This window comes from Pongo pygmaeus, chromosome 3 (assembly GCF_028885625.2).
Source record: "Pongo pygmaeus isolate AG05252 chromosome 3, NHGRI_mPonPyg2-v2.0_pri, whole genome shotgun sequence".
Lineage (NCBI taxonomy): Eukaryota > Metazoa > Chordata > Mammalia > Primates > Hominidae > Pongo > Pongo pygmaeus.
In genome coordinates this window covers 183,262,866-183,334,954 of record NC_072376.2, presented here as the reverse complement: position 1 = coordinate 183,334,954, position 72,089 = coordinate 183,262,866, and the positions used below count along the sequence as shown (strand labels likewise).

Below are 72,089 nucleotides of genomic sequence, written 5' to 3'. Positions count from 1 at the left end.
ATCAGATCTATAAGTCAATCTCAATTCCTCACAGAAATCTGCTCATATCTGAAAATATACCCTTCCAATTAAAGCCTTGGTAAAAGAGCCAGTGCCTCCAACTGTGTCCTGTTACAAAAGAAAACAGATCTTACTGATTTATGCAAATAGCTATATTACCATAAGTTAAGAATACTCACAAATAGCTTTCAAATTCTGGAAAAATCAAGTAGAAAGAAAGAAATGTGCTTCAAATTTTGCTCTAATCAATTGTTAAAAGCTGTAAGTAACTCAAAAAAGATTTTCTCGACTGTAAAACAAAACAAAAAGAATTAGCAATGTTTCAAACACAAGAAGTCATAAAAAAATTATTTCAGTCTTCTATTGCTCAGTCCATGCAATTGTAACTGCCCCATGGGTTCACCTTGCTTGCTGCCTAGACAGAGCCAATTTACTGAGACAGGAGAATTGCAGTGGAGATGGAGTAATTCACTCAGACCAAGCTGTGTGGGGAGACCAGAATTTTATTATTACTTGAATCAGTCTCCCCAAAAATGAAAACTTGGGATTGGAGTTTTTAAGGATAATTTGGTGAGTAGATGATTGGGAAGTGAGGAGTACTGATAGGTCAGGCTGGAGATGAAATCATAAGGGGCTGAAGTGAGTTCTTGCTGACATCTGTTCCTGTGTGGGATTGCAGAACTTGTTGAGCCAGATACTGGTCTGGGCCATGTCAGCTGGTGCATCAGAATGCAGAGTTTGCAAAATATCTTAAGCACTGATCTTAGGTTTTACAATAGTGATGTTAATCCCAGGAGCAATTTGAGGAGGTTCAGACTCTTGCAGCCAGAGGCTGCATGGCTCCTAAATGGTAATTTCTAATCTTGTAGCTGATTTGTTAGTCCTACAAAGGCAGACTGATTCACAGGCAAAAAGGGAGTTTTTTCAAGAAAGGGCTATTATCAGTTTTGTTTCAGGGTTAAACCATAAACTAAATCCTTTCCCAAGGCTAACTTGGCCTACACTCAGTTTCATGCGTGTCCATGTGAGGAGACCACCAAACAGGTTTTGTGTGAGCAATAAAGCTTTTAATCACCTTGGTGCAGGCGGGCTGAATCTGAAAAGAGAGTCAGTGAAGGGAGATAGTAGTGGGGCCATTTTATAAGATTTGGGTAGATAAAGGAAAATTACAGTCAAAGGGGGGTTGTTCTCTGGCGGGCAGAGTAGGGGTCACAAGGTGTTCAGTAGGGGAGCTTTTGAGCCAGGATGAGCCAGGAGAAGGAATTTCATAAGACAGTGTCATCAGTTAAGGCAGGAACAGGCCATTTTCACTTCTTTTGTGGTGGAATGTCATCAGTTAAGGCAGGAACCAGCCATCTGGATGTGTATGTGCAGGTCACAGGGGATATGATGACTTAGCTTGGGTTCAGAGGTCTGACATTCCTGTCTTCTTATATTAATAAGAAAAATAAAATGAAATAGTGGTAAAGTGTTGGGACAGTGAAAACTTTCTGGGGGTGGTGTGGAGAGATAATGGGCAATGTTTCTCATGGCTGCTTCAAGCGGGATTAGGGGCGGTGTGGGAACCTAGAGTGGGAGAGATTAAGCTGAAGGAAGATTTTGTGGTAAGGGGTGATATTGTGGTGTTGTTAGAAGAAATATTTGTCATGTAGAATTATTGGTGATGGCCTAGATATGGTTTTGTATGAATTAAAAAACTAAATGGAATAAGAGAAGGAGAAAAACAGGTATAAAAGGTCTAAGAATTGGGAGGACCCAGGACATCTGATTAGAGAGTGCCTAAGGAGATTCAACATAGTCTTGCCAGCAAAGATTATTTATTTACTTCAAGAGTTAAGAGTGGCAGTTTGGGGATAGCACCAGGAGATATCAGCTGTGATGGCTTGGAGAAACAGTGTAAACCAGCAGTGTAAACAAGAGCAGTGCATGTATGAGTAGTTGAGAACGGTGAATAGGAGTATGACTAGACAGAAGACAGTAGGGATGACAAGTTTTTTTGGGGGGATAGTCTAAGTTGGTCTGGTGTCTGGAATGAGACTGGGGCCTAATGAAAAGGAGCATCTATACAGGAGCTCAAATGGGCTGTACCCTGTAGCATTCTGAGGACAGGTCTGACTTCTGGGAAGGGAAAGTGGTAAAAGTATTGTCCAGTCCTTTTTAAGTTGGTGGCTGAGCTTGGTGAGGTGTGTTTTTAAAAGACCATTAGTCTGTTCTACTTTTCCTGAAGATGGAGGACCATAAGGGATATAAAGGTTTCACTGAATACTAACAGCCTGAAAAATGGCTTGGCTGATTTGACTAATAAAGGCTGGTCTATTATCAGACTGTATAGAGGTGGGAAGGCTAAACTGAGGAATTATGTCTGACAGAAGGGAAGAAATGACTGTGGTGGCCTTCTCAGACCCTGTAGGAAAGGCCTCTACCTATCCAGTGAAAGTGTCTACCTAGACTAAGAGGTATTTTAGTTATCTGACTCAGGCTTGTTAAGTAAAGCTAATTTGCCAGTCCTGAGTGGGGGCAAATCCTCAAGCTTGCTGTGTAGGGAAGGGAGGGGGCCTGAATAACCCCTGAGGAGCAGTAGAATAGCAGATGGAACACTGAGAAGTTATTTCTTTGAGGATAGATTTCCATGATGGAAAGGAAATGAGAGGTTCTAAGAGGCGGGCTAGTGGCTTGTTCTATAGCATAGTCTGCCTTTGCTGGTGTGTGGCAATTAGGCCTGTTGGAACTGCCATCAATAAATCAAGCGTGATCAGGGTGATGAACAGAAAAGAAGGAAATATGGGGAAATGGGGTGAATGTCAGGTGGATCAGAGAGATACAGTCATGGGGGTCAGGTGTGGTATCAGGAATAATGTGGGAGGCCGGATTGAAGTCCAGGCCAGGAACAATGGTAATTGTGGGACTTAACAAAGAGTGAGTACAGCTGAAGGAGCTAGGGAGCAGAAAGTATATGTGTCAGGTATGAGGAAGAAAATAGATTTTGGAAGTTATGAGAAATGTAGAGAGTAAGTTGAGCATAGTTTGTGATTTTGAGGGCCTCTAAAATATTAGGGTGGCAGCAGCCCATGCATGGAGACATGATGGCTAGGCTAAAACTGTAAGGTCAAGTTATTTGGACAGAAAGTCTACAGGGTGCAGTCCTGGCTCTTGTGTAAGAATTCTGACCACACTAACCATGCCTAGGAAGGAAAGGAGTTGTTGTTTTGTAAGGGATTGAGGTTTGGGAGATTAATCAGACATGATCAGCAGGGAGAGCACGTGTGTTTTTATGAGAATTATGCTGAGATAGGTAACATATAAGGAAGAAATTTAGGCTTGACTGAAGTAATGGGGGCTGTCTGTGAAGCTTTGTGGCAGTACAGCCTAGGTAATTTGCTGAGCCTCATAGGTGTCAGGGTCAGTCCAAGTGAAAGCAAAGAGAGGCTGGGATGACAGGTGCAAAGGAATAGTAAAGAAAGCATGTTTGAGATCCAGAACAGAATAATGGATTGTGGAGGGAGGTATTGAGGGTAGGAGAGTATATGGGTTTGGCACCATGAGGTGGATAGGCAAAACAATTTGGTTGATAAGGCGCAGATCCTGAACTAACTTGTAAGGCTTGTCTGGTTTTAGGACAGGTAAAATGGGGGAATTGTAAGAAGAGTTTACACACTTTAAAAGGCCATGCTGTAGCAGGTGAGTGATAACAGGCTTTAATCCTTTCAAAGCATGACGTGGGATGGGATATTGGCATTGAGCAGGGTAAGGGTGATTAGGTTTTAATGAGATGGTAAGGGGTGCATGATCGGTCACCAAGGAGGGAGTAGAGGTATCTTACAGTTGTGGGTTAAGGTGGGGGGATACAAGAGGACACAAAGGAGGTTTTGGATTGGGAAGAAGGGCAGTAATAAGATGTAGCTGTAATCCAGGAATAGTCAGGGAAGCAGATAATTTAGTTAAAGTGTCTCAGCCTAATAAGGGAACTGGGCAGGTGGGGATAATTAAAAGGAGTGCTTAAAAGAGTATGGTCTAAGTTGGCACCAGAGTTGGGGAGTTTTAAGAGGTTTAGAAGCCTGGCTGTCAATACCCACAACAGTTATGGAGGCAAGGGAAACAGGCCCTTGAAAAGAAGGTAATGTGGAGTGGGTAGCCTCCGTATCGATTAAGAAGGGGACGGACTTACCTTCCACTGTAAGAGTTACCCGAAGCTCGGTGACTGTGATGGTCTAGGGGGCTTCCAAGGTGATTGAGCAGTGTCAGTCTTCAGCCACTAAGCCAAGAAGATCTGGGAAGGAGTCAGAGAGCCTTGGGCCAGAGTTCCAGGGGCTCTGGGAGTGGCTGCCAGGTGAGTTGGACAGTCTGATTTCCAGTGGTGTCCCACACAGATGGGACACAGCTTAGGAGGAATCCTGGGCTGCAGGCATTCCTTGGCCTGGTGGCCAGATTTCCGGCACCTGTAGCAAGCTCCTGTGGGAGGAGGTTCTGGAGGAACACCTGGCCACTGCGGTTCAGGCGTTTGGAAGTTCTTGTGTGCTGGAGATGTGGCTGGGGTTTGTCTCACAGTGGAGGCAAGGAATTGCAACTTTTTTCTATTATTGTACACCTTGAAGGTGAGGTTAATTAAATCCTGTTGTGGGGTTTGAGGGCTGGAATTTAATTTTTGGAGTTTTATGTAATGTTGGGAGCAGATTGGATAATAAAATGTATTTTGAGAATAAGACAGCCTTTTGACCTTTTAGAATCTAGGGTTGTAAAGTGTCTCAGGTTTGCTGCCAAATGAGTCATGAACTGGGCTGGATTTTTATATTTGATGAAAAAGAGCCTAAATGCTCTCTGATTTGGGATAAAGAAAAAGGAGCATTAACCTTGACTATGCATTTGGCTCCAGCCACCTTTTTAAGAGTAAATTGCTGGGCAGGTGGGGGAGGGCTAGTCACAGAACAAAACTGTAAGCTGGACCGGGTGTGAGGAGGGGAGGTGATAAAAAGATTATAGGGTGGGGGAGCAGAGGCTGAGGAAGAATTGAGACCTAGCTCAGCCTGGCGAGGAGCAGCCTGGGGAGGAAGGGAGAGGTCAGATGGGTCTGTAGAAAAGGAAGATTAGAAAGACTCAGTGACGCTTGGGGTTGGGACTGAGGGGACAGGCGGGAGTGAAAGAAGGAAGATTTGGGACGAGTTGCACTGGGCACAGAGACTAGGGAAGGACCAATGTGTAAAAGAATGCCTGGATGTCAGGCACCTCAGATCATTTGCCTATTTTATGACAAGAATTATTTAGATCTTGCAGGATGGAAGAATTGAAAGTGCCGTTTTCTGGCTATTTGGAACTACTGTTGAGTTTGTATTGGGGTCAAGCAGCATTGCAGAAGAAAATAAGCTGCTTAGATTTTAGGTCAGGTGAGAGTTGAAGAGGTTTTAAATTCTTAAGAACACAGGCTAAGGGAGAAGAAGGAGGAATGGAGGGTGGAAAGTTGCCCATAGTGAAGGAGGCAAGCCCAGAGAAAAGAGAGAGTAGAGACACGGAGGGAAGGGGTTTGGGGATTCTTACCCTCCAGAAAAGCAGAGAGGGGGTCAGGGCACAGAAATACGAGGTCAGGGTGTGGAAATAAGGGATTGGGGTACAGAGATATAAAAGGTTGGGGCACAGAAATAAGGGATCAGGGCACAGAGATATAAGAGGTTGGGGCGTGGAAATAAGGGATTGGGGCACAGAGATATAAGAGGTCAGAGTGTGGAAATAAGGGATCGGGGTGCAGAGATACGAGGTTGGGGTACTTGCCCCTCCCCCAGAAAAGCAGGGCTTGCCGCTAAGGGTGAAGGAACAAGGCAGGCATCCCTGCGTGGTCTGACACCTCTGAAGCCTGGGTGAATAATCAGAGAGGCATCCCTGCAATGATTAATCACCAAGGGAAGGCTGCCTTCCCTAGTCTGTGACCGGTGCCAGAGTTTTGGGTCCACGGATAAAACGTGTCTCCTTTGTCTCTACCAGAAAATGAAAGGAATTGAAATTAAGAGAAGGGAGAGATTAAAGTGTGGCACCAAGATTGAAAGGAGAAAGAGGTTGAGGGATAGTAAGGGAGGTTGGAGAAGAGAGTAAAAAGAGGCCGCTTACCAGATTTGAAATTGGTGAGATGTTTCTTGGGCTGGTTGGTCTGAGGACCTGAGGTCATAGGTGGATCTTTCTCACAGAACAAAGAGTAGGAGGACGGGGGATTGATCTCCCAAGGGAGGTCCCCCATCCTAGTCACGGCACCAAATTTCATGTGCGTCCGTGTGAAGAGACCGCCAAACAGGCTTTGTGTGTGCAATAAAGCTTTTAATCACCTCGGTGCAGGCAGGCTGAGTCTGAAAACAGAGTCAGTGAAGGGAGATAGGGGTGGGGCCATTTTATAAGATTTGGGTAGATAAAGGAAAATTACAGTCAAAGGGGGGTTGTTCTCTGGCGGGCAGAGTAGGGGTCACAAGGTGTTCAGTAGGGGAGCTTTTGAGCCAGGATAAGCCAGGAGAAGGAATTTCACAAGACAGTGTCATCAGTTAAGGCAGGAACAGGCCATTTTCACTTCTTTTGTGGTGGAATGCCATCAGTTAAGGCAGGAACCAGCCATCTGGATGTGTACATGCAGGTCACAGGAGATACGATGGCTTAGCTTGGGCTCAAAGGCCTGACACTCAGGAATGAACAAGAACAGCTTAGAGGTTAGAAGCAAGATAGAGTCTGTTAGGTCTGATCTCTTTCACTGTCACAATTTCTTCTGTTATAATTTTTGAAAAGGCAGTTTCATTGTTTGCCCCTGTTCTGCTCCATATTGGGCCAGCAAGCCTCATGAACACATCATGAGTCCTAGATGCTTTTTTCTCTATTCCAATGGCAAATTTCTAAAGTTATCAGAAACCTGCATTCAAGAGCATCTGTGAGAATCCTTTAACTATAATTAGTTTATAATTAAGCTGTCTTTTTAAAAAGATCAAAGCAAAATAATTTTAGATAACAAAAGTCTTAGAGCAGTCATGGTCAAAGACACAACTGACAAAGAAATTTGGTTATTTCTGTGGTATATAACAATTTAACATAATAATTATAATTTCTACTGATAACGTATACTAATATGTATCAGAATTACGGAAATCTCACAATTTTGGAACACATACTAATAACACATTTACATAAATATAAACCAAAAAAAGTTGAACAGAGTTTTATTTTTGACAATGTTTCCTGTATGATTTTAACATATTAATTAAGCTAAATCTCTCTCTCTTAGACTTCTATAAAGTTAGTTTGAGGTCAAAAGTTTGAATCTAGAATTTGATTTTGGAATAGTTGTCAAATATTGAAGGTTTAGAACACTATGTCACAAGATAGAATCATGAGTCATTGTAAAATAAATCAATCATTTAGCCAAGATAATAACTTAAAATTCTCAAAAAGCAAAAACCTTTACTCTTTGAGAATGGAGACTTACTTCCCAAACAATAAGACCTAATAAACACAGCATGAGGCCAACTAAATCTGTCTCTCTCTTTTGTGATTTACTCAAAAGGTAAACAGAAATCTTTTACTATCTCTTAATATTACACAAAAATTTTGTTCAAGAGAAAACCAATTTTTACCTTTGTGTAGTGTATTATTAGCACTAAATCTAATTTTAATAAAACCAAATGAACAAATCTAACTTTAATGAATTTGGCCATAATATAAGGTTGTCATAAGCCTTTTATAACCTATTATAATTTCTTGTCAAAAAGCAGATAGATTAAGACTTCAAGAAAACTCTGTTATTCAGACACGGCAGCCCAGATACTGGCTCTCCATCACTGTGCTTTTTATTTTAATGCTTAATTTATAGAAAAACTAAATAATCCCCTTCAAACTTTAGCAAACTAGTTCACATACAGAATTCCTTTTACAAGATCAATCTTTTCTCAAACTTTCCTCAACTTGCTTAAACACCTTCCATTTTGTTCTATTTATAACTTAAAAGAATCCTTAAAAACCCTTAAACTAGACAAAATTCCTTCCCCTTATTAAAAAAAAAAAATTCTCATGCCTTCTTTCAACTTTTTTTGCCAAAAATACCTCTTACTTTTCTTACACACTTTGTATATATCTAGTAATGTTCATTACATGTATTAATCGTAATGTTAATTCTCAGTAACTCTTATTTTAGTGAAAAAACCTAGTAAGTAAGCAATTTTAATTATGTACCAGGTACATAACCCAGAGCAATGAACGATGCCTGGAGCTAGGCTTCATATCCTAAAGGCACAAATCTAAGCATAGTAAGTTAAGCAAGTATCAGGAGCAAAGATAAGTAAGTATCAGGAGCAAAGTTTTGCATCTTAAAACATCAGAGACAGTGACTAATTCAGGTCAAATGTCTAAATTCTGAACATGCTTCCATTTTATTTTACCAGTAATTTTAAAACTATATTTACCAAAAATTACTAAAATCATATGAACTTGAAAAGCATTTAGGATTATTTACTTTATTTATGAGTAAGTCAATTTAAAACCCATGCAGACAGTATACAGACAGACATATACCCATGTACACATAAAGATTATACTAACATAAAGACTTTATAGTTTTTATTTTACTTTATTTTAAGTTCCAGGGTACATGTGTAGGAAGTGCAGATTTGTTACATAGGTAAACGCGTGCCATAGTGGTTTGCTGCAGTAATAGATTCATCACCTAAGTATTAAGCCCAAAATGCATTAGCTATTTTTCCTGATGCTCTCCCTCCCACAACCACTTCCCCATAGGCCCCAGTGTGCATCATTCCCCTCCCTGTGTCCATGTGTTCTCATTGTTCAGCTCCCATTTATAAGTGAGAACATGCAGTATTTGGTTTTCTGTTCCTGCATTAGTTTGCTGAGGATAATGTCTTCCAGCTCCATCCATGTCCCTGCAAGGGACATGATCCTTTTTATGGCTATATAGCATTCCATGGTGTATATGTACCACATTTTCTTTATCCAAGACTTTATAGTTTGATTTTAAAATTTTAGCCATAAGATAGATACACTCACTAGTCTAAAAAGACAGTTGGATTAAATTGTGAAAATGTTAAAGTTTATTTCTCATGGCCATGACTAAAGCCCTCACTGAGTTTTGGAGAAAACAAGATAGCAAATTTACATCTCAGGTCAGAGAGAGAGAGTTTGAGTGTGTTAGAGGAAGTTTTAAAATGGATGTCAGTCGGGCACAGTGGCTCATACCTGTAATCACAGCACTTTGGGAGGCCAAGGTGGGTGGATCACTTGAGGTCAGGAGTTCAAGACCAGCCTAGCCAACATGGAGAAATCCTGTCTCTACTATAAATACAAAAATAGCACCTGTAATCCCAGCTACTCGGTGTCTGAGGCACAAGAATCACTTGAGCACAGGAGGCAGAGGTTGGAGGAAGCCAAGATCATGCCACTGCACTCCAGCCTGGGCAACAGAGCAAGACCTTGTCTCAAAAAATAAAATAAAATAAATAATAAAATGGATGTCAAGACAGCACAAAATCATAGAAGTCTATCATAGTATTTTGTTAGACCAATTTTATTTAGATAGGTGTTTTTTAATTTACTATCTTTTAACTGGACCACTGAGCCCAGAGCAGAGCCCACACTGAATTCTGAATCCCCAAAAAGAGAGAAATACCATGGGGCCAGGTCACATAATATTTTTAGAGCACATTTTGTCACGAAGACATTTATCTAAGTGTTTAAATCATGCCCTTTCTTATCTTAAACACACAGAGTATCCCCTGTAGTAATAACCGTTTGCTCTAAGCAACTACCATTAGCCATCTCAGAAAGTATATCTATTACAAACACCAATGTCAAAAATTTTTTCATAATGCAAAGTAATTTTCAATTCCCCAAAAGCCAAAAAGATTAGGTAATGCAATACAAAAGAGAGAAAAGCTTTTAGATCTGAGTGGAATCTGTCCATTTACAACTCTTGGGATTCCATGAAGAAAATCAGAGGTTCCTTCCAGACACAGGAGTCTGGTACATTTTCCATTTTTCCCAGGGGATCGTGGGCAATTAGAAATTCCTTTTGTATTTTTAGGTCCCTCGTGTGGCATACAGGATAGAAATTGGAAGGAAGATAGGAAGAAGTAAATAGTGGAACAGACAGAATTCACTGAGAAGTTTATACAGAGAGAGAACAGAGGCTTTAAAACAATATAAATACACACATGTAGCCTAAATACCTGTTTTAATTAAGTTGACTTTTGACTACAGAACTCTTTAAAAATTCTTTCAAATCTCTTATTATCAGATTTTAGTCAGGACAAACAGCTGATATTTCTGTTTTTTGGACTTCTTTACCAAAGATAACTTCCTAGGTGAAATCAACAAGCCTAAACTAAGGCTATGACTTAACTATGGCAAATTTTTCTCAAAAAAATTTCTTAAGGCTAGCCATAACATTATTACATGTCTTTTTAAAAATTTAACCTTTTCATCAATGGTTTAGAATAACAGGTCTCAAAAATCTTTCTTTTAATTTATCTTCTGGCCATTGGCAATTAGAATTTTTAATGGTGTACTTTATTGCAATAGCAACTAAATTCAAAAGCCGCTTTAAAGCCCAGGTGGTAATTTTTCAGGTTTTACATTCCTGGAGAGGGCATGAAGAAGAAATCCTCATGACTCCCAAAAATCCACTCTGAGAAATGGAGTTAAGATAGACAAAAGATCACAAAAGCTCCATAGGGATGGGTCTTGTAAGACAAAATTTCCCTGAGTCTGACACATTCAGTATAAAAAGTGTCTTGCTTAAAATATTATGTGTCTCAGATTCCCAGTCTTTTCAGACTGTCCATCTAATGTGAACCAAAAAATTCATGCCCTCTATTCTAAACAATTGATGAAAAGGTTAAATTTTTAAAAAGACATTCCCAGATGGTAGAGACTAAGAGAGAGTACCCCCATGTAGCCACAAAGTCAAGTTCTTAAGGACATAAAACAAGATAAGAGGGAAACCTCATCTGATTTTTGTATTAAGGACTCACAGAGAAGTTTGTCTGAACACATGCTGGTCTATCCAGAACTGTAAAAACTGACCAGCATGGAGGATCAGCTTGAACAGCAGGCATAAAGGGGTTCTAGGCCCATGTTCTATCCAATGCTACCCCTCTTTATGACAGAACAACACAGAAAGACAAAGGAAAATGGCAACAGAAAAGGCTATTTCTGAGAGAAAAGGGGTCACACAATATGAGTATTCACGCCACAAAGTACTGAAAGTACACCAGGGACACTACAATGCAAGACTAGTCAAATTCCTTTTTCCTGTTAATCAAAACCTTGCAGATGAGACTGTGATTTTTACCATCTGCTCACTGGGGTACACAGAGAAAGACAGGCCAGTAGCCTAGTTGGTAGGAAATTTTTATCCCTTTGCCAGCAGATCAGTCTCTTGGTTTCTCTTCACTGTAGCCTCTAGAAGAGAAGAGCAACTCTGATGATCATCCTGTTCTGTTGGGGGCAATAGGCTCTTGGCCCTCTAAATGATCACTAAAAGTCACTGACAGGAGGCAGATTGATTAATAAGAGAAAAGGAATACAAATGTATTTAATGTATATATAAGGGAGCCTTTGGTGTGAAGACCCAAATTCCCAAAGAGTTACAGAAACTTATATACCATCCTGAGGCCACAGTAAGGAACACAGACTCAGAGCACAGCCAGAAACAGGTAAATCAGGGTTAGTGGCAAGACAGGTTAAGACAGAAAGAAAGAAAGAAGCTTGGCTAGCAAAGATGGCCTTGTTATGTGGACGAAGCCTCCCTCAGAGGGAACAGATGGTAAATGTTTCTTTTCAGGCTTTAAAAGGCATCAGACTGTCAGTCTCTCCTGGATCCAGGGAAAGGCATAGGAAAGGGAGGAAGGCAAGTTTACTTTCATGGGTATTCTCTACAGATGCAAATTCTCCCCACTTAAGACAGCTGCGCAGTGCTACTTCTGACAGGATGGCCAAGTGGCAGCCATTTTTAAACATGTCAAAGGAATGTATTTTGGGGTAAAATATTTTAATTTCCTTCAAAGAGTTTCTACCCTCAAGTAGTTTACCAACTATTGGAAAGAGAGATGCTTATAAGCAATGTTGTAGATACTGTGATAAACCTGCACAGCGTTGTAAAACCAAAGAGAATGGCTGAGATGAGTCTCAATTAATTTAGAGGTTTATTTTGCCAAGATTGAGGATGTACCCAGGAAAAAGACACACAAACCACAGTAGGATCTGTGCTCCATACTTTTTCCAAAGAGGATTTTGAGAGTTTCAACACTTAAAGGGGAAAAAACAGGCAGGAGGGAAAAGAAAAAAAGAGGGAGGAAGGTATGGTCACATTCTTGTGAGGCTTTGATTAGAGCTCAATGAATCCACATGTTGTAAATGAAAAGGAGGTGGTAGAGGGAAAAATAAATTATGTATTTGTCTCATGCTTAGTGTTGCACGCTTAGTAAACCTGCACTTTACAAAAGATAAACAGAGAGAGTACAGGGAAAAGTCAAATAGGGATTTGTCTCAGGTTCGGTGAGGGGATGATTTCTAGTCTCCTTTTGTCCCATACCTGTGAAGATAAGCTGTTGATTTACATTGTCAGCATGAGAGAGGTCACCTGCAGAGACATGTGACCTTCTATCCTGTAGCTATTGGTTTAGGAACAAAAGGAAAGGCAGTTTTGTTGCTGTTGTTGTTGTTGTTGTTGTTGTTGTTTTGGCATGACTCAGTTTTCAAGCTTAATTTTTCCCTTTTGGCATAGTGAATCTAAAGTCTCAAGATTTTTATTTTTCTTTCACAGGGTAATGGTAGGAAGTGGTGAATTAAAACCAGAACGGACATCTGTAGTAAACCTCACAGAAGAAGATGAATTGGACATCAATTATTATACATGTGTCCTTTGCTCTGGTAAGTCAGTTTTCTGAGTCACTGCCCTACACAGACTTCTTTTCTGTCTCCTTATGCAATCATCTCCCTCCCTTCCTCCTACTCTTTCCTATTTTACCCATCCATGTGCAACAGATTATCTCAGTTATACTCTGGAGTCTTTTAAGCAGCTCTGGTCTCAATTTTCAAACCCACACTATTTAAAGTGGACAGCTTCTGTAAGCAATGGCTGTAATACTGTATGGGTTTCTAAAAAGCAGACCACAGAATCTCATAAAATGCAAACTGAAAACCTCATCCATCTCAGGACATGTCCCAGAGGCACACTGCAAGGTGGACAGTGCTGACCATGGCATGTTCATGCACTACCAATACATCATAGGTAAGATCCAGCCTGCCTTGGAAAGGCTCCACATGCTTTTCTGATTGAAACAAGAACAGACAGACACTAGGCAGGCATTCTCTCTTCACAGGAGTACAGCTGCCATAGCAACCAGTATGGAGCAATAGAAAGGAAAGAAACACCCAAATACCCTGCCAGCCAGGTCCACCAAGTCAACTCTGGAAATCAATGTAATATGTTAACGAAGCTATTCCTGCCAACACCCACATATCCAAAAACAACAACAGCCACAACAAAATCCTAAAACCTGTCAAGTGAGAATATTTCCCTGTTGTTCAACAAATCCCATTGTCTGGATGCAAGATGTTCGCATGGATTAATGCCACGGTTGCATCGTCAGTTACAATTTCTACTATTACCTCTATGAGTATACATACTCACTGAGGAGACTTGAAAAAAATACAAATAGATCATCCTGTGTTTTTTAAATGTTATAATAATAAAATTCACAACATTCATGTCTGTTTCCCTTCTCCCAGATAGTATTAAAATATTCTGTTATTTTAATATCTTATTCCAGATTTTAGCAACTTTTTCCCCATGTTTGCTAAGCAGGCTGTTTCTCAGAGCAGAATCTGAAACTTCAGTGGAATGCTGTGAACCCATATGACTAAGTCTAATATCTTGTAAAACAAAGGTACCTTAAATTGTTAATTCAGATTTTAGCCAAAACGCTCCTAATCAACATACAGCATTCTCTTCAACTACTACTAATAATAATAATTAAACTTCATGCCTTATAAAAATTGGCTGGATGCAGTGACTCACGCCTATAATTCTAGCACTTTGAGAGGCTGAGGCAGGTGGATTGCTTGAGCTCAGGAATTCGAGACTAGCCTGTGAAACATAATGAAACTCTGTCTCTACCAAAAATATAAAAATTAGCCAGGCAGGTGGCATGCACCTGTGGTCCCAGCTATGTGAGGGGTCAGGAGCACTGAGTGGGAGGATCCCTGGTGCCTGGGAAATCAAGGCTGCAATGAGCAGTGATCACACCACTGCACTTCAGCCAGGGTGACAGAGCGAGACCCTGTCTCAAAAATAAATAAAATTTAAAATATTTTGCATAGATTATTTAAATTTTATTATTATGGATACAAGCCTCTTTTTGGCTTGTTCTCATTAGTTATATCATTGATTTTGTATTTTCCTTGTCACTGATGGCCACACCTACAGAGGAAGCCCTTGTGGTTCCCACACTACCCCCAGATATCCTTGAAAAAGATCTTTGCTTTCCTGCCCCATGCTTCAGGAGCGCAAACCCTATGGGCAAGCCCCCATTCTTTGGGTAGAGATATGCAGTGGGTTAACCATCAGACCCTGAGCTTTCTAACTATATAATAATTATTAGTCCAAAAAAGATGACATCAGCGAGCCTGCTTGGGCTGTTTCAGAGACAAAGAGATTTTCAAAATCATAACTCCAATCTAATCCTTGCTTTACTAGATCCTTTCTTAACATGTTCTAACATAAAATATTCTCAATTTCAATTTTCCTTTCCTTTATTTGATACTAGATTTGATAAATGAATTGTCATATAGTCACCTGTTTGTTGACATATTGCCCAAGATTTATTTTAAAATCTGTAACATTTTAGTGGACTGATTAGTGTTTTCAAGGCTCTTGAATTTATAATAATTATTTTATTTAATTTATTAGCAGCAGTTCTTCTATCTGGTAGATTCAGGTTAGTTTGCTTTCCATATCAGCTTTACCTAAAACTCTTTATCTTCCTTAGAAATGATTGGCTCATGTGTACATTTTCTATAAAAATATTCATTACATATGTGAAGAATTACCCCCAAACAATTATCTATTTATGCACGATAAAGGTTCATCTTATTTTATTGTGTTTAGCTTATTAAATTTCACAGATACTATGATTTGCACAAATTAAAAGTTTGTGGCAATCCTGTATCAAGCAAGTCTATCAGAGCCATTTTTCCAAGAGCATGTTCTCACTTTGTGTCTCTGTGTCACATTTTAGGTAATCCTACAATATTTCAAATGTTTACATTACTGTTATTTCTTTTATGGTGCTCTGTGATAAGTGATATTTGATTTTACTACTGTAATTGTTTGGGGGCACCAAGATTTACACCCATATAAGACACCAAATTTAATACATAGACAATATGTGTGTTCTGACTGCTCCACCCTCCAGCCATTTCCCACATCTCTCTTCCTCTCCTTAGGCCTCCCTATTCCCTGAGATGCAACAATATTGAAATTGGGCCAATTATGAACCCTACAATAGCCTCTAAATGTTCAAGTGAAAAGAAGAGTCATGTCTCTCACTTGAAATCAAAAGCTAGAAATGATTCAGCTTAGTGAGGAGGGTATGTCAAAGGCTGGCAGAGGCTGAAAGCTAAGTCTCTTGCACCAGACAATTAGCCCAATTGTAAATACAAAAGAAAAGTTCTTGAGGAAAATTAAAAGTGCTACTCCAGTCAACATGTTACCAGCAGTGAATCCATATGGCCTGCAGCAACCTCAGTTCTTGCCTCCTCAGAAGAAATAATTGGACCAGGGAGGCATAAGGCAGAAGGAGAGACCGAGGCAAGTTTTAGAGCAGGAGTGAAAGTTTACTTAAAAGCTTTACAGCAGGAATGAAAGGAAGTAAAGTACACTTGGGAGAGGGCAGAGTGGGTGACTTGAGAGATCACTTGATGTCGCCTGACATTCCTGGTGGGGGTTGGGAGCCCTGTCCTGCCCTGCTCATGTTTAACTAGCTACCTACTGTAACATTTCCCCCTCTGGAGTCCAAGACTCCAATTCTTTGGGGAAAATGGATGAAGGTCAGTCTTCTGTAACTGCTTCCTGCTGACAGAGGGGCAGTAGTGGTGGTTCTGTGGGTCTTGGCATCTTACTAGCTGTCAGGGCGGGGTTGGCTCTGTGGGTTGTAAAAAGCATCCAGCCAGGCTTAAGGGAGACAGGGGCAAGATTTTGCCTCTGTTGTATCCCATTGATGGGCAGTCTAGAGGCCCAATGTAGAAGGGTGACTCTTAAATATTTGAGTGGTCAGTATCCTTCACTGAGGATCATCTGGAGCTTGATGGCCTGAAGGTGAAAGGGGACAAATCAAGTTATCAGATTTAGCAGAATGGTTAAAAAAAAAAAAAAAGAGGAAGATGACAGCTCCAAAAAATCCTAGGGCTACCAACACACCTAGGTAGCTGGTGGGTATAGTCACACCTGCTAAGACTTGGGTGCATGGAGTTGCTAGCTGATTCTAATACATGCCCAGAATTAGAATATTGATCCAGATTTTTACACTACCCATCCATCTTTTCTTCTGAGCTGCAGCCAGAGATCACTGATTGTTTCACAGGAATAAGAAGGGTTAGTCTAAATTGCTGACAAAAACTCAAAAATAACTGATGAGACTAGAATCTAAATACAGGTGTACAGTAATTCTTGAAACATAATTTTTCTCTCTCCAATCCTCATTTTTATTAAAAACAAATCATGATAGGACTGATTTGTTGTGAAATAAGCTTCAGTCTTAATATACGTGGCCTGGTTATTTGCACAAAGCATAACAAGAATAATTATTTGCCATTTAGCCTTCTGATACAGTTTTGATTTCTGTCCCCACCCACATCTCATGTCAAATTTTAATCCCCAGTGTTGGAGGAGGGGCCTGGTTGGAGGTGACTGGGTCATGTGGGCAGTTTCTAATGGTTTAGAACCATCCCCCTAGTGCTGTCTGGTGATAGACGTCTCCACAGATCTGCTCGTTTAAAAGTGTGTAGCACCTGCCCGCCTCTCTCTCTTTCTCCTACTCCAGCCATGGTGGATGTGCCAGCTACCTCTTCATCTTCTGCCATGATTGTAAGTTTCCTGAGGCCTCCCCAGAAGCAGAAGCCTGGACAGCTGGCAGAACCATGAGCCGATTAAACCTCTTTTCTTTATAAATTACCCAGGTTCAGGTATGTCCTTATAGCAGTGCGAGAACAGACTAATACAGCTCCTCTTTTCCTTTTTTCATTTGTTCTTTTAAATTTCTTGCATCAATGTTTTATAGTTTTCTATGTAGAGATCTTTCACTTCTTTGGATAAGTTTATTCCTAAGCATTTTATTTTATTTGTAACTACTATAAGTAGGATTACTTTCTTGATTTCTTTTTCAGATTGTTCACTGGTGGTATGTAGAAATGCTACTGATTTTTTATGTTGATTTTGTACCCTGCAACTTTACTGAATTTGTCTGTTAGTTCTAATAGTTCTTTGGTGGCATCTTTAGGATTCTCCAAATGTAAGATCATACCATCTGAAGACAAGAATAATTTGACTTTTTTCTTTCTAATTTGGATGCCCTTTATTTATTTCTCTTGACCAATTGCTCTAGCTAAGATTTCCAGTACGATGTTGAATAACAGTGGTAAAAATGGGCATACTTATCATGTTCCAGATCTTAAAGGAAAGACTTTTAGTTTTTTGCTCTTCAGTATAATGCTAAAGGCAGGTCTGTCATATTTGGCTTTTATTGTGTTGAGGTATGTTCTTTCTATCCCCAGTTTTTGAGGGTTTTTTTTTATCATGAATGGGATGTTGAATTTTATCAAATGCTTTTTCAGCATCAATTGAAATGATCATAAGGTTTTCATCCTTCATTCTGTTGATAGGATGTATCACATTGATTGATTTGTGTATGTTGAACCAACCTTGTATCCCTGAGGTAAACTCTGCTAGGTCATGACAAATGATCTTTCTAATTCACTGACGAATTTGGTTTACAAGTATTTTTGAGGATTTTTGCATTGATATTCATCAGAAATATAGGCTCATTGTTTTCTTTTTTTTATGTGTTTTTGTCTGCTTTTGGTATCAGGGCAATACTGGCCATATAGAATGAGTTTGAAAGTATTCACATATCCTCTATTTTTCAGAATAGCTGGATAGGATTTGTACTAGTTCTTCTTCAATGTTTTGTCGATTTCAGCAGTGAAGTCATTGGATCTCAGGGTTTTCTTTGCTGGGAGACAATTACAGCTTTGATCTCATTACTTGTTATTGGTCTATTCAGGTTTTTAATTTCTTCATGATTCAATCTTGTAGCTTTTATGTGTCTAGGAATTTATCCATTACTTCTGGTTTTCCGATTTATTGGCATATAAGTTGCTTATAGTCCTTTGAATTTCTGCAGTATCAATTGTAATGTGTCATCTCTGATTTTATTTATTTGTGTCTTTTTTTCATAGTCTGGCTAAAGGTTTGTTAATTTTTTTGTTTTGTCAAAAAAACAACTTTTTATTTTGTTGATCTTTTGCACTTTTTATTTAAATGTTATTTATTTATACTCTGATACTTATTATTTCTTTTCTTCTACTAATTTGAGGTTTGGTTTGCTCTTGCTTTTCTAGTTCTTTAAGATGCATTGTTAGATTGTTTATTTGAAGTTTTTCTACTTTTGATGTAGGCACTTTTTGCTATAAATTTCCCTCTTAGTATGGCTTTTATTGTATCCCATAGGTTTTTGTATGTTGTTTTTCCATTTTCACTTGTTTCAAGAAATTTTTTAATTTCCTTCTTAATTTTTTCATAGATTCAGGGGTCATTCAGGAGAATATTGTGTAATTTCATGGGTTTGTATAGTTTCCAACATTTCTTTTGTTATTGATTTCTAGTTTTATCCCACTGTGGTCAGAGAAGATATTTGATATGATTGCAATTTTTTTGAATTTCTTGAAAAACTTGTTTTGTGGCCTAACATACGCTCTATTCTTGAGAATGATCCACGTGCTGAGGAGAACAGTGTATATTCTCTAGTGGCTGGGTACAATGTTCTCTAAATATTTATTAAGTCCATTTGGTCTATAATACAGATTAAGTCTGTTGTTCCTTTGTTGATTTTCTGTCTGGATTATCTACCCAATGTTGAAAGTGGGGTATTGAAGTATTTAGCTATTATTGTGTTGGGGTCTATCTCTCTCTTCTTAGCTCTAATAATATTTGCTTTATGTATCTGGGTGCTCCACAGCTGGGTACATATATCTATTTACAACTATTATATCCTCTTTCTGATTTGGTCCGTTTATCATTATATGATGACTTTCTTTGTCTCATTCTAAAGTTTTGTCTTGAAATATATTTTATCTAATATAAGTATTGCTACTCTTGCTCTCTTTTTCGTTTCCATGGTTTCCATTAGCATGGAATATCTTTTTCCATCCCTTTATTTTCAGTCAGTGTGTGTCTTTATAGGTGAAGTGTGTTTCTTGTAGGCAACAGATCATTACTGGGTCCTACTTTTTTTCATCCATTCAGCCTCTCTTTGTCTTTTGATTGGAGAGTTTAGTCCATTTATCTTCAACATTATCAATGTTATCATTAATAAATCAGAACTTACTACTACCATTTTGTTATTTGTTTTCTGGTTATTCTGTGGCCTTCTCTTCCTTCTTCCTTCATTCTTTCCTTCCTTCCTTCCCGTCTTCGTGTCTTCTCTCTTTCTTGCCTTCCTTTTTAGTGAAATTGATATTCTCTGGTGGTATGTTTTAATTTCTTGCCTTTCATTTTTTGTGTGTCTGTTGTAGGTTGCTTATTTGAAGTAACCATTATGCTTAATGACATTTTATAACCCATTATTTTAAGCTGATAACAACTTAACTGATTGCAAAAACAAACCACAAGCAAAGAGAAAACTAATAAAACCTCTCTACTTTAACTTCATCTTCCACCCTGCTTTTTAACTTTGTTTTTTCTATTTATATATCATTATTTTGTCTATGTCTTAAAAAGTTGTTGTAGTTATTTTCGAAAGATTTGTCTTTTAGCCTTTCTACTCAAGATATGAGTAGTTAACACACTACAATATAGTATTATAATATTCTGTATTTGTCTATTACCAGTGAGTTTTGTAGCTTCAGATGATCTCTGGTTGCTCATTAACATCCTTTTCCTTCATTTTTCTTTTCTTAATTTAATTTTCATTTTTTAAACATTTCATTGCTTTTTATTTTCTTTTTTTCTTTCTTTCTTTTTTTTTTTTTTTTGAAACAGGGTCTCACTCTGTTACCCAGTCTTGAATGCAGTGATGCAATCTTGGCTCACTGCAACCTTTGCCTCCCAGGCTCAAACAATCCTCCCACCTCTGTCTACCCTGGAACAAGAAGGGAACCTGCTATCTGAAGGGAAGGACCCAGTCCTGGCTGGATTCACCACCTGCTGGTTAAAGAGCCCTTGGGCCTTGAACAAACATCAGTTGTAGCCAGGCAGTAGTTGCCCGGGGCCTGGGATGGTGATGGCCACAGGAGAGGGTCTAGAAATGTTGTCCAGGAATTAGGGCCTAGAATCAGGAACGTTAGAAATCTACTTGGTGCTTCATTTTACTGTAGCTGAGGTAGTACCCAGGTTGCAAGACAAAGTCCTTTTCACTCTTTCTTTTCCTTTCCTCGGGCAGGAACAGTCTCTCCCATGGCCACCGCTGTCCCAGGCCCTTCACGACTACTGCCAGGCCACCGCTGATATTTGTTCAAGACCCAAGGACTCTTTAGTCAGCAGATGGTGAATCCCACCAGGACTGAGTCTGTCTCTTCAGTACAGTAAGCTCCCCTCTGGCCCAGGGTGGGTCTAGAAATGTTGTCCAGGAACTAGGGCCTGGATTGAAGAACTTCAGAAATCTACTTGGAGTTTCATTTTACTGTGGCTGAGCTGGTACCCAAGTTGCAAGACAAAATCCTTTTTACTCTTTCCTCTTCCTTCCTCAAGCAGAAGGAAACTCTTCACATGGCCATCACCAGGCCACTGGCAATAACTGCCTAGCTACCACTGATGTTTATTTCAGGCCCAAGGGCTCTTTACTCAGCAGATGGTGAATCCTGCCAGGACTGAGTCCTTCGCATCAGTATAGCAGCTTCCATTCTGGCCCAGAGTGGGTCTAGAAATATTGTCCAGGAACTAGGGCCTAGAACTGGGGACTTTAGGAACATACTTGGTGTCTTATTTTACTATAGCTGAGCTGCAACCCAATTTGCAAGACAAAGTCCTCTTCATTCCTCCCTCTCCTTTTTTCAAAAAGTGTCTCTCCCCATGACCGTCACTGTTCTAGGTCCGTGAGGAGTACTGCCTGGCTGCTACTAATGTTTATTCAAGGACCAAAGGCTCTTTAGTCAGCAGGTGGTGAATTCTGCCAGGACTTTGTTTTTTCCTTCAGGGTAACAGGTTCTTTTCTGGCCCAAGGTGGGTCTAGAAATGTTATCCGGGAGCTAGGGCCTAGAATGGAGATTTCAGGGATCTGCTTGTTGTTTTATGTTACCATGGCTGGGCTGGTATCCAAGTTGCCAGACAAAATCCTCTTTACTCTTCCCTTTCCTTCCTCAAGCAAAAGGAGTCTCTCCTAGGGCTGCAAGCTGTGCTTTCTGGAGTTAGGAGAGGGGTGACACTAGCACTCCTTTGGCCACTCCAGCTGGTGTCTCACTGGGTCACATGCACTGCAAGTCCTGTGAGTGGCTCTGAGCCCAACACTGCACCAGGACTTGCCCAGGAATTGCAATCGTTGTGGCCTAAACTGCCTTTCAAATTTATTTGGGACTACAGAGTGCTTTAGCCCATGGTAAGTGGGGCTAAACAGAACTGAGTTTCTGACCACTGGCATGGACAATTCCCCTTTGGCTAGGGCTGGTCTAAATGGTCCCTCCGTGGGCACTTAGCAGCTGAATTCTGCCTATGTTGCTTTCTGCTGTGACAGAGCAGCATTGAGTTTCAATGCAAGATCCCACAATCACTGCACTCTCCCTCCTGCAAGCACACAGATTCTCTCTCCATGCCACACAGCCACTGCTGAGGAAAAGGGGAGGGGTGGTGTATGCAATTCAAGACTGTCTTTCCTACTGTCTTTAGTGCCTCTTTCCTTGACATGACATTAAAACCAGGTACTGTGATTGCTTCTGTGATTTTTAGTTCTTATGAAGGTGCTTTCTTGTGGGCATAGTTGTTCATTTTGGTGTTCCTGCAGGAGGGGACAATCACTGGAAGGTTCACTTGGCCATCTTGCTCCACCTCTCCACTCAGCAATAAAATATCTTTAAATTAAGGTATGTATATTGATTTTCAGACACAATGCTGTTGCACACTTAGTAAACTACAGTATAGTATAAACATAGCTTTTACATGTACTGGAAAACCAACAAATTTTCATGACTCACTATCCTGAGATACTCACTTTATTACAATGGTCTGGAACCAAACTCACAATATCTATGAGGTATGCCTGTATATATATGCACATGTAGAAGTAGGTACCAAGAGCAACAATTTGCCACAGCAAATTTTATGCAGAAACTTGCTGATCTGTTTTTCTCCCTTTACTTCAAACACAAAACACAATAGGGCATTAAATATTTTTAAAACATAAAAAGACAAAAGTGAGTTAAAAACAATTTAGAAATCTATATGAAACCAGAAATAGAATGGAACTACATAGTGGTGTCTGGGATATGAAAACACACATCTATAGGGCTCTGAGCCTCAGTATAGGCTGTCCACCCTAACTCAAAGAATTGTTTCTGAATGGATGCCATTTATGAAGAGCAATTTCATAAGCCTCTGCAGGCAGCCAACCAAGGCTTTTTGCCCAGGGATACCAACCCTCCCTGCCATTCTAGTAACTTTCCTCTCCCTGCCCCGACACACCCCAGCCCACCCAAAGTTTCCATTCTTACCCATAGAGGTCATGATGGAAATTTGGGCCCCAGTTCCCTGCAGCATGTGCAGCCTCTCCTCATATCCCGGGTGGTAATCATAGATACGGGCAGTGAAGATGCACAAGCTCATGTGTCTATTCTCCCTCAGGAACCCAGCCATTTCCTGGGCACAGTTGAAGCAGGAGCTCCAGGAGATGAAGCAGGTGATCCTGTAGCACTGGGCCGTGTCCAGATGCCAAGAAGAAACCAGGTCCAGGAAGCACTGCTCCACATGGTGGCCTTGATAGCCATTGAGAATATTCCCAGCCTAGAAAAGAAAACAAAGACACTGGTCACTTGTGAAGAGGGAGGAAGAACCTGGACCAAATGAGACTAGGGAGGCAAGGAGCCTCCAGCACAAAATTAGAAAAGGCACCAAAATCTCAGTTATCAGAATGAATAAATTTCTATAGAATATTTAAAATGTAAAAATTGAAGCAGCAATTTCAAGACAAATAAATATCAACCATTTAAATACAAAGAGATTGGGAATGAGGATGCTTTATTTTGCCCCAACTCCAATATACTCAGCACAGCACTGTTACTATGTCGTCGTCTTCTTCTTCTTTTTTTTTTTCCCCCAACTATTTGTCTTTATTTAAAATCTTTTGGATGACTTCTGGTATTTCAACTCCTGCAAGGGAATAGGACTGATATGGTTTCGCTGTGTCCCACCCAAATCTCATCTTGAATTGTAGCTCTCATAATCCCCATATGTCATGGGAGGGACAACATGGGGGGTAATTGAATCATGGGGGCGTGTTTTCCCCATGCTGTTCTTGTGATAGTGAATACGTCTCACAAGATCTGATAATTTTATAAAGGGCAGTTCCCCTGCACACACTCTCTTGTCTGCCACCATATAAGACGTGCCTTTGCTCCTCCTTCCCCTTCTGCCATGATTGGGAAGCCTCCTCAGCCATGTGGAACTGTCAGTCCATTAAACCTTTTTTTCTTTATAAATTACCCAGTGTTATGTATGTCTTCATAGCTGCATGAAAATGGATTAATACAGTAATTGGTACTGGTAGAGAGGTGTATTTCTATTAAGATACCCAAAAATATGGAAGCAGACTTTGGAACTGGGTAACAAGCAGAGGTTGGAACAGTTTGGAGAGCTCAGAAGAAGACAGGAAAATGTGGGAAAGTTTGGAACTTCCTAGAGACTCAGAGGGCTCAGAAGACAGGAAGATATAGGAAAGTTTGGAACTTCCTGGAGACTTGTCAAATGGTTTTGACCAAAATGCTGATAGTGATATGAACAATAAAGTCCAGGCTGAGGTGGTTTCAGATGGGGATGAGGAGCTTGTTGGGAACTGAAGCAAAGGTGACACTTGTTATGCTTTAGCAGAGACTGGAGGCATTTTGCTCCTTCCCTAGAGATCTGTGGAACTTTGACCTTAAGAGAGATGATTTAGGGTATCTGGTGGAAGAAATTTCTAAGCAGAAAAGTGTTCAAGTGGAAGCAGAGAATAAAAGTTTGGAAATTTTGCAGCTAACCATGTGATAGAAAAGAAAAACCCATTTGCTGGGGAGAAATTCAAGCCTCTGCATAAATTGGCATAAGTAACAAGGAGCTGAATGTTAATCACCAAAACAATGGGGAAAATGTCTCTGGGGCATGTCAGAGACCTTCACCAAAGCCCCTCCCATCACAGGCCTGGAGGCCTAGCTGGAAAAAATGGTTCCATGGGCCAGGTCCAGGCCCCCCCTGCTGTATGCAGCCTAAGGACTTGTGCCCTTGTGTCCCAGCTCCAGCTGTGGCTAAAAGGAGCCAAAGTACAGCTCAGGCCATGGCTTCAGACGGTGCAAGCCCCAAGCCTTGGAAACTTCTATGTGGTGTTGAGCCTGAGGGTGGAAAGAAGTCAAGAATTGAGGTTGGGAAACCTCTGCCTAGATTTCAGAGGATGTATGGAAACACCTGGATGTTCAGGCAGAAATTTGCTGTGGGGGTGGGGGACCTCATGGAGAACCTCAAGTAGGGCAGTATGGAAGGGAAATGTGGGGTTGGAGCCCCTGCACAGGGTCCTCAGTGGGGCACTTCCTATTGGAGCTGTGAGAAGAGGGCCACAGTCCTCCAGACCCCAGAATGGTAGATCCACTGACAACTTGCACTGTGCACCTGGAAGAGCTGCAGACCCTCAACACCAGCCTGTGAAAGCAGACACTCAACACCAGCACCTGGAAAAGTCACAGACACCCAACACCAGCCTGTGAAAGCAGCCAGAAGGGGGGGCTATACCCTTCAAAGCCACATAGGTGGAGCTGCCCAAGGCTATGGGAGCCCATCTGTGACATCCTGTGGACAAGAGCCACAAACCTCTATAGTAGAGCTGATTCTACCTCTCTTGGAATTTTGGAGGAAGCAATGAATACTGCCAGAAGAAAGGAGAGAGTACTAGGAGAGAAAACACAAAACTACCCATTCAAAATGTCAAAGACATGGGGAAAGCAGACACTATGAAATATGGGCCAAGAGAAGCTCAACAGATGGGAATTCACTCTCATGAAGATGAAAATAAGAAAGCAATATGAGAAAGTCCTAAAAACAAGTATATTTAAGACCTGAAAGAATTAGTGGTGAAAATGATATCCACTTTTCAAAATCTAAATAAAGCAGATGAATATGTGAAAGAATCACAAATATGGAAAAGAATTAATCAGAATCCTAGAAATAAAAAATATTTTCATTGATATTTAAAACTTAGCTGGGTGCAGTGGCTCATCCCCATAATTCCAGTAATTTGGAAGGCCGAGGTGTGTGGATTGCTTGAGCTCAGGAGTTCAAGACCAGCCTGGCCAATATGGCAAAACCCTGGCTCTACAAAATCTATAAAAATTAGTCAGGCATGGTGGTGTTCACCTGTTGTCTTAGCTACTCGGGAGACTGAGATAGGAAGATTACTGGAGCCCAGGAAGTCAAGGCTGCAGTGAGCCATACTTACATCACTGCACTCCAGCCTGGGTGACACAGCGAGACCCTATTTTCAAAAAAAGGAAAAAACAACTGAGAAAAATGTACAAACAACTACAAATAATTGAATTAAAAAATCAATACTTGAAAAATATAACTACAAAATCCACAAGGACACAGCACAGTGAGAGTAATAAAATATGAAAGATGTTAAAAGAAATGAGGAATAGATTGAGAAGATTTAAAATACATATAATATAAACAAGTATCCTACATACAATGCATGTAATAGAAAAATGGCATTATATCAAATGAACATTAGCTATTTAACAGCTGAGCAGCCAGCATCCTAAATGACAAGGACAGCATTCCACAGAGTCATCCTATGGTCTTCAGTCTACAGATACATTGTGTCTCTTTCCAAAGACCATACGCATAGACTCAACACACAAGGGTGTTGATTCTGAACAGTTCTCTAAGATAGTACTATTTCTATTTAATTATGAAGTTCTAGAGTTGCCTACCCATTTCATGACAGGTAATATCTGCCATCTCTTGAGCTTTGACTGGCTGTTCTATTATGATGTTTACACTATGGACCTCAGTACATTTCTGTCTCTATCACAATCCAGTGGTTATTTTTGTGTTTCTCTTCTGCACTCCAAACTGCACCCAAATTAATGACTGAGATCTCCAATATACATACCTCAACAGGGATATATTGGCCATAAGGCAAGGCTGTCCACCCTAACTCAAAGAATTATTTCTGAGGTAGATGCCATGTATGAATAGCAATTTTTTCAAGTTACTATGTGCTGTGGTTTGGATTTTGTTTGTCACCACAAAAACTCATGTTGAAGTTTAATTACCAGTGCAGCAGCATTGGGAGGTGGAGACTAATAGGAGGTCTTTGGATCATGGAGGCAGATCCCTCATGAATTGATTCATGCCATCTTATGGGAGTAAGTTTTCACTCTCACAGGACTGGATAAGTTACTACAAGAACAGGCGTTACGAAGTAAGCCCAGCCTTCAGTGTTCGTCTCTTTGCATATGTCTCCTCAGCGTTCCACTTCTCTGCCATGTCTTGACACAGCACACGGCCCTTCCCAGAAGCTGATCAGATGCAAGTATCATGCTTTTATACTTTCCAGCCTTCAGAATCATGAGTCAAATCAACCTATTTTCGTTATAAAGTACCCACCTTCGGGTGTTCTGCTTAGCAACACTAAATGAACTAAGCCACTAAGACACAATCTCGTGATTATTCCTTGATGAGACATGGGCTAGCATAAGAACCCAAAACGGTCTTAAAGCAATTGAGTGTTACTCGTATTGGTTAGTGGTAATTGAATCTATGACCCTGGAGTTGCGAGATAAAAGATATAAGTTTATCCTCTTAGGAGCCCTTCCGTCTTTCTCGAAACATTCCCTTCCTTTGCTGTCTTTCTCACCGTAAACTTCTGGTTGTCCTCTAATCTCTCAGACTATTACATAGGCTCCTTTAGTCATTGACTATAGTGGGCTGAATAGTGTCTCCCAAAAGTCGTGCACACACACAACCTGTGAGTGTGATCTTATTTGTACAAGTTGCACATCTCTAAACCAAAAATTTGAAATCCAAAATGCTCCAAAATCTGAAACTTTTTGAGCACCAAAATGATGCCACAAGTGGATGATAAAGATAATGTTAACTCAGCAGGAAAAGTGTCTATAGCTGACATAGTGAAAATCTGTGATGGGCTTTTTTAAGCACTAGAGCAGCATGCATGTATAAGAGAACAAGAAACCATGTCAGCTTATGAAATCAAAGAATGCCTTCTCAGACAAAAACCATTGTTAATGAGGTGAGGCAGATGACTCTGGAGGACAGATTTTTAAAATCCATCCAGCAGACTGACTCCTCATCCCTACGGGACCCACTTTCTGCTCCTTCAACTGCTTCTGACATTTCTTCTCATCTAAAATATAAAATACGGTCTACATAACCTTAATCAAAACACAGCATCATATCTAGAGACTGAAATCCTGCCATTGTTTGCTGTTACTGTTGCTTAACAGCTGATACAGGTATTGTGGTGATGCTGCTGTGCTGCTCAGTTGACCTAAACACATTATTTCTTTACTGTACTAATGATTAACAAAATATTTTACTGTTAAGTACTATGTGTGAATAATTATAAGAAAATGATTGCCTATCAGTAGCATATAAACTCAGAGTCAGGAATGATGATGATGCCAAACAACCACAGACGGCCTACATGGGTGGTTCAACGTATACGAACTTTGTTTCATGCACAAAATTATTTTAAATATTGTATTAAATTACTTTCAGGCTATGTGCATAAGGCGTATATGAAATGTAAATGAATTTCATGTTTAGGATTGGGTTCCATCCCCAAGATATCTTATTATGTATATGCAAACATTCCAAAATGTAAAGAAATCCAAAACCCCCAAATACTTCTGTTCCCAAGCATTTCAGATAAGGGATACTCAAGAAAAGAAAAGGAGATGGGAGGGGAGGGAAGAGGAGAAGAAAAAAAAGACTTCCTTCTCTCTGCTTTCCTTATTAGTTTGTACCTGCCTCTGCCACAAACATTGTATTATCTGAAATTGTCGACGTCTTAATGTACAAACAGTTGCTTTTCAAGAGTAGTGACTTGTCATAGTTATCTTTTTAAATCAGTTACAGTTCCTAGAACAGAGTAAGAATTCAGTAAATGTTTGGAGAAAGAACCTGGCGTCTTTAATTCTATCCTTGGGCAGTCCTAAGCCAAGCTTCTAAAAAGGCGGCACTGAGCTATGAACTTTGCTCATTTATCTTAGTCCCTCAGGAGAAGCTTTCTGCTGTTGGTGCCTGACAAATCCAAAGTCTGGTTTCTCTGGCAATCAAATTTACCTTCAGTCTTCAGCTTCCATTGTCTGGTAAGCTTTTCCCAACTTAACCCTTGCTTGTCCCTTTCCCACCATTGTGACTATATTCTGCCTAGCATTTTCTGATCACGACCCCCAGTGCCCCTGCATTCCATTAGCCTGCCCTGATGGGCCATTTCTCTGCCTCTCCATCTGGCCTGAATCATCAGCCAGCTTGTAATCAATCAGCACCCTCAACTACCTCACCAGTACAACTCCAGGGCAGGCCAAATAGAAAATTCAGCAAACTGTTTAAGGGTTGAAAACCTGCACCTTAGGATTTCTTAGGATTTGATGATCTCACATCTCTTCAGTTTGGCTTCCTTAAATTATGTTACCACTGATTGGAAAGGGGGTTAAAAAATCAATTAATTATGTATTTTTAAAAATGCCTATGTGAGGCCAGGTGCGGTGGCTCATGCCTGTAATCTCAGCACTTTCGGAGGCCAAAGTGGGAGGACTACTTGAAGCCAGGAGTTCAAGACTAGCCTGGGCAACACAGGGAGACCCTGTCTCCACGAGGTATTTTTAAAAATTATCCTGGTGTAGTGGTGTTCACCTGTAGTCCCAGCTACCTGGGAAGCTGAGGTGAGAGAAACGCTTGAGCCCAGGAGGACGAGGCTGCAGTGAGCTATGGTTGGCGCCACTGCATTCAAGCCTGGACAACAAAGCCAGACCCTAGACACTCTGTCTCTCAAAATAAAATAAAATAAATAGCCTGTGAATAATAAATACTATAAATCACAGACTGGTGCATCAACGTGCTTATAAAAACCTTTAGTCTTTTCCTTGGCCCAGGACTCCACATTCGTTTGACCAAACAGGTTCCTACTACCAAAGGGAAGAAATTTAAATTGAGACAGAGTCTTGCTCTATCCCCCAGCTCAATTCCCCACTGGAGTGCAGTCTTCGGCTCACTGCAACCTCCGCCTCCCGAGTTCGAGCAATTCTCATGCCTCAGCCTCCCGAGTGGCTGAGATTACAGGCGCCTGCCACCATACATGGCTAATTTTTGTATTTTTTAGTAGAGATGGGGTTTTGCCATGTTGGCCAGGCTGGTCTCAAACTCCTGACCTCAGGTGATCCACCCACCTTGGCCTCTCAAAGTGCTGGGATTACAGGCGTAAGCCACCGCGCCTGGCCAAAGTTTTAATTTTCTTCTAAGTATCTGAGGAAACCACGCTCAGTTAGAGCCCTCCCCCTATCAAAAAAAAGCCTGAAGTCCCCAGGAACATCAATATATCTAGTTACAAGTCATAATGTACCTTGGTCTACACGTTATTTAGATGTTTTTAGTGCTTGTTAACTTCTATAAAAATTCAGGGACAACTACTTTTAGAATGGACAAGCTCAAACAGATAAGGATCTGTGTGCATGGATTAACTGAGAACATGCCTTAAAAGTTGCCAAATAGCTTCTCTAGTCAAAAACATTTGGAGGCTGAGGCCTTCAGATTTGCTTAAATGCATTTGTTACTAACAAAAACAGCCAAAGTTTATAAAGTGTTTTTACAATGTGCAGACCACTGCACTGATTAGTTTAATACAGATTATCTAACTTATTCCTGTCAACAGGCCTGTGAGAAAACCAATACACAGAAAGGTTAATTAACTTGTCCAAAGACACCCAGCTATTAAGCCATCAAGTTGGATTTCAACTACTTGAAATCTCTGAATCCAGAAGCATTTTGCCTCTTGGGTTTCTAACAGGTTTACTAATGATCCTGTGTCCAGAATTGGTGGGTTCTTGGTCTCACTGACTTCAAAAATTTTCGTCAGAACTCCATCGTCACTCCAAAATGCTGAGATCTTCGAGAAAGTGATGTTGAAATTCGTCTGGGTCGCCGAGGTGCTTCCCAGGAGAGTGCCTAGAGTTTCACTAACCAAAGATGGGTATTTAGCATAGCCATGGTCTGAGCCGGCAAAATGCACAGTCCCAGTGACTGAGAGGAGGCCAGCGGAGCGCGCGGGAACGAGGGTGGGGCCGCTCCAGGCTGGGCGCAGCCCGGGAGTCCCCTGCAGTGGACCCAAGCGGCCGCCAGATGGTTCCCGAGGATTAGGATCACGGGCACTTCCGGTCCCCTCGGGCAGCCCTTGGGCTAGCCTCTGGGCCGGCGCCTAGGCCGGCCAACGCGGACGCCGGGTTGCGGTGACTCCCAGCGGCGAGGTCAAGAGTCACTGGCCTGGGGCTGCAAGCGCCTCGCGCCCGGGCTCCCCCGCGCGCCCTGCGCTCTGAGGGCGATGATCCGGGACGGGGAGGCGCGCGCGGCGGGCGGCCATAGGCCACGGCGCGGGGCGGGAGGGGGCGCGGCGAGGCCCGCGGCGGGGCAAAACCGGCCTGGGCCCTGGCGGCCGCCGGATCGCGTGCGGCGTGGACTTTGCCGGGCTCGCCACCAGCCCCAGACCCGTTTAGGACCGGGAGACCGAACGCAGCGTCCAGCCGGGGAGTTTCGGCGGCGTTCTCCGGGCACAGCGCGCGGGAAGCCAGACGCAGCGGGGGGACAGCTCGCGGTGGCGTTGCCAGAGTGAGGAGTTAGCAGGCAGGACTTGACGAGGCTCTTTGGTTTTTCTAGTCCTCAGCCACTGAAGAAGCAGCTTGATGCTTGGCTGTCAGAGACATGAATTACGCACGGTTCATCACGGCAGCGAGCGCAGCCAGAAACCCTTCTCCCATCCGGACCATGAGTGAGAAACGGGGTGACCATTTCTCCTTTGGGGTGGGGCATTCCTCGCACAGCCTCTAAGGAGGGTTCCCTAGCAAGCCACCGCTTTGTTGCATCCATGCGTACCCCTGTGCACGCTCGCGGTGAGCCAGCCTCTGCGTGCAGAAATGAAATAGACACAGCCTTTGTTCTCAAAGAACTCGGGCTGAAACGGAAGGCGGGTATTTCTGCTGGAGCAGAGTAGGAGCAGCAGTAGAGAGAGGCGCAGACTGCTGTGGGGCACGGCCTTGGAAGGGAGGGGGCGTGCTATCAAGAAAGGCTCTTCTGGGAAGCTGAGAAGGGGCATGCACAGCGTGCAGATGGGTGTGCCGTGGAGAGGGCCAGGTAAATGGGAGAGAGAGGGGTGGGCCGTGAAGCTCACAGACAGGTCGGGGCTAAGTGGAGGAGGGCTTTGGATACTGTGGCCCTTTGCTGTCTTTCTGATCCCTCTGCCTTCTCTTCGGTCACCTTCATTCTTTAGTCCCTCCATAAGTGAGGTGCCCAGAAAAAGTTATTCTGTATGTTTATTTTAGACTAGCTTTTGTCTTAGTCCATTCAGGCTGCTATAACAAAATACCACAAACTGGGTAATTTATAAACAATAGAATTATTTCTCACAGTTCTGGAAGCTAGGAAGTCTAAGATCAAAGTGCCAGCAGCTTCTGTGTCTGGTGAGAGCCCTTCCTTATAGACAGAGCCTTCTTGCTGCATCCTCACGTGGTGGAAGGGAGAACCTATGTCCTCATGGCAGAAGGACCAAGGGCATTCCCTCAGCCCTCTTTTATAAGTGCACCAATCCCATTCAGGAGGGTGGATCCCTGCTGACCTAATCACCTCTGGAGACCCCACCTCTTAAAACTATCACATTAGTATTAAGTTCCAAGTATGAATTTGGGGGAGCACCAACATTTAGACCATAGCACACTCTATCACTAGAAATTGTTAAACTTTATACTTTTATTGACTATAATGCATGCTTGACTATCCGCTTATAACAATCTTCAATGAAATTGTTTCTTCTCTTCCATGTGTGTTGTAGCTGACATATTGAGCAGAGGACCAAAATCGATGATCTCCTTGGCTGGTGGCTTACCAAATCCAAACATGTTTCCTTTTAAGACTGCCGTAATCACTGTAGAAAATGGAAAGACCATCCAATTTGGAGAAGAGATGATGAAGAGAGCACTTCAGTATTCTCCGAGTGCTGGGTAAGTATCAATACTTAACATAATTTTATTGGCTCATTTTCATGAGAAATATTCTAAGGCCCATTGATAAAGAATATTAAAGAAATATTCTAAGGTCCATTCATAAATATTCTAAAGCCATTGACCCGTTTAGTCATTCAGTGACCAAATACTCAGTCATTGAATACTAACCAAGTGAGTATTCAATGGTTAGGAAGGTCTGGGGAAAGGTTTTCAAAGGATAATTAAGAGCAGAAAGGATATTGAATGTTTAACACTCCTCAGTGATTGCCTCTCAATCGCAAATGACCGAGAAGGCTTCTAGAAGGAAATACCATTAGAGCTGAGTCCAAAAAAATGAGAAGATATCCAGGTGAAAAAAACATATCAGGAGAAATGAAGAAATGGAAGATCCAGGATCTTCAACTTTAAAAAGTTGAAGTTTGATCTTCACCTTAAAAGTTGCTGCTTCCTGGATCTTCCGTTTCTTCATTCTATAGTCTAAAGCAGTCATGCAAATACATTGAATATAGTCATTCATTTCTGTAGTCTAAACAAGCAGCCATTCAAATACATTACCCTCATGGGTTCAAATGTCTTTAATTTCTTAAAGGCAAGCTGAAACATATATCTTGACTTTCTTAGCTGGTCTTCAAATGATAAAGGATAATTTATAGAGAATCTATGAATTATTAAAACCTGCTTTGTTCTGTGATTGAAAAGTGTATTGAAATATGTTATTCATGTATATATGTATTAGCTATGTAATATGTTAAATATACATAGGCTTATTCAAACATTCCATGGTACAAACAACTTATTGAGTCTGAACTTCTAGGTAGCCATAGAACTCTTCCTAGAGAGAACAAAGAATCGATTATGCAGTGAATACGCTAAAGACTTCAGGTTTGGAATAAGATGTAGATTCAAATCTCAGCTCATTTATTACATAATTGACTTTCTGAAAATTTCTGGCTGAATGACTTACAGGGATTTCCTAATCTCTAAGTCTACTGCCTATCTTTTAAATAGGAATATTAATACTGGCAAAAAGCATTTGAGGGTTTTTTAATTGAGTGTACAAAGTGCTTGATAAAGCTGTCATTTATTACTTCCTGTCTACTACTGTTACTATGATTTTTACTACTATGAATTTAAATATACATTTTTTGCTTTAGAATTCCGGAGCTTTTGTCCTGGCTAAAACAGTTACAAATAAAATTGCATAATCCTCCTACCATCCATTACCCACCCAGTCAAGGACAAATGGACCTATGTGTCACATCTGGCAGCCAACAAGGTCTTTGTAAGGTAAGACTGAAAGGAAAACTCAGCCAAAATGTAGAATTGGAAGCATTCATTTCTATAGTCCTCTCGCACTTAACCAAAGAGAATCATATTTTGTGGATTACTGGTAGTCTTTCTTGTCCTCACCTAGAATTATAAACAGGGAACTAACAGACAAGTCATAGGATGGGGGTGGGAGCCGTTGTGGCTAGGGATGGGCAAGGGTGGGTAGAGGGTATTGACTGTAAGCAAAAGCCAGGTGGAAATGTTGTAGGTTGATCTATCAATATTTCCCCCTAGTTTTCCTCATTGTGAACACAAGGACTTTGAAAAATTATCTGCTCTTAACATCATTCACTAGCCTAATCTTTCTTAAATATTAAATACAGAGCATGTGGTCAATTACCCAGACCTATTAACCATTAAAGCAGGATTCCCACTAAGGGAGTACTCAACTCCTACCGAAAGCTTAGTGAACACTGCTTAATTTCATCTGGCTCAAAAATTCAAGTTACATTTGATTTCCGCCTATAGTTAGGAAATTTCAATACGATTTTTAAATTTTTTAGAGGGCATACTTTCATATTCCTGAGATACAAATATTTATATTCTTTTACATATCTGTCTGTGGAATCTCTACTTGCCACTGCTTGTATCTTGTCCCCCTCTTGGGTGTATTTCTCTAGATCTATTTATATGTCTGTATCTCTGACTTCTTAAATGGATTGGTTCTCTCTCCCTCTCCCCCTGGCATTAGTTTATTCCGTCTTCTTCCCTTCCGTGTTCCAGGAACTCCACAGATGTAAACACCACTGGTTAGTTGCCACAATAAAGAGACCACATCTGTGGTCATCAGTTTGATCTGTTATTTTCTTTCTTTCTTTCTTTTTTTTTTTTTTTTTTTTTGAGACAGGGTCTCACCCTGTCACCCAGACTGGAGTGCGGTGGCGCAATCACGGCTCCCTGCAGTCTCGACCTCCCTGGGCTCCAACAGTTCTTCCACCTTAGCCTCCCAAGTAGCTGGGACTGCAGGTGCACACCAATATGCCTAGCTAATTTTTATATTCTTTTGCCATGTTGGACAGGCTGGTCTTGAGCTCATGGGCTCAAGCAATCTGCCCACCTTGGCCTCTCAAAGTGCTGGTATATTTTCTCCTTTGTTTTCCATGAATAATAAGATTCTCTATATTCATCCTCAAGTCTAAATTAATCTATGACTCCCATTTATCTTTATCTTAAACCAGAGTAGTTTTCTTTTTCATGGAAATGTGAAAACTGTAATCTGGTTTGCTTTAATGAATTTTATTAAATTATTGTTACAGAATAATGGATTACAGTAGTACAAATATTTTTTGAAGTTTTTAAAAATTAAAAAAACTTACCCTTTTTGTATTTAACTAGGAAAAGTAAAAGAATTAGCTAGTGTTTGAGTCTTTGTTTGAAGAGAAACATTTGTGATTGTATAGAATGATATGAGTATTTTTCAATGAAATAAATTCTTTCCTCAAGAAAGGATACTATGGACTTTTTCTTCCAGAAAGTTGCTCAAGACAGTTTCTTCTTTATCCATCACAACACCAGTTACACAAAGAAGGAAGATAGCATAGATGGCTAAATACATCAATAACTTACAGACGTGCTTATTATAGGGGCACTAATATGTATCTGGTTTAATATTTCTTCCACTTTGTTCTCCAGGAGTCGTGTTATTTTAGGCTCCTGTGTTTCTCTCTCATCTTTTAAACAATGCTCCCAGATGATAAACAGCCTTCCCTTCTAATTTAGGATATTTGAAATTTGTATGTCCCCTAACTGATATGAAAAATATATTTACAGTTGACCCTTGAACAACGCAGGGGTTTAAGGGCAATGACTCCATGCAGTTGAAAATCTGCATATAACTTTTGACTCCTCCAAAACATAACTACTAATAGCCTACTCTTGACCAGAAGCCTTACTGACAAAATAGTCAATTAACACATATTTTATATTTTATACGTATTGTACACTATATTTTTACAATAAAGTAAACTAGAGAAAATAAAATGGTATTAGAAAATCATGAGCAAGAGAAAATATGTTAACATTAAGTGGAAGTTGATCATCATATAGGTCTTCATCCTCATCTTCATGTTGATTAGGCTGAGGAGAAGGAGGAAGAGGAGGGGTTGGTCTTGCTGTCTCAGGGGAGGCAGAGGCAGAAGAAACTGTGCATATAAGTGAACCTGTGCAGTTCAAATCCATGTTGTTCAAGGATCAACGCTAGTTAGGTTTTCATTTGATCTGTTGATATGTACATGCTGCCACCCAAGTGATTCCTTTGGTCCTAGGATGTCTTGTAAAGCTTAAGTCAATTAGAAACTTTTCGGAGGAGGATACTGTTTGTCATAAGATGCCAAAAGCTCATAAGGAAAAGGTAAATTCGACATCATAGGCCAATTGGGGAACAAAAGTCAAATCTTCTATCTCAATTGATAACGGCCCTACTGTTTGTGGTGAGATGTGGGTTGTTAAAATGATAGGAAAAAGGACTCAAACTGGGGATTGTGAAACATCACAAGTTAAGAAGCGATTATTCTGTGACTTACGTATGATTTAGTCATAATAGACCCCTTTGATTTAGGCTGGAAATATCTATTGCCTGGCTCTAGTGATTGTAGTAGAAATCATATTATCCACATAATTTACAAAGATTGTCAAACCTTTTATTATTTGACCTAGAAATATTCTTTAACAATGTTGATCTCCCCATCCATTTTATTTTAAAAAATTAATTTTTAATATTTTCTGTTGCCATAAAATACACATATAAAATTTGCTATCCTAGTCATTTTTAAGTATACAGTTCAGTGTTAATAAGTACATTTATATTCTTTATTTTTCCTTCACCCTATCTCCCTCCTGTCCTTTCCAGCCTCTGGTAACCACCAATCTACTCTCTATCCTTATGAGATCCACTTTTTTAGCTCCCACAGATGAGGGAGAACATGGAATATTTGTGTTTCTGTACTTGTCTTATTTCACTTAACATAATGACCTCCAGTTCTATACATGTTGCTGCAAATGCCAGGATTTTATTCCTTTTTTATGGTTGAATAATATTCCATTGTGTGTATACCACATTTTCCTTATCCATTCATCCACTGATGGACACTTAGGTTGGTTCCATATTTTGGCTATTGTTAAGTGCCATAATAAACATGGAGGTGCAGATACTGCTTTGATATATTGATGTTTTTGTTTTGGATATATACTCAGCAGTGGAATTGCAGGATTATATGGTAGTTCTATTTTCAGTTTTTTGAGGAACCTCTGTACTGTTTTCCATAGTGGCTGTACCAATTTACATTCCCATCAAAGTGTATAAGCGTTCCCCTTTCTCTACCTTCATCAGCATCTGTTATCACTTGTCTTTTTGAAACTAGCCATTTTAACTATGGTGAGGTAATATCTCATTGTGGTTTTGATTTGCATTTCTGATTGCATTATTAATATTGAACTTTTTTATGCCTTTTGGCCATTTTTATGTCTTCTTTTAGAAATGTCTGTTAAGATCTTTTGCCCATTTTTTGATGGTATTATTTGGGGGTTTTGCTATTGAGTTGTTAATCCCTTGTCAGATGGGTGGTTCGCAAATATTTTCTCCTCTCCTGTAGGTTGTTCTAGTTCCTTGAAGTGCATTATTAGGTTGTTAATTTGAAGTCCTTCTACTTTCTTGAAACAGGCATTTATTGCTGTAAACTTTCCTCTTAGTATTGTTTTTGCTGTCTTCCACAAATTTTAGTATATTGCGTTTCCATTTTCATTTATCTCAGTAAAACTTTTAATTTCCTTCTGAATTTTTCATTGACCCGTTCAGGAGCATGTTGTTTAATTTTCATGTGTTTGCATATTTTATAAAGTTCCTCTTGTTATTGATTTCTAGTTTTATTATTGTGGTCAGAAAAGATATTTGATAGGATTTGTTTTTTTTTATTTGTTCAGACTTGTTTTATAGCCTAAGGTATGGTCTGTTCTGCAGACTCTTCATTGTGCTGATGAAAAGAAAGTATATGCTGCAGCAGTTGGTTGAATATTTTTGTAAATGTCTACTAGGTCTATTAGATCTAGTATGTAGTTTTACCTCACTGTTTCTTCATGTTGATTTTCTGTCTGGATAATCTGTTCATTACTGAGAGTGAAATGTTAAAGTCTCCTACTATTATTGTATTGCATTCTATCTCTCCCTTTAAATTTATTAATATTTGTATACTTGGGAGGTATGGTGTTGGGTGCATATATATTTATAATTGTTACATTATCTTGCTGACTTGACCCCTTTATCATTATATAGTGACCTTCTTTGTTTCTTTTTACAATCTTAGGTTTGTAGTCTATTTTATCTAAGTGTAGCTACACCTGCTCTTTTTAGGTTTCCAATTCCATGGAATATGTTTTTCCACCTCCTCATTTTCAGACTGTGTGTCTTTATAGGTGAGGTGGGTTTCTTGTAGGCTGCATATGATTGGGTCTTGTTTCTTTATCCACTTAGCCACTCCGTGCCTTTTAATTGGAGAATGGAGACCATTTACATTCAGTGTTATTATTGATAAGTTAGGACTTACTATTGGCATTTTGTTGCTTGTGTTCTGGTTGTTTTGAGACTCCTCTCCTTCCTTTCTTACTGTCTTCCTTTGTGGTTAAGTGATTTTCTCTGGTAGTATTTTGTAATTTGTTGCTCTTTATTTTTAGTGAATCAATTATAAGTTTTTGTACTGTGGTTACCATGAGGCTTACAACAAAAAAAACTTATAACAAGTTATTTTAAAGAGGTAACAACTTATCTTGGATCAACTTATCTTATCTTGGAGAAGCAAACAAATGCAAAAAACACAAAAAAAATCCTCTATTCTTTAACTCCATTCCCCCCACATTTTGGCTTTGAGATGTCTCAATTTACATATTACCTATCTTAACAGATTGCTGTAGCTATTATTGTTTTTGATCAATTTGTTGTTTAGGCTTCATATGAGAATTATGAGTGGATTGCACACCATAATTACAATCATAGAGTATTCTGGGTTTGCCCACGTACTTAATTTTACCAGTGGGTTTTTTACCTTGTAAAGTTTTCTTTTGCACATTAGTATTTTTTTCTTTCAGGTTGGAGAACTCCCTTTAGCATTTCTCGTAAGATGGATCTGGTGGTGGTAAATTCTCTCAGCTTTAGTTTGTCTGGGAAAGACTTTATCTCTCCATCATATTTGAAGGATAATTTTGCTGGATACAATATTCTTGGATGATCACTTCTCGGCCTTTTGGCTAAGATCAAGTGTACAATATTCTTGGATGGGCTGGAAATGGTAGCTCACACCTGTAATCCCAGCACTTTGGGAGGCTGAGATGGGAAGATTGCATGAGACCAGGAGTTCGAGACCAGCCTGGTTAACATAGCGAGGCCCCATCTCAGTCAATCAATCAATAAAAATATATATATATTCTTAGATAGCAGCTTTTTTCTTTGGGTGCTTTGAAAATGTCATTTCTCTTCTTCCTGGCCTGTACGATTCCATTGAGATGTCTGTTGCCAGACAAATTAGAGCTTGTGTATATATTATTTGCTTCTTTTGTCTTGTGGCTTTTCATATCTTCTCTTTGTCCTTAGCCTTCGAGAGTTTAATTCTTACATGCCTTGAGGTAGTTTTATTTGGATTGAATCTGTTTGATGTTCTCAGACCTTCTTCTGTGGCCTGCATATTTATCTGTCTCAAGTTTAGAAACTTTTCTGTTATTATTTCTTTAAATAAGCTTTGTACTCCTTGCTTTTGCTCACCTTCCTCTTGCATACCAATGATTCTTAGATTTAGTCTTTTGGGGTAATTTTCTGTATTTCGTAGGCACTCTTTGTTCTTTTTTCTTTTTTCCCCGACTGTATTTTCACATAGCCAATCTTCAAGCTTACCTGTTTTTCCTTCTGCTGGGTCCATTTTGATGATGAGAGCCTCTAATGAGTTCCTCATTTCAACAATTCTGAGTTCAGTATTTCTCAGTTCCAAAATTTCTGGGACTTTTTATTATTTTTATTATTTCAATCTTTTTGTTAAATGTCTCTGATAAATTTCTGAATTGCTGTTCTGAGTTATCTTGAAGATCGCTGAGTTTTCTTAAAACTGCTATTTTGAATTTTTGGTCAAAAAGCTGACAAATTGCCATCTTGTTAGGATCAGTCACTGGATTTTTGCTTTGTCATTTTGGGGAAGTCATGGTTTCCTGTTTGCTATTGTTTCTTGTAGGTATACATCAGTTTTTTGCATTAAAGGATTAGTTATTTATTCTAGTTAATTTTTGTTTGTTTGTTTTGTCTGGCTTGCTTTGCTTTCTATTGGATATATTTGCTTAGTAAGTCTGTATTGCTGGGTTACTGCTTCCTTGTTGGCATCTTCCTAGGTTGCACCTTAAGCCCAGATTTAGTAAATAATTCGAGAACAGCCTGTCCCAAATCAGGGAGGTCCCAAAGGATTTATTCCATTGGCATGAGATGGCTAGCAAAAGAATTATACCCAGGAACCTCTGGAACATTCCTCCTGCAGTGTGGTGCTGCTGAACAGTCACTCTGCTTTGGCATGCCTTTCGCTGAGTTACAGTGCAGAGTTTCCAGGGCTTGGGATGGTAGTCCTGCCTCCTCATTTTGTCTCTGCCTGGCCTCAGGGATGTTTTTCCCTCCAGGCAGTCATGATGCTTCCCAAGGGTTAAGGCAAGGACAGGTCTCCAGCCAGAGAATCAAAGATGGTGCGGAAAACTCTTGGCCACCTCAATCTCACTTTTTCCAGTGTAGAAGCCGTGAATTAGGGGGAGTTTTTCCACGTGCTTGGTGCCAAGCAGAATTGGGAGGAGGGGTATCATAGATGCAGAAGTATGCCTTTCTTACCATCTGCTCAGAGTTTTTTCACTTCTCTGTAGTCCTAGGAACTGACTCATCCTCATATTTGAGTTCTGGGTTGTTTCTGGTGTAAATTTTAGCACAGTATATTTGTTAGTGGTTTTGTGGGAGGGAATGAAGTCAACTTGCTTCTCCACCACCATTTTGGAACTGGAAGTCTCCCCCACCCTTTTGAAAACACTGTCCTCCTCCAGCTCTCTCGGTAGCATGTTGTGTGGTTCTCCTCCAGCCCACTTTCCCTGCCTTCCTTGCAGTGTCCTCCTCTACCCAGCCATTATTTATTAGAGTTCCCTGTAGCTCAGTCCTTGAACATCTCTCCTTAGCCTATATACTTTTCCTGGGTATCTCCATTTACAGTCACATGATCAACCATATGCCAGTAATTTCCAAGCTCCTTCCAAATCCGTTTGTCCATCTATCCATCTGACATCATCACAGGATGTTTCAAAGGCATCTCACACTAAAACAAATCATCCTCTCACTCAGATATGGATGGCTTTTTGGTTATGTGTTGCAGTGAATGGCACCACCCCCACCATCTATCTAGTTCCATAACCAAATATCTAGGCATCATTCTTAACACCTCCTCTTCCTCATTTCCCTATTGTCCATAATCATGTTCCATAACCAAATATCTGGGCATCATTCTTGACACCTCCTCTTCCTCATTTCCCTATTGTCCATAATCGTGTTCCATTACTTTTCATTTCCTAATACCTCTCAGTTCTTCTCTACAATTCCCCTGTCACCACTCTACTTTAAGATGACCCTTACCTGTTCCAGGCCTGTGGCAGTAACTTCCCAAACAATCCTAAAAACTTTCCACATGTATTCTCACCCTTCTTTCATTCTTTCATACTGCAGCCAGATTGATCTTTTCAAGACGAGTATCTGATCATGTGACTCCTCCCCCACTCTCTTCCTAAAATCCTTACTTGCCTCCCTTGGCTCAAATGCCTACATGGTTGGTCTCTGCCCACTTCTGTCTGATGTCACACCACTCTTTTCTCTACATTGTGCCTCAAGACACATAATTATTTTGGTTTTTCAAATGTAACTGTTGTTACCCCATACACCAACTCATCGTTTCCTCCAGAATGCCTTCCCTGAATTCACTCAATGCCTAGGTCTTCCTACAATGAGCTCTTATGTCATTGTGCATCTGTACTTAATATCACTCACCACCATTTTTAATTGCACATTTATTGGGTAGTTATTTAATTGGTGTCTAGCTTTCCCAGTGGACCAGTAGCTCCATGAGAGTAAGAACCATGCCATTTTGCTATTTTATCTCTGACACTTTACACAGGCCTGGCTTATAGTAAACATTTAATAGATTTTCAAAGAAGCAATAAAAGGAATAAATGAATGTTAGCCGCCAAACCTCTGTTCACCTTACTCTGGAACAGGAGTTGGCAAACTGGTTTGAGAGCCAAATCCAGCCCTTCATCAAATTTTGTAAATAAAGTTTTATTGGAACTCAGTCACACCCATTCATTTATATATTGTCTGTGGCTGCGTTTTCACTATAGAGGCAGAGTAGTTGCAGAGTAGTTGGAACAGAGATACTATGACCCGCAAAATGTTTACTGTTTGGCCTTTTATAAACAATTTGCTAATTCTTACTCTAGAATCATGTGAGCTCAAACTAAAAAATGGGCTTCTGAGCATGGAAACAGTACTAACCTATGCTGACTAACGAGCTAACCTATGCTTCTTTTGTTAGGTGTTTGAAATGATCATTAACCCTGGAGATAATGTCCTCCTAGATGAACCTGCTTATTCAGGAACTCTTCAAAGTGTGAGTATACATTTTTACTAAAGGCAGTTCTCTTGTAGTAAATAAGAAGAAAACTTATAATAAAGGTTTTATAATAGCTTTATTATAATAAAGTTAATATCTTATTAACTTTAGAATAATCTGTCCACAGAAAAATGAAATAGCATCTTTTATCCATAAGCAGGATAATCTTAAATGATATATACAAAGTATGTTAAATGTATCCTCTTCTTTATACATTTCTTTTTTAAAATCCAAGTGTATAGGCATTAAAATTAGATTATGCAAAATCATGTCTAGTTCTCTTAATATTTCACTTGAAATGTAACTTAAATTACAAAGATTTATTTTTTATTACTATCTTATTACCATATGCATAAGTACAACCATGTTATATGTCAGTTTAGTATACTAATATGGTATAATGAGGACTTTCCATTCCAAAGTTAGATCCGTGGAACTGTGATTTACAGAATGAGGAAGCTGATGATCCGACTCTGCTCTGCACTGGTCAGAGCACATTGCTGAGAATTAGGTTTGTTTGGGGCAGTCTACTTTAAGACAGAAATGTCCACAACTGGAGCATACTCAGAGAAAGATAGTCAGAGTAAATAGGGAATTGGAAGCCACACCATATGATGAATGGTTGTAGGAACTGGAGCTATTTTCCCCAGAAAGAAAAGACTCAACAGAGGCATGAAAACTGTCCTCAAATACATAGAAGTTAACCATGTGACAAAAGAATTAGATTTATTTGTACATGACCTTAGGTTAATAGAACTGGAACCACAGGGAAACAATTTCAGCTCTGTTTAAGAACTTGCTAACCATTGGCCTTACCGGACTTCATAACGGGTTACAACATTGCCCATCACTGTAGGTGCTCAGTCACTCTTGACTGCCACCTAACACAAATATGGCAAAAGTAATTCTAGCTTAGAGTAGGGGAATTGAATGCGATGACTTTTATGCTCTATTGATTCCAACTTCATGGATCCTCTTATTTTTTTCAAATTTTATATTATTTTTATGAAAATCAACGTATAAAGCAATATATAAAACAATTCCATTTGTAATAGCATCCAAAAGAATAAAATACCTAGGAATAAATCTAACAAAGAAAGTGGAAGACTTGTACATTAAAAACTGAATAATTTTGCTGAAAGAAGTTAAGCAAAACTCAAATAAATGGAAAGACTTCCACAGTTCATAGATTGGAAGACTTAATATTGTTAAGATATTAATACTACCCTAAGCAATTTACAGATTCAATACAATCCCTATCGATATGCCAACAGCCTTTTTTGCATAAATGGAAAAGCCAATCCTCAAACTGATGTGAGTTTAAAGGACCTAAATAGCCAAAATAACCTTGAAAAAGAACAAATTTGGAAGACCCCCACTTCCCAATTTCAAAACTGCAAAGCTACAGTAATCAAACAATGTGGTACTGGCATAAAGACAATCATATAGACCAATAGAATAGAACTGAGCATCCAGAAATAAACCCACAAATCCAACTGATTTCAGTAAGGGTGCCAAGATCATTCAGTGGGGGAAAGGATAGTCTCTTCAACTGTGGTGCTGGGACAACTGGATTTCCACATGCATATAAAAGAACTTGGACCCTTACTTCACACCATATGAAAATTTAACTCAAAATGGATCAAAGACCTAAATATAAGGGCTAAAACTACAAACACTTAGGACATAAGGGCAAATTTTTATGACCTTAGATTTGGTGGATTTTTTAGATATGACCAAAAATATGAGCAACAACAACCACAAAAATAGATAAATTGGACTTGAAGATTTAAACGTGGTTGTGTATCAAAGGACATTATGAAAACAGTGAAAAAAGAGTCTATACAGTGGGAGAAAATATTTATCATAATATATCAGATAAACCTTTAATAACCAGAACATATAAAGAACTCCTACAACTCAACAACAGAAAGATAAACAACCCAATTTAAAAATGGACAAAGGACTTAAATAGACATTAGTCTGAAGAACATGTGCAAAAGGCCAATAAGCACATAAAAGATGCTCAACATCATTAGTGATTAGAGAAATGCAAAGCAACATAAATCAACATATGAAAGTTGCAAGTTCCATGATCGTGTAGTGGTTAGTACTCTACAGTGTGTGACAGCTGTACCTGCAGTCTGATTATTTGGCAAGACTCAGGCTTGGGGAAAAAAAAATTTTTTAATAGAGAAAAGCAAATCAAAACTACTGTGAGATACTCCCTCACACATACCAGGATGGCTATTATTAAAAAAAATATAGTGAATATGTGAAGAAACTGGGTTCATTCATTGCTGGTGGAAGGAAATGTAAAATAGTATGGCCACTGTGGGAAAGTTTGTCAGTTCCTCAGAAAATTAAAATAGAATTACCATGTGACCCACAATTCCACTCATGGGTATATACCCAGAAAGAATCGAAAACTGGGACTCAGACAGATACTTGTATACAAATGTTCATTGCAATATTATTTACAATAGCCAAAAGGTAGAAGCAACTCAAGTGTCCATCAGTGGATGAATGGATAAATAAAATGTGGTATATACATACAATGGAATATTATTCAGCCATAAGAAGGAACACAGATCTGATACATATTACAGTATGGATGAACCTTGAAAGCATTTTAACTTTAAGAAGCCAGACACAAAAGGACAAATATTGTATTATTCCAATTATATGAAACATCTAGAATAGACAAATTAATAGAGATAGAAAGTAGATAAGTGGTTACCAGGGGCTGGGGAGAGTAGAGAATGGAGAGTTATTAATAGGTACAGAGTCTCTATTTGGGGTGAGGAAAAAGTTTTGGAAATAGACAGAGGTGATGGATGCACACAGTGTGAATGTAATTAATGCCACTGAATTGTACTCCTAAAAATAGTTAAAATGGACTAGACTAGGTAGCTCACGCCTGTAATCCCAGCACTTTGGAAAGCTGAGGCTGAAGGATTACTTGAGGTCAGGAGTTCGAGACCATACCGGGCAACATAGCAAAGCACGTGTCTACAACTTTTTTTTGTTTGTTTAATTAGCCAGGCAGAAGGCTGAGGTGTAAGGATTGCTTGAGCCCGGGAGCATGGTGTTACAGGGAGCCATAATTGCACCACTGCACTTCAGCCCAGGCAACAAAGTGAGACCTTGTCACTTAAAAAAACAAACAAAAAAAAAAAGGCTTAAAATGGCAACAATTTTACCACAATAAAACTAAAATAAAATAATTACTTTTTCTTAATGATTGGATACTCATAATTTATTTTCCTAAACTCCTAAGATTTAAGATTACATAATGTCTATGAATGTAAAACCTGTGTCTACATATAAAGCATGCATATACACACGCACAAATGTTTTCACATACCCAAACAGAAAAACAGAAACTGTATGCCAAGCTTTGAGGAAATATGCTAATAAGCGGTATGTGTTTAGTTTATGGCCCAGTATTGATTTGCTTTATTCATGGTAGATGTGCTTTATAAAGTTAAGGCCTTTTAAATTTGTCATAAGGAGGATCTGAATTGTTCTTTTTTTATGCATACTTCTACATTTGACTGCTAAAAGAATGTTTGCTTTTCGTTTGCAATTTTTTTAGAACCTCATTCAATTATTATTTAAGTTCCTTTTTTTTTCTTTAATGCTCAACCATGAATGAGATTCCACAAATTTGTATAAAGCTAAGTCTGTAAGCAATGCCAGTACATGCCAGTTCAACCTTAGCAATTGGTGAAGTATGGAAATTCTACTGTACTGCTTGGTGATCTGCTCATCCCATTCAGTGTCCCGCCACCACCCTGGCTTCCCTGACCCCTCTCCTAGGACCACCCTGAACCTCCCATGATCCAGAGTTAATGTCGGCATAACAGGGGGCCTACAGGTCCCCATTCCAGGCTGCACTGTATCTGATATACCCATGCTATACCACTTGTTAAATATTTTTAATATCACCTCTGCTTGTGACTATTTTATATATGAACACAACAGTAAATGAATCATGTGATTTATTTACTCTATCAAAAAACATTCATTTGTAAAACCCCTACTTTATAAACCAGTAATAATTATAATTATGAAGATAATTCATGGGTACTCATCATGGACGTAAAGATGGCAACAAAAGATACTGAGGCTGACTGCTGGGGGGAGTCAGGAAGGGGGCAAGGGCTTGAAAAACTACCTATTGGGTACTATGCTCAGTACCTGGGTGACAGGAGCAATTATACCCCAAACCTCAGCATCATGCAATATACCCATGTAACAAACCTGCACACGTACCCCTTGAATCTAAAATGAAAGTTGAAATAGTAATAATAATAAAGGAAAAATCAGAAAAAAAGATAATTCCGTCAGAAGAAGCTAGGTTATGCTGTAACCAATGACCCCAGTACAGTTTTATTTCTCTTACATTCCATATCCACTACAAGACTGCTGGAGCTCAGTTCCATGCCACCTTTCTTCTAAGCCCCAGATTGACAGAAGCAATCTCTATCTGAAACATGGTCAATCTTAGAGCAGAGGGAAAAGAGACATGGACAACCACAAGCTGGATTTTAAAGCTTCTGGCTGGAAGGAACATGCATCACTTCTGCCCCTAATTTGTTGCCCACTGCAAGACACATGGCCATACCTGACATAAATGGGGCAAGAAATAATTATATAATTCTCTGGGAAGGGACAGGAGGTATTTTTGGACAATAATGGAATCTGCCCCAGGGGCATGGCAGCTCACGGCTGTAATCCCAGCACTTTGGGAGGCCGAGGCAGGCGGATCACGAGGTCAGGAGATCCAGACCATCCTGGCTAACATGGTGAAACCCCGTCTCTACTAAAAATACAAAAAATTACCTGGGCGTGGTGGCGTGCACCTGTAGTCCCAGCTACTCGGGAGGCTGAGGCAGGAGAATCACTTGAACCGGGGAGTCGGAGGTTGCAGTGAGCCAAGATCGCGCCATTGCACTCCAGCCTGGGTGACAGAGTGAGACTCCATCTCAAAAAAAAAAAAAACAAATGTATAACCTCAACCCTCAGGAGCTCAAAGCTGGATGCGGGTTTATATATTTTTAAGGGTATGAATGAGCAAGTTCTTAGTTAGAAAGAAAAAAAAAACCAATAGCACTTACATTTGTAATCATGACTGACTCAGGCTTTCTTTTGTGCTCAACAGCTGCACCCACTGGGCTGCAACATTATTAATGTTGCCAGTGATGAAAGTGGGATTGTTCCAGATTCCCTAAGAGACATACTTTCCAGATGGAAACCAGAAGATTCAAAGAATCCCCAGAAAAACACCCCCAAATTTCTTTATACTGTTCCAAATGGCAACAACCCTACTGGAAACTCATTAACAAGTGAACGCAAAAAGGAAATCTATGAGGTATTGTAGAAGAATGGATTAAAGTAGTTGTGTTCCTGTTTCTTTGTGACTTTTTAGAAGAGCACTATGCAAGCTCCCTTTCTTATTAGCCCTTTGCTTTCAAGGAATATAGTTTTTAATAAAAGGAAATCATATATGCTTAGGGTCCTAATAAATTTAGACACAATAAATTTCTGCATCTTTCATAAGTTATGAGATTTTTCTTTCCCCATAATTGATGTTTTAATATAAAAGAAATAGCATCCTTGGCCTGATATTAAATTTTATGAGATTATTTAATATTTTACCCCAAGTTTGATTTCCATTATTTTGTGTTGTTAACTTGTCTGTTCTGCTTCCTACTCCTTGTCATCTTAGGTTACTAAGAATTCTTTAAAAATAAGAGGCATGCTCCCCTTTCATAAAATCTTTGAGATACCTGTGATGCCTAGCTTTTCACTATAAACATTTTTTTAAGTATCAAACATATATTAAACTCCCCAGAAATCTTTTGAAAAATAAGAGAAATGTGCCTTTTAGAAAGTCTCTTTTATGTACCTGACTGTGCCCCCAACCTTTCACTACAAATAGCTTTTTAAAACAAATACAAAACCCATGTTAAACTCTATAGAATTTAGTCACATCCAGTGGAATCATAGGAAAGATTTCAGCCAGTTCCTTTTACTTAGAAAATTTTTAGGTTCAAAATATTGACTCAGGTTGGGTGCAGTGGCTCACACCTGTAATCCCAGCACTTTGGAAGGCTGAGGTGGGAGGATGCTTGAGCCCAGGAGTTCAAGACCAGCCTATGCAACATAGCAAGACCCCAACTCTAAATATATATGTATACACACACACACACATATATACACACACACATATATATACGTGTATCTATATATACACATGTATACACACACACACATACACATACACAGTCATGTTCTTATGTTTGTACTTTCCAGGCTCTGTCCTGAGTTCTCTTCTCTGTTTACATATTCCCCAGACAGCCTCGTCCAGTTTTGTGGCTGTCTATTCCGTTACGTACACAATGACTGGCACATTGCCTGGCCCCTACCTCTTCCCTCAGCCCCAGGCTTCTGTATCCAACTTTCTGCTGATACCTCCACAGAGATGTCTAAAAATCATTTCACACTTAACATGCCCAAAATAGAACTCCTGATTTTCCACAGCCCCACCCCAAACCTCTGATCTACAGCCTCTCACATTCTCCATCTCCATAAAGAGTGCAACTATGAATGGTTACCCTTTATTCCTGTCATTCCCTCCTTTGCCCCCCATCCCCCACATCTAGCTTCTCCTGTGGACTCTACCACTGAGCTTATCCAAGTCCATCCATTTTTCTCTGTTGTCATCACTGTCCCCATCTTCTGAGCCCCTGCCTGCCCTCACTGGACTCCTCCAATGCCTTCTTCACTACACCATCTGCATTTCGCCCTGCGCTCTAACCAGTCACACTCTTCACACAGCAGCCAGCCACATCTGTCCCTGCAGAAATGTCAGTATAAAGCCCGGCTCTGGGTTCTCCTGTTTACAGCCCTCCGGTGGTTTCTCTTTGCAGTTAAAATAAAGCCCAAATTCTTTTATCTGCCTTGCAGAGCTAGGTAACATGGTCGGTCTGTTCTCAAGTCTTCTCTCCTATCATTCTTCTTGCTGCACTTGGGGCAGCCGCACTGTCCTTTTTAGCCCTTAAACATGTCAAGCATTTTGCTTGACCTTGAATGGGACCTTTGAATGAATGGGACCTTTGCCCTCATTCATCCCTCAGTCTAGATTCTTCTTTGATATTTGCACAACTGACTCCTTCCTGTTATTTTAAGCTCTGATATTACCTGGTCTGGAAGGCCTTCTCAGTGATTGAACCTGAAATAGCTACCCCGTCACTCTCTCCCTCACCTGTTGTAATGCTCTGCCCAGCACTTAAAAGCCACCCATCTAGCTGGGCTCAGTGGCCCATGCCTGTAATCCCAGCACTTTGGGAGGCTGAGGCGGGTGGATCACTTGAGGTCAGGAGTTTGAGACCAGCCTGGCCAACATGGTGAAACCCCATCTCTACCAAAAATACAAAAATTAGCTAGGTATGGTGGTGCATGCCTGTAATCCCAGCTACTCGGGAGGCTGAGGCAGGAGAATCACTTGAGCCCAGGAGGTGGAGGTTGCAGTGAGCCAGGATCACGCCACTGCACTCCAGCCTGGGCGACAGAGCGCGACTCTGTCTCAAAAAAACAAAATAAATAAAACCATTCATCTAATGTTTATTCTGCTCATGATCCACAGGCTCCACAGGCTTATGTATATTCTGTCTTTCCCCCTGGAATCTAACTTCCATGAGAATAAGAGCCTTTAATGCCTTATTCCTCTTTTTATCCTCGTTATCTAAGACAATAGACACACAGTAGTTCCTTGAATGAGTACAAAGAATTATAATTCCAAGTGAATTTAATTTTAGATAACTTTTAAGAAATAGATTACTTTAAGAAATAAACAATTACTTCAACCTTTTTTAGCTTGCAAGAAAATATGATTTCCTCATAATAGAAGATGATCCTTACTATTTTCTCCAGTTTAACAAGGTAAGTGATGATGTGAACTTACTTCACTATTAGAAGATAAGTTGTAAGTTACTGCACTGTGTTGGGTATTAGGCTGACTGCTGAGTAAGAACTAATCTACTTTTACATGGAAAGTAAATCAATTATGATTAATTTGCTACTACTTTACTTTTCAGTCTTCCAGTTTTATTATGGAATTAGTACCTTTCTTTTTTGGTATTACTGCTCTTTCCAGAAATTACTTACCTTCAAAATAGTATCTGGCTTTCTGTACCAGGCCCTGGGACAAACAGAGTAAATCAGGGCTAATGGACGTCTTAAACTCCACATCCAAGTTAACAGCTCCTCAAACATCACCCAGGGATGTGAACTGAGTTTCATCTTTGGCAATTGACTTCTGTGTCTTGGTGGTGGCCGATTAGAAAGATGTATGAGAAGGATTAGGAAGCCTTGCTCAAGCTGAAGGAGAAAGAGGCTGTGCTCTGTTAGCAGTGTCCCCGATGGACACAAGAGGAGGCATCACAGGCAGTGCACCACACATTTGCCACCCTGTCATTTGTGTCCTGGATCTTATTGCAGAGTAATGGGCATTTAGATTGATTCTCACACTATTATGTATGTGAGCTACCTTTCATGATGACTTTTTTCTGATAGATGATGATAATGTTAAGACCAAAGCCTGATTCTTCAAAAGCCAACACTTTCGTTGCTCTCAGGGCTGCAAAGAACATATACTTGGATTCAGCTTGCCCCTTAAATATACTGGGAAGAGATAAGAACTCTTGATTTCTCTACAGGGTTTCCTAAAACATCACTTTTGCCTCCTGCCTCCCACCATCAGCATGCCGGCCAATTTCCTTTCTCATTTGTAGCTACTTTTAAAGTAAATGTTGAAGTCAGTCTTTCATGTTGACTAATTTCTCATCTTCATTCTCATCATTTTTCTTTCTGTCGGTCCTAAGGATCAGCGTTCTCTCTCTGAACACCCTTCAGTGCTGCTGGCCATCCTCATTATGATCTTGTTCAAACTAGTGTTTCTTGAGTCCCTCCTGTAAGTCTGTTAATCCTGGATTTCAACCTCTGGGGCAAAGAGGGCCTGTTTGAAGTTTCCCTAAGTTCATAATAATGGCATCTGGAGCAAATAATAAGCCCTTGTGTGTGTTTTTGGCAGAAAAGCCATGAAGACAAGCAGATGCTAATAAAAGAATATGCATTTTTGTTTGGTATTCCATGTTAAAGGGTTGAAATAAAGGTAAGAGAATATTTGTACTGTTGTTATCCAAATCCATCTCCTGTCTACTCTCTATTCAAAATAATCATACAGTGACTAACAGAGCTTTCAGACCAACAGTATTTTTTATTTTTCATTTTAAGTTCAGGGTACCAACATTTCTTTCCATGGATGTTGATGGACGTGTCATCAGAGCTGACTCTTTTTCAAAAATCATTTCCTCTGGGTAAGGCCCTGTGTCTCTAACTTGACGCCAGATCTAATAGAGCCAGAGATAGTACCTCAGTATCTTTTAGTCTAGACAATTTTTTTCACTTAAAATGCTTGTAGTCTACTTGTCTTAAAATACCAGTTTCATGATTAGTATTAGCATAGGCCTTTTTTTCCCTTTATTGACCTCCAGTAGTCAAAGATTTTTGGCTGTTTATCTAAAGTTGTAGTGGGACCAGTCAGGTTTTTGATATCAGTTATGAAAGGGCACATTTGGAAATACATGGTCAATCTTGTTTTAAATGTACACTTAAATTTGTTTTTGAAATCAGAGGTAGTTAGTTTTATTAGAATGTTTTAATTATCTAGATCCTTTTGTCCCCAGGTCACAATTGTCTGTCTAATGAAATCAGGAAAGTGATATGTATTAATTGTTAATACGGAATTGGTATCGTGCCTTTTCTCTTTCGACATAGGTTGAGAATAGGATTTTTAACTGGTCCAAAACCCTTAATAGAGAGAGTTATTTTACACATACAAGTTTCAACATTGCACCCCAGCACTTTTAACCAGGTAAGGACAATTTAGGACATCGATTTTTTTTTTTTTTTTGTAATCAGATTAGAATTTTTTAAAAAAATAGATGGTAGAGAACAGAAACTCCAAACCTGTTTAGTGACTCATAGTTTGCCTTCTTTGCAGACATGCTAATCTTTCCTAAAGAAATGGGTTGGAATGCATTTTAATTAAAATAAAGTAAAATTAATTTAAGAGAATGTGTAAATTTCCTTACAAACTTTGAGAAATTATTGGATCCCTCTGTAACACAACCTCGCAGGTTGCAAAAATATGACTAGAATAGAAAAGTTTGTGTGGTATAGGACACTTGTTTGATATTGTATGTTCCATAAAGTACAGATGGCCCCATGTTTTACCGAGTTGGAGACTTTTTTTCATATTTTTTGTATCTGTTATCAATAGAAGTTCACTATCAATTTATAACATTTTAAACCTTTTTTTTTTTTTTTTTTTTAGACAGAGTCTTGCTCTGTCACCCAGGCTGGAGTGCAGTGGCATGACCTTGGCTCACTGCAACCTCTGCCTCCCAGGTTCAAGCGATTCTCCTGCCTCAGCCTCCTGAGTAGCTGGGATTACAGGCGTGCATCACTATGCCCAGCTAATTTTTGTATCTTTAGTAGAGACAGAGTTTCACCATGTTGGCCAGGCTGGTCTCTAACTCCTGGCCTCTGGTGATCCGCTCCTGTTGGGCCTCCCAAAGTGCTGGGATTACAGGCGTGAGCCACCGCACCCAGCCTAGAACTTCTATTTTAAATAGAAAATCTCCAATATGTCATGTAACTTTACACATCTACTGTACATTTTTATATTTAGAGAAGCAGTATAGCATGGCAATTAACAGCGCGGGTCAGGAGCTGGATAGCCTGACTGAATTCAGGCTGTGGGACTCAGAAGTTAACCCTTGTGCCTCATTAGTAAAACAGAAATTTAGAGAGATTACATTTGGTAAAATATATTAGTATCTTACAATAGTGCCTGCTACATAACAAGTACTATATCAATATTTGTTATTTTTACTAGTGTTATCATTGTTATTAATTGACATTTGTTTTAAATCACTGACTATATAAGCTAGGCTCAGCTTGTTATATCTTATTGTGGTTTACATGTAATCAAAAGTGAGTTGCTTTTATATATGGCAAAAATTACATTTTCAGGGGATGAAACATGATATTTATGATTTTATTTCTTTTAGCTCATGATATCACAGCTTCTACACGAATGGGGAGAAGAGGGTTTCATGGCTCATGTAGACAGGTATTGTATCATTTCTTTAAATATTTATGAACAAAATAGGAGCCCAGTGAACATAGTACAGATCACCTACAGTACTGATTTATTCTTCCTTCCTAAGTATCCTGGGAAAGGAGAGACAATAGGAACGGTCTGTTAATAAGTCAAAAGTCTATTCATTTTATTAGCTCTTCACCTAGCAAGTCTTCTCAGCATCCAAGGTGTGGTTTGAAAGCAGTGTCCACCCACTCCTATGGTAGTCCAAAATTCCCACCAGGTTAAGATTTACTCACTTAAATGATGTAATGGGTAAACTATTCATACACATAAATATTTTATTTAATAATGATTAATTGTGAAGGATACATGACACAGGATTTGGCTCAAGTAAAGATGAAGGTGAACATAATTTCCGTAAATAGTCTGTATATTGGTAGAAGTTATGGATTACTTTAGCTGTGTAAATGTGGTACCTCCTAGGACATTTAGAAATAAGGAGGAATGGGGTATTCGCATTCCCAGACCAGTGATTCATTATTTCAATAGTATTGTCTTTTATCCTGAGTGATGAGAACCAGTATTTAGACAACTAAACACAAAGATTGATCCTGCTACTTCTAGGTTCCATATTTTACATAGAAATGGACTTCTCTTTATGAATTTTTATTTTGTAATTATTCTACAATGAAAGAAAAAACACAGCGGTTAAAAGTTTTTCACCAGACAAGTGAAACAAATATGCTCCATTCTTCTATCAAGCATTCAACATTTTAATCAAGATAGAAAACAAATTCTTATAGCCTGGACTCTGGAGACTTTTTTGCTTCTGCAATCAATGTACTGAGCACATCCATTTCATTGTTTTCTTCTTCTAGGGTTATTGATTTCTATAGTAACCAGAAGGATGCAATATTGGCAGCTGCAGACAAGTGGTTAACTGGTGAGTGGAACGTACATTCGTCCTCATGATAAACAGTAGCATCTGTAAAAGCAGGGGATAAACACTGAATATTGCTAACAATCCTGGTGGAAAAGAAACAGTCCGGGAGTATTCTTGCCAAGGAAACATTACACCATAAATCATCTCAGAAGCAACATTTGATAAACCTGGGCACAGGCCTTCCTATCCACTTTACCTGTCTGCTGCAAAGAATTTGTGATTTAAAAAAAAAAAATTCATCTAAAAATCAACCACTAACTTACTTAAAGCTTAATAATATCTATTTTCAAAAATTTTAGTTATTTCAGAATTTTATCCCAAAGGGTAAAATTGTCAAACCATTCTTCTCTAACTAAGCTGTACAAAGACAGATGTCTTATTGACAAATTATTTGCCTTCTAATCGTTAACCTCATTTATCTCTGTAGTATTATCTATTGCTAACTTGATTGCAAAATGTTTTAGATTCATTTTTTTATTATGAAGGTCAAATTAATCACATGGCTTTAATTATATTATTAAAATGCCTTTGATATAAATAATAGGAAAACCAAAAATAGCAATTCCTTATTTCTCTCCTATCTTATTTTCTATAAAGTCTTGGTAAAAACAGAATTAGTGGCTGAGTGCAGTGGCTCATGCCTGTAATCCCAGCACTTTGGGAGGCCAAGGTGGGTGGATCACCTGAGGTCAGGAGTTCCAGACCAGCCTGGCCAACATGGTGAAACCCCGTCTCTACTAAAAATATAAAAATTAGCTGGGCGTGATGGTGGACACCTGTAATCTCAGTACTTGGGAGGCTAAGGCAGGAGAATCACTTGAACCTGGGAGGCAGAGGTGGCAGTGAGCCAAGATCATGCCATTGCTCTCCAGCCTGGGTGAAGCAAAACTCTATCCAAAAAAAAAAAAAAAAAAAGAATTAGTATCTTTTTGACAGTAGCACTATTTTACCACTTTGCATAATAGTACTGAAGAAAAACTTTTAATCAACAGCAAGTTCTTTTTTAAAAAAGATAGTAATTTAAATCAAAGATAATTATGCTTTGCTTTTGATTTCTCTATCCTAATACTCAATGAAACATAAAGCCCACGACCGCTTCTGGAATCCTTGAATTTTAAGTATTTCTTTTCATAATTAATTACATTCTGATAAAAATGCTAATCCACTGGACGTCTAAACTATTACAAGAATACTAGGATTTGTTGTAATGCTGGAAGAATCCACAAATAATGGAAGAATCCTCTTCTAAATTGAAATAGCCATGTTTGTCTAGGTGTGGTTCTAAGTGAAGGAGAGAGGAGTGGGATTTCTTGCACTTCCCTAAGATTGACTACATTGTAAATATGCACACGCGAGCTATTCATTTGCCCACCCTACCTCTCCCTTCTTCCCTCACCCACAGTAACTCTTCGAAATGAAACCCAGAACATCAATTTTGAAGGCTCACAAAATGATGTTTTTAAAAATGCTATAATTGAAGGAACTGTTTTAGGAATACTAGTTTCTACTTACTACACTTATGCCATTTAACAACACACTTTGATATCATCCAAAATGCCTTACTTTGGAAGACATTTATTCTCTTCTTTCATTTGTAGGTTTGGCAGAATGGCATGTTCCTGCTGCTGGAATGTTTTTATGGATTAAAGTTAAAGGCATTAATGATGTAAAAGAACTGATTGAAGAAAAGGCCGTTAAGATGGGGGTAAAACTGGGAGGTGAAGGGCTGGGAAACCTAAGGAAAAGTCATACTTTTTCTTTAATATTTTACTTGAATAGAAATGGAAAGAAATGTTTCTTGTTGCCCACCAGCCAACTCATAATGTTCTAATATTAGATATTTTATTGCATTATCAAAATCATAAGAGGTTTTTGGGTTACATAATTATCCAGCTGGTCTAAATTAGTGGAAATATAGTTGTTCATCTCAGCTACTGATTAGCATAATGGCTGAGGGTAGTCTCTGGAGCCACACCTGTTGGGTTTGAATCCCAGCACCACCCCTTAGGGGATGTGTGGCCTTGAATAGGTTACCCTTTCTGTGCTTTGTCTGTAAAACAGAGGTAATAAGAATCCCTCTCTCATAGGGTTGCTCTGATGATTAAGTGAGTTAATATATGTAAAGCCCTTAGACTAGTATGTGGCACATACTCAGTGCTCAGTAAGTATTAGCCACTGGTATTTAAAATGAAGGGTTTTTTTCTGATGATGAAGATAAAGTATACTCATGGTAGGATACTTGGAAAATGTATAAAAGCATAATGAAAAATTTTTAAATAGCCCATGATTTTACCACCCAGATTTTGTGACCATTTATAGTATAGTTTCTTGAAAAGCTTGTTCTTAAAGTATTTTGGCTGTGCACTTATGTTACATAGTTAAAATTATACAGAAAAGTTTGTATCCTGATTTTTTTTTCACTTAAAATTAGCTCATAGAATGTATTCTAGGTTTCTTTTTTTTCCTCTTTTTATATTTAAATTATAAGTCTACTTAGATTTCATTGGGGGCATCAAGTAAGCTGAAAATTCTAAATATTTTTCTGTGTAGCTTTCCAGTTTACCAGATAAATTATTCCTTCTCCATTAATTAAAGCCATTTGCATGTTTGTCAGTCTTTTATACACACTGAAACCTACTGCTAGATTCGCTTTTGTCTTGAATCATAAGAACTAAAGGACAGATTGGATTGGTGATGGCAAAGTGCCATGCTAGTGCCTAAGAGACAAGGTGCTCTAGAAGTTAGATCTAGAGACAGACTGCCTGGACTTCAGTCCTACCTCCACCACCTTGGGAAAGCTATTATCCTCTCTTAACCGTCTTACTTGAGGGCAGGACTCAGACTTCATTAATTGTTCTAACCCTAATCACAGCACATAGTAGGTACTTGATAAACAATTGACTTACTTCAAATAAATGCATTGTAGTATAATAAATCAATTTGATACAATAAATCTTTACTGTCAATGCCATTATCCTCAAAATATGTGGTAAGTGGTTATCTGTAGGTATGTCTAAGCGAGGCGCTAAGGATATAGACTTTGTTTTTACTCTACTCTTCTTCAGTCCTCTTCATTTATCCCATATATCCTGCTACATGTTCTTTTTTTACCTTTTCTAAATAATCTCCAGCTTTATCCCCACTTTGTTAGCCCAGATGTTGGTTATCTTGTGAAGAGATTATTACCACTCCCTTCTCTTTCAGCTCCTTGCTTCTCGTACATCCCAGAACTTTTCCTTGCTACTGGGAGAAATGATGGCTTTCATTTTATTTTTAACCAGGACAGAGAAACCCATCTTCTGCCTTGAAATCTTTTGCCCAGAGTACTCCAAATCGTGTCACTCCCAACTCCTCTTGTTTTAGCAGACAGTATAACAAGCAGTTACTCAATGCTCTTGAAGATCATGATTATACTAGTCAACCCTAACCACCATAGAAGATAAACTTGAAAATCTCAAAGACTTAATAAGCAATAGAAGTTTATCTCTGACTCACATATAATTCTAAGATGTGACCTGCAGTCCTCTGTGTTCCAACAGTGATTCAGAGACCCGGGTTTCTTACATCTCGTTGCTTTTCATTCTTCAACACACGGATTCCAAGATGGCTACAAAATGGAAAGAGCGTGGCAGATCACACACGGGATGATTTGTATGGGCCAGCCTTAGACACCTCTTACCTGGCTTCTACTCACATCCATTGGTTAGGATTCGCTCTCATGGTCACACACAGCTAGAAAGAGGCTGGGGAATAGGGTATATGTGATGCCCAGGAAGAAGAGGAAATGGAGCTTACAATCAGTGAGCTGTCTGCCTGTGTGGCCATCAAGAACAGCAGCTGTTCCGACCACCCCATCTTGACACGCTTACATAATACTTTTGTTCCTTCATTTTATACATTACATTTTTTTACCTCCTTTCAGTTCTTTGAATGCACCAATTTTCTTCCCATCTCAGGGCCTTTACTCTGTGTATCTTTGCCCTCAAATACTGCTCCCTGCTTTTTGCCTGACGTAATTTATCTTTCAGGCCCCAGCTTAAAAGTAACTTTCAGACTTATTCACTTAAAAATTACTTTTCTCGTTAGATTAAACATTTGTTTGTATTTATTACCGTTTATCTTTCTTTAGTAAGCTGTCCTTTCTACATTAAGGCTGAAATTTGAGTGTTCTCAGTTTTCGTGTATTCCTGATATTTTGAGAAAAGATAGCATTTGCCATATTGATTCTGAACATTTTTTCAGTTTCTATATGTTTAGTTTTGTTCATTGTATGACATACACAATTTTTATATAAATTAGTATTTTTTCTTGTGATTTCTTTAACTGCTTTTAAACTTAAAACATCCTTCCCTACTCCGAGATTAGGCTTAACTATATTATCTTTGAGTTTTTCTTTAGTGGTACATTACTTATCTTCCACAAACTCTCTTAGGTATTAATGCTCCCTGGAAATGCTTTCTACGTTGATAGCTCAGCTCCTAGCCCTTACTTGAGAGCATCCTTCTCTTCAGCTTCTCCGGAACAGATGGATGTGGTGAGTGTAGTATTCTCCTCAGAGTAATACTAGCTTGCAGTTTTATTTTTTTAATGCATGTGTATATTTTGTGAATTAGAATATTACTTAATATCTGTTTGGGTTTCTAAAATTCAGATATTTGTTGACCAGTCATGAACTATCATTGAAAGACCCATTTTACTTTGTTGCTAGACTTCTATAGAAATGAGACTAAATTGGAGTTAAAATTTATTGTCTGCATGACTAATGTATCACAACCTACTCAGCTGGGTAAATTGTCATGTTATGAGGAAAACTTCTTTCCTTCCTTTATTGAATTAACATGAGCCAGAAGTACAAATTCATGATGGCTGTCAGTCTCTTTCTCTGAAGAAAAAAGTATCATCAAGGGTTAAATAGAATTATATTCTTAATCACAATCTAGCTTTAACCAAAATAAGCTGTGTGTGTGGAAATCAAACAGAAGAGCTATAAATTGAACAGTGCCATTAACCTTGAGAAGAGTTTATATTTATCCTTGGAAAGGGACATTTTTGACATGTTCTTTATTTACTTGCTTTCTCATGTCATTAAATGTGTTTTTCATAAGTTCTTTCTGTTTTAATGTATTAGTGGAGTTGGGCAATTGAATCTATATAAAACGCAGGTGAGAGATTATGTAAAATCTAAAATAATCCATGTTATGGATAAAATGGAAAATGATCTTGAAGGCTACAAGAACAACAACAAAAAAAAAATCCTGAAAATCTGATGTACTTCAGTCTTCATATTTTAATAGACATTGATGGCATCCTGCACAGACAAAGTTGACATTAAACTTGACTTTTCAATGCCGTCTCTCAACCTTAGACAGATACTCTTTGTTTGGATTTTTAAAGTTATTACAGAGTTTTCCAATATAGTATCCTAAATTAATTAATTCTAATTTTTTTTGTTTTAGGCCTTCCAGGTATTAGCACAACTTATAAAAGAATCTTTATGAAGAAATTAAACTAGGTTGGGCATGGTGGCTCACACCTATAATCCCAGCACTTTGGGAGGCAGAGGAGGGAGGATCACTTGAGCCCAGGAATTCAAGGCTGCAGTAAGCTACGATCACACCACTGCACTCTGGCCTGCGTGGCAGAACAAGACCCTGTCTCTAAAAAAAAGAGAAAGAAAGAAATCAAACTAATCATGCTGCTCATGGATTTTTCCAATAAATTTCTTGTTTTGGCAGGAACACTGGTATTAGACTTACAGATTAAATTTCCTCAAACATGTCCTATCTGTAGTAGTTCAACTAGACACCTTTTAAAGTGCCTCTAAATTCATCAGATGGCCAAACTGTATTTATAATCCACTTAGGCATTTTGAAAAATTTTCGACCTGTAAAAAATGACTTTTATCTTGGATTTATTATAAAGAACTTTGTAGTTGCTTTATAATTTCCCATAAATTGTCTTTGAAACTAACATTTTACACTGAATTATTTTGAGATTTTAAAGAAGTAATTAAGTTCAAAATGGTATATAATGTGTACTTTTTCTACTTTTAGGAAAATTTAATGAGAGCTTATTGCAAAAATTGTTATAATTTGGTCATTATAAATGACTTTTAGTAAAAGTACCATAAACATTATGTTATGCCACAGAAATTCCTTTAAAATAAAATTCTTAAACTAAACATACCTAAAGGCATCAGACCCATTAATTCTAAGTAAGGAGGGGAGATCGTGGACTTAGGAAAATTTACTACATTGTATTTTCATAATACTACATAATTGACAAAAATACATTCTTATCAATTATGTAATTTAAATCTACTGCAACCCTTTAAGGTATTAGGAAATACCTTTTAGTGATTTTTTCTCACCTTTTAAAATCTTTATTAAAGTAAGATATGCTCATTTTAGAATTTTTAAACAATCCATAATGTACAAGGAATAAAGTAAAAGCCACTCACTGTCTCACCCCTGCTGATAACTGCTATAAGCATTTAGCATGCTTCCTTTGCAATGTTCTCTGCACACACATGTAATATCTAGAATAGGATCTCATTGTGACAGTATATCATAAATACCCTGTATTCGTTTTCTATTCATTTTCTGTTTAACAAATTGACGAAGTGTTCTATGACCCAATAGTTGTAAAGTTGTAAGTATCTTTGAGGAATTAGGAAGTTTATGTCATTATTATTTATGCCATCCCTTGTGTATATAAACATCTCCATCACAGTTATTATTTTCCTGCACGTCTGGATGAGATGTTACATCTTTAAACAGCTAAAATTCTCAAGCAGAAATCTCAACCTCAAAGATCAAAGCAGCTGACCCCAAGCCCAAATCCCTATTTCTAAGGCAACCAGTGGTAATTATGTAGGACCGATTGAAGAGACGCAGGGCCTGGAGGAGGACCAAGATGAGGAACCTGACAATTCTCTTCACTGTGGGAACAGAAAATTATAAATTAGAGAGACTTATAAAAGTAAAATAAGCCTTCCCCATACTTTATTCAGTACTTTTCAACAATAACCAAAATTGCTTCGCCCAGCATTGCATAGATGAGTGCCTTGCTTTGGTTTTGTTTGTTTTTAAGTCAGCATCATGGAATAGTTGATTTGTAAATTGACTTATAGTTGCAGCTTTCAAGCAAGGGATTATTCCTCACCACAATCTTAAGAAATCTGTTTCTTCAAAGAAAACAGCAAGAAAAAGAGTGGGCACACACAGTGCCTTATGCCTTAGTGTTTGTTTTTGTCTGCTGAGATTATCTTTCCCTCATTAGGAAACTATAAAGTGTTGGAAAAATGCAGCGTTATTCATTGCTGTTGCCATTGTGAATTTCTCCAACCTTCTGGAAAAGCAGTTTGGCAGTGTCTACCAAGAAACGTTAAAATGTTCATACACTTGAATGCAATGTGTTAGATACTGTGGATTAGTTCACTCAGCATAAATTCTAATTTCCTGCTTGTATCTTTGAGCACTGTAAATGCAAAATGCTCCATTTGCAGATGCCCCTGCAGCTACAGTGTCAGATATGGCTGTCATTCAGATGCCTGGATTCAGAGCTGAGTTAAGAGGGCAGCAAGGTAAGATGTAAGGCACGTGTTTTGCTGACATGGATCCTAGCTAAGGCAGTATGATTTTTATAGCAAATAGCTTATTAATTTGGTGGCTTTCTAATTCTGGCAGAAGCGGTGAAATGCTGGTGCTAGAAATGGTTCCTGGAATCTCCATCTACATTTTTAGCAATTCCAGCATCTTTGGAAACCACAGAATACATGCTAGTAAACAATTTTCAACAATTTTGGAAATCATAGAATACATGATGATAAACACTTTTTGCTTTAATCAGCTAGAGTAGTTTTCATTATCTGCAACTGATGCCCATCAGTATAGCCAGGGGTGTCAAGGGTCTCCAAGCTTGATGATTTACTAAATGGACTCATCTGTGATTGTGCATGGAGCAAAGTCTGGAGGAAACTTCTAGGCACAAGTTTCCAAGTCTCCTGTCTCAGTAGAGTCTCCGTGAGGTCCCAAAGGATGTACTTAATTCCTCCGGCAAGGATGTGTGATAACACATGCAACCACACCTCACCTCACCTGAGACTGGTGGCCCCGAGTTTTTCTTAATGGCCATCACATATGCATACAGTGCCTGCATGGCTGACCTCAGTTACCGAAGCTGCAACCCACAGAGGGAACGCAGGTGTTCACTGTAAATCTCATTGTTAGGATAAACTAAATGGAAAAACTAAATGGAGTACAGTATGGCTGAAGACCTCCCAGCAGGCCAAATGCTCTTATCAGCCAGAATATTGCAAGGGCTCAGTTCCAAGGAGCCAGCCAAGGGCCAGTCATGAAAATCCCCATTCCTTGGTAATGTGTGGGTTTAAGTGGCCTAGATTCGCTCGGTTAACCCTTTCCTCCCTGCCAAGGATCCCACTTTTAGACATTTGTAGTAAAGAATTATGCAAACTATGGAAGATGCTTTAAAAATGTGAAGATAGCAATTGCAGTTTAAAATAGCAGAAAGCTGGGGACAGGGGCAGAGGTGTTGTGACTAAAGGTCTCACAATAGGAAAATGTTGTCAATTATGGTTCATCCACTTAACTGAATTTGAGGCAACCACTAAAACACCATTATGAAGCAGTATTATTCATTCTATGATGAGGCGGTAAGGTAAAAATGAGTATAATAGGAAAGAAAACCCAGGGTATAAGAAGCATAGCCATAGTTGGCCAGGTGCAGTGGCTCACGCCTGTAATCCCAGCACTTTGGGCGGCCGAGGCAGGCGGATTACCTGAGGTCAGGAGTTCGAGATCAGCCTGGGCAACACGGTGAAACCCCGTCTCTACTAAAAATACAAAATTAGCCGGGCGTGGTGACACATGCCTTTAATCCCAGCTACTCGGGAGGCTGAGGCAGGAGAATCGCTTGAACCTGGGAGGCGGAGGATGCAGTGAGCCGAGATCGCGCCATTGCATTCCAGCCTGGGCAACAAGAGTAAATCTCCGTCTCACCTAAAAAAAAAAAAAAAAAAGAAAGAAAGAAAGAAAAAAAGAAGAAGCATAGCCATAGTTTAATTACAACTATGCGAACACAGAAAACATTACCAAAATGGTAACAGTTGGGTAATTTTTTTCCTTATTTTCAAAATATTCTATAACATGACTGTTTTATCATTTACAAATACATTTAACACCTTAAGTGAACTGGTGACATGATCCCTTTTTCAGTTGGACAGAGATTCCTAAAGGCAATGGTAAAAATATATAAATATCAGTGGCAAAGGGGCTACTACCAAGCAATAGGAATCACATTGAAAGTCACATCCGTGCAGTCACCATCAGTGTGGGCCTGCACAAAAATTACATGGGTTTCCTACTGTTAGTCTGCTTAGCTTGTGTGTGGAAGCCATGGTCTCCCTGGTCGTGGTCTACATTGACTTCAAGCAGCTGGAGTAGCTGGTCCTGGTGGCATTCAACATGGCAATTTCAAGGTGGCCAATAATGGAGCAGTTGTCACTTGGCATAGTTTTCTTTTAATTTAAATTTGACTATTTGTCCACTTTAAGAATTTCCTTCCCTGCACGTGAGATGCTTTCCCTTATAATTCGTGTAGAGCATAGTATATCTTCCAATTTCTTTTCTAACACAACTAATTAAATACTCAGTGGGTAGGAAGTATTAACTTTATCAAAAGTAGGTTTAATTATTTTACAGAATCTAAAGTCTTAATGAAAGTGAAATATCGACCGGTCATATAATTTTCACTAGTGATGTGTGTTTATTAACATTTTAAGTTCTCTGAAGTCCAGAACCATACTCTTTCTCTAGGACCCTGTGGTAACTAGGAATATCTCATTTTAAAAAGGAATGTATTGGTTAGCATGCCTTCACAGTTAACCCTAGTTCCAAGCTTCAGGATTTAAATTTTCACATATATGTGTGTATGTGTGTGTGTGTGTGTGTGTGTGTGTGTGTGTATATGTTTTTGTTTTTTTTTGAGACAGACTCACTCTGTTACCCAGGCTGGAGTGCAATGGCATGATCTCAACTCACTGCAACCTCCACCTCTCAGGTTGAAGTGATTCTCCTGCCTCAGCCTCCCAAGTAGCTGGGATTACAGGTGCCCACCACCATGCCCAGCTAATTTTTGTATTTTTAGGAGAGATGGGGTTTCACCATGTTGGTCAGGCTGGTCTTGAACTCCTGACCTCAAGTGATCCACCCGCCTCTGCTTCCCAAAGTGCTGGGATACAGGTGTGAGCCACCATGCCTAGCCTTTATTTACATATTTTACTCATTCATTCAGCAAATATTTATTAAGTGCCTATTACTCTAGACTCAGCATATACCAGTGAACAAATTAAAGAAATTCTTTACCTTCATGGAGCTTATATTTGCGGTGTGGGATTGGTGAGGGATGACAGTAAAATGTATTAAAGTACATCATATGTGAAGTGCCACAGAAAAAATAATACAGAGTAAAGGGATAGAGCATGAAAGGGCAGGGGTGCTGTTTTAGTTTTTTGTTTGTTTTGAGATGGAGTCTCGCTCTGTCGCCAGGCTGGAATGCAGTGGTGTGATCTCGGCTCACTGCAACCTCCGCCTCCCAGGTTCAAGTGATCCTTGTGCCTCAGCCTCCCGAGTAGCTGGGATTACAGGCGCCCACCACCATGTCCAGCTAATTTTTATATTTTTAGTAGAGACAGGGTTTCACCATGTTGGCCAGGATGGTGTCAATCTCTTGACCTCATGATCCACCCTCCTCGGCCTCCCAAAGTACTGGGATTACAGGTGTGAGCCACCGCGCCCAGCCTGGGTGCTGTTTTTAATAGAGGGCCCAGAGAAGACCCCTAGAACAAGTGGCATTTGAGCAGAGAGCAGCAAGGGAGTGGGCCGTGCAAATACTTGTGCAAAGATACCAGGCAGCCTGAACTTGCAACGCAGAACCCCTGAGGAGGAACTACATCTGACCTGTTTGAGGAACCATAACAGTCCAGAATGCTAAAGAGCAAATAGAGGTGTGATAGTCCACTAGGGTTGCTGTAACAAAGTACCACAAACTGAGTGGCTCAACAGGAATTTCTTGTCTCACTGTTCTGGAATCTTGAAGTCCAGGATCAAGGTGCCTGCAGGGCCATGCTCCCTCTGAAGGTGTAGGGAAGGATCCGTTCCAGGCCATCTCCTAGGCTTGGTATTTCCTTGGCTTGTGGCAGCATCACTCCAGTCTTCATGAGGCATTCTCCCTGAGTGCGTGTCTGTGTCCAAATTTCCCCTTTTTACAAGGATACCAATCATAATGGATTAGGGGACCCATTCTACTCCAGTATGACCTCATCTTAACTAATTACATCTGCAACAATCTTATTTCCAAATAAGGTCACATTCTGAGGTATTGGGGGTGAGGACCTCAAAACATGAATTTGGGAGGTAGGGAGACATAATTCAGCTCACAACAACAGGAAAGTGGTAAAAGAAGAAAAGTCAGAGATAGGAGCAAGATGGTGGCCAGACTAGGTAAAACCTTACAGGCCACGTGAGTGTCCGAATTATTCTAATGGAAACTGGAAGCCATTGGAGGGTTTTAAACAGCAGAACAGGTCAGACACAGTGGTTTACACCTGTAATCCCAGCACTTTGAGAGGACGAGGTGGGCAGATCACAAGGTCAGGAGTTCAAGACCAGCCTGGCCAACATAGTGAAATGCCATCTCTACTAAAAGTACAAAAAAAAATTAGCCAGGCATGGTGGTGCACGCCTGTAGTCCCAGCTACTTGGGAGGCTGAGGCAGGAGAATCGCTTGAACCCAGGAGGCTGAGGTTGCAGTGAGCAGAGATCAAGCCACTGCTCTCCAGCCTGAATGATATCTCTAAATAAATAAATAAACAGCAGAACAGCATGGGCTGACTTGGGTTTCAAAAGAGCACTCTAACTCCAGCATGGAGAACGGATCAGAAAGAACAAAGGTAGAAGCTGGAAGACCATGTAGGATTCTGGAGACAGACTCTCTATTTTAACTAGTGTGATAGGAGAGAACTCTGATGTCTTGGCATTTAAGGCAAGACCTAACTAAAGTGAAGGGCAATTCACAAAGATGTCTGAGGAGAGAAGCAAAACTATTTTTTCAAGAAAAACTGAACATAAAAAGGCCACTCAATGAATTTAAGGTAAAATAAGTATTACATGCCTCCTCCTCTCATATAATTTGAATATGTAACTCATCTTATTTCTCTTTTTAATATGATTTGGCCAATTTGCTTTTCCTTTTCTTATTCCTGCTTTCAGATTTTTCAATTTCCATTGTATTTCATGTGCTTCTTGTAAACGACTTCGTGTCTTTTTTTATTTGGAATTTAAAACTGAAATTGAAATTTTCAGTACTAACCTGCAAAATGGTCATAATTTCAGTACCACTTAGTACTTAAATACCTAGACTGCCCAGATACCGTGTCCGGAATTGGTGGGTTCTTGGTCTCACTGACTTCAAGAATGAAGCCATGGACCCTCGCGGTGAGTGTTACAGCTCCTAAGGTGGCGCGTCTGGAGTTTGTTCCTTCTGATGTTCGGATGTGTTCGGAGTTTCTTCCTTCTGGTGGGTTCGTGGTCTCACTGGCTCAGGAGTGAAGCTGCAGACCATCGCGGTGAGTGTTACAGCTCTTAAGGCGGGGTGTCTGGAGTTGTTCATTCCTCCCGGTGGGCTTCTGGTCTCGCTGGCTTCAGGAGTCAAGCTGCAGACCTTCGCGGTGAGTGTTGCAGCTCATAAAAGCAGTGTGGACCCAAAAAGTGAGCAATAGCAAGATTTATTGCAAAGAGTGAAAGAACAAAGCTTCCACAGTGTGGAAGGCGATCTGTGCAGGTTGCCACTGCTGGCTTGGACAGCCTGCTTTTATTCTCTTATCTGGCCCCACCCAAGTCTTGCTGACTGGTAGAGCCGAGTGGTCTGTTTTGACAGGGCGCTGATTGGTGCGTTTACAATCCCTGAGCTAGACACAAAGGTTCTCCACCTCCCCACTAGATTAGCTAGATACAGAGTGTGGACACAAAGGTTCTCCAAGTCCCCACCAGAGTAGCTAGATACAGAGTGTCCATTGGTGCATTCACATACCCTGAGCTAGACACAAAGGTTCTCCACCTCCCCACTAGATTAGCTAGATACAGAGTGTGGACACAAAGGTTCTCCAAGTCCCCACCAGAGTAGCTAGATACAGAGTGTCCATTGGTGCATTCACAAACCCTGAGCTAGACACAGGGTGCTGATTGGTGTGTTTACAAACCTTGAGCTAGATACAGAGTGCCGCTTGGTGTATTTACAATCCCTCAGCTAGACATAAAGGTTCTCCACGTCCCCACCAGACTCAGGAGCCCAGCTGGCTTCACCTAGTGGATCCCGCACAGGGGCTGCAGGTGGAGCTGCCTGCCAGTCCCCTGCCGTGCGCCCGCACTCCTCAGCCTTTGGGTGGTCGATGGGACTGGGCGCCCTGGAGCAGGGGGCGGCGCTCATCGGGGAGGCTTGGGCCGCACAGGAGCCCACGGAGTGGGTGGGAGGCTCAGGCTTGGTGGGCTGCAGGTCCCCGAGCCCTGCCCCGCGGGAAGGCAGCTAAGGCCCGGCGAGAAATCCAGCGCAGCGCCGGTGGGCTGGCACTGCTGGGGGACCCAGTACACCCTCCGCAGCCGCTGGCCCGGGTGCTAAGCCCCTCATTGCCCGGGGCCGGCAGGGCCGGCCGGCTGCTCCGAGTGCAGGGCCCGCCAAGCCCACGCCCTCCCGGAACTCCAGCTGGCCCGCAAGCGCCGCGCGCAGCCCCGGTTCCCGCTGGCACCTCTCCCTCCACACCTCCCTGCAAGCTGAGGGAGCCGGCTCCGGCCTTGGCCAGCCCAGAAAGGGGCTCCCACAGTGCAGCGGTGGGCTGAAGGCTCCTCAAGTGCCGCCAAAGTGGGAGCCCAGGCAGAGGAGGCGCGGAGAGGGAGCGAGGGCTGTGAGGACTGCCAGCACGCTGTCACGACTGCCAGCACGCTGTCACCTCTCAATACTACAATAATGTGTTCATCAGAGTCACTGAAAAAGCAATCAAAATTAGAACCTAATAGAGTTCTTCAATGACTTTCCATTTAAGAAAGAAACTAGGTAAAGAGAAAATAGTCAAGGCATGGTGTCTCATGCCTGTAATCCCAGCACTTTGGGAGGCCAAAGCAGGCGATCGCTTGAGCTCTCTGGCCAGCATGGGAAAACCCTTTTGTACCAAAAAAAACAAAAAAAAATTTAGCTGGGTGTGGCGGTGCACACACAGGAGGCTGAGGTGGGAGGATTGCTTGAACACAGGAAGCAGAAGTTGCAGTGAGCCAAGATCGCAGCACTGCACTCCAAAGCGAGACTGGAAGTGGGGGGAGAGGGAGGAGGAGGAGAAGATTTCTCGCTACACTTCAGATCTAATGGAACCTGATTTGAATGTTCAGCATTTTCGATGCTGTTTATACTTGAGGCATTGCAGCTACCTGCCAGCCTCAGTTTGCAAAGATTTCCCATAGGGTCTCATTTTCCAAGGCTCCTGGAATCCTGTCTGAATCATCTTGAGAAGGAAGCAGCAAAATAGTAGGAGACTTGGAATTCCCTAGACACCTAAACCACCACCCTTCCAGCAATGTAATACATAGGAAAGGTTTAAGAAAAAAGAAAAAAAAGAGAGAGGAAGGGAGGATGGATCTGCATACATCTCAACCTAGCAATATCAGTTCTAGGGATTTGCCTTAAGGAAATAATTTAAGGCCCTTTATTACTGCATTTATTAGTGAAATAATTAAACAACCTACATACCCATCCACAACAACCTTCCAGTCTCCCCACCAGCCGTTCTACCTTTGCCTGCCTGACTCCTACTCATCCTACAGGGCTCAGCGTAAATTCCACTTCCTGGCAGGACCCTGCCCTGGGCCCTAAGACTAGTTAGGGTCTTCTGTTAATTACACATAGGACATGCTGTCTCTTTTCCTATGTAGCACTTACCACAATAAGAAGTAATTATTTGTGCAAGTATTTGTTAATTTCTGCCTGTCCCCTTCTCCCCACAGACCATAATCTCTGTGAGGGCAAGAACTGTGTATCTTCACAGCTGTAACCTCAGAGCTGATTGCAGTGCAGATGTCTTGCTCTCAATAGATATGTGTTACCATGGAATTGTACACTTTATTATTTGTTTTTTTTTTTTTAATTTCTTTGAGATGGAGTTTCGTTCTTGTTGCCCAGGCTGGAGTGCAACGGCACGATCTCAGCTAACCGCAACCTCCACCTCCCAGGTTCAAGCAATTCTCCTTCCTCAGGCTCCCGAATGGCTGGGATTAGAGGCACTCACCAGCACACCCAGATAATTTTTTTTGTATTTTTAGTAGAGAAGGGGTTTCACCATGTTGGCCAGGCTGGTCTTGAACTCCTCACCCCAGGTGATCCACCAGCCTCGGCCTCCCAAAGTGCTGGGATTACAGGTGAATTGTACATTTTAAATGGGTGGATTTTATGGTATGTGAATTACATCTCAATAAAGCTGTTTTTAAAAAAGGTTACCATGAAAGCAAATTAATTGCTTGATTGATTAAACATTAACTGATGAAAACTGATATACAGTAGTAGCCCATGATGCGGATAGAAAAAATATTTGAATCATATGTCTATTGACATGAGAACACATTCAAAAAATATGAGGCCAAAGAGTCTTTATAAAGCAGTTTCTACAATACAATCCCATTTTTATTTGCTAACAAAAGGATATGTTTATTCAAACTGTATGTATGGATGCCCACATTGCCAGGAATCATTCTGAGTGTTTGTGAACTATCAGTGAATAGGTCCTTGTTATCGTGGAGCTTACATTCGAGTATGGGGAAAGCCCATAAGTAATAAGCATAATAGGCCGGGCACAGTGGCTCACACTTGTAAACCTAGCAGTTTAAGAGGCCAAGGCAGGTGGATCACTTGAGGTCAGGAGTTCAAGACCAGCCTAACCAACATGGTGAACTCTTGTCTCTACTAAAAATACAAAAAATTAGCCGGGCCTGGTGGTGCATGCCTGTAATCCCAGCTACTTGGGAGGCTGAGGCAGGATAATTGCCTGAACCCAGGAGGCGGAGGTTGCAGTGAGCCAAGATCACACCACTGCACTTCAGCCTGGGCAATAGAGCAAGACTCTGTCTCAAAAAAAAAAAAAAAAGGAATAAGCATAATAAATAAGTGGATTGCATAGGATTGTTAGAAGTGTAAAAGGACCATGATGGGTTGGAGAGGGTAAAGAAGAGGGTCTGGGAGTGCAGGGGAGGGGCATGTCGCAGTGTTCAGTGGGGTGGTAGTTCAGTCCGCATTGAGAAAGTGAGAAGGTGAACAAAGACTCATGTTGGACAAGTGGTGGCTGAGGGAAGAGCAAGGCCCAAAAGCAAGTTTGAGCTTCCTCAATTCAGCAGCCCAGCAACAGGCAGGAGACCAGTGTGGCAGCTGCAGAGAAAACAAGGAGTGTGCAGGGCTGCCTCACTTTATTGAGCTTTACTTTATAACACTTTGCAGAGACTGCATTTCTTACAAATGGAAGGTTCGTGGCAACCTTCTGCATTAGCACCATTTTTCCAACCACATGCCTTCACTTTGTGTCTTTGTGTCTCATTTGGGTAATTCTCACAATATTTCACTTTTTAATTATTATTATATATGTTATGCTGCTTGATAATTGTCTTTGACATTTCTATTGTAATTTTGGGGGGTGCCATGAACTGTGCCCCTGTAAGATAGTAAACTTCATCAATAAATGTTATGTGTGTACTGTTTCACAGACCAGCCATTTCCCCATCTCTCTCCTCAGGCCTCCCTATTTTCTGAGACGCAACAATATTGAAATTAGGCCAAATAAGAATCCCACAATACCGGCCGGGCAGAGTGGCTCATGCCTATAATCCTAACACTTTGGGAGGCTAAGGTGGGTGGATCACTGGAGGCCAGGAGTTTGAGACCAGCCTGGCCAACATGGTGAAACCCCATCTCTCCTAAAAATACCAAAAATACAAACTGCTCCTAAAAATACAAAACAGAAACAAAACAATACACCTAGCCAGGCATCGTGGCACCACCTAGCCAGGCATCGTGGCACATGCCTGTAATTCCAGCTACTTGGGAGGCTGAGGCAGGAGAATCGCTTGAACCTGGGAGGTGGAAGTTGCAGTGAGCTGAGATTGCGCCACTGCACTCCAGCCTGGGCAACACAATGAGACTCCATCTCAATCAATCAATCAATCAATCA

The 72,089-nt window shown here is 40.0% G+C and overlaps 1 protein-coding gene across 2 annotated transcripts; it reads left to right on the top strand.

Annotated features, from left to right (window-relative positions):
• Positions 1-30,821: 30,821 nt before the first annotated feature.
• On the top strand, positions 30,822-60,999 carry AADAT (aminoadipate aminotransferase). 2 transcript variants are annotated; one of them, XM_054485942.2, is made up of 14 exons: positions 30,822-30,960; positions 31,367-31,478; positions 32,535-32,703; positions 33,861-33,993; positions 42,615-42,689; positions 47,860-48,069; positions 50,577-50,642; positions 51,996-52,078; positions 52,539-52,635; positions 53,837-53,898; positions 54,750-54,814; positions 56,413-56,519; positions 59,247-59,348; positions 60,271-60,999. In XM_054485942.2, the coding sequence occupies exons 2-14, from the start codon at positions 31,412-31,414 to the stop codon at positions 60,310-60,312; spliced, it is 1,278 nt and encodes a 425-aa protein (XP_054341917.1). In that variant the 5' UTR covers positions 30,822-30,960; positions 31,367-31,411; the 3' UTR covers positions 60,313-60,999. The 2 variants fall into 2 exon arrangements, with proteins under 2 accessions (XP_054341917.1, XP_063520363.1); XM_063664293.1 differs by lacking the exons at positions 30,822-30,960; positions 31,367-31,478 and adding an exon at positions 31,719-31,840.
• Positions 61,000-72,089: the final 11,090 nt, after the last annotated feature.

Excerpts from the sequence above, each read along its gene's own strand:
- AADAT (XM_054485942.2), top strand. The coding sequence starts at position 31,412 with ATGAATTACGCACGGTTCATCACGGCAGCGAGCGCAGCCAGAAACCCT. Across the intron at positions 31,479-32,534 it reads TTCTCCCATCCGGACCATGA|CTGACATATTGAGCAGAGGA; the intron begins GTGAGAAACGGG and ends TGTGTGTTGTAG. Across the intron at positions 50,643-51,995 it reads ATTTTCTCCAGTTTAACAAG|TTCAGGGTACCAACATTTCT; the intron begins GTAAGTGATGAT and ends TTTCATTTTAAG.